Source organism: Myzus persicae, unplaced genomic scaffold (assembly GCF_001856785.1).
Source record: "Myzus persicae strain clone G006 unplaced genomic scaffold, MPER_G0061.0, whole genome shotgun sequence".
Taxonomy (NCBI): Eukaryota; Metazoa; Arthropoda; class Insecta; order Hemiptera; family Aphididae; genus Myzus; species Myzus persicae.
In genome coordinates this window covers 147649-212780 of record NW_019103904.1, presented here as the reverse complement: position 1 = coordinate 212780, position 65132 = coordinate 147649, and the positions used below count along the sequence as shown (strand labels likewise).

Sequence of the window (65132 nt, the reverse complement as noted above, 5' to 3'; positions counted from 1 at the left end):
CCCCCACCCCCCCCCCCCCCATCTTGTATATTAAGTGTTTACGGACACCCATGTGAGTGAACTCCTGAGTTAGAAAAATATTTATTATCACTAACAACGATTGTCTTTTGTATTATTGTTTCGGGTCATAGAATATTTCTAACTTATAAATGGATCAATTTGTTTTATTCTTGATTTATTACGCACTCGATGAAGCCATAAAGGTTACCGTTCTCAAGTGTTTTATATTACCCGACCTAGGGTGGATAATTATCTTAAAATCGAACATAAATGACACGGAAGCATCGAAGTTCTGACTAAAACGGGTGTTAAAATAAGTTCACTCAACCATACAACTAAAGTATTACGATATATAACCATTAAAATGGTTAAGTTGTAAATATATATTTGAAGTTTAATTGGTTAATTGCATTCGTTTACTAAATCCTTATTTGTGTATAAGTTAAACTAAATATGCAGTTCAGTTTCCAATATACTACATACCTAAAAATCTAACTAAAACAAGTATCTAACAGCAGAGGCAAAATAAATTTATTTCAACAGACAAATCAGCTATTCCACCTGTGATAGGATTGTGATAATCGTGAATCGTGATGTCCATCAGAATGAATCATATTGACAATCCGGGGTATGCCATTTCTTCAAAGCCCAATTTCAACTGCTAGGGCTTAGTAAATTAGTAAATTAAGATCAAAACTTCTACTCCAGCTCTATAAAGCTCAATAATGGAACCGGTTAATATTTATTTATACTAAAATTGTTGAGTATCTACACGAACCAAAAAATGATTCAATTATTAGTACTATTTGTCATTTGATATTGCCATTAATCCATTCATATTTACACCAATAATCTTTATTTAAAAATTTAATTGTGATTGAAAACATCCTTATACATAATTAGATAGGTAATAATTATTGATTACTTTGGGAAACTCTAATTATTATTATTATCTACCTAAGTACTTTAAATTATTAATATGTTGTAAAATTAAACAACAGTGTTTTGAATTTAAACGTTTTTAAAATAGTAAATTATTCATTTATTCATTTATATTTGAACACAGAACTATATCAATTAGGCACATGATATCAAGTTCGAATACATTAACAGCATTGTGTAGGATATGCATACCATGAAAAATATACAGTCATTTTATTGATTTCACAAAAAACTACGGATACCTCATTTTTAATTTATAGTATTATTTTTCAAATGTACCATTAAATATTATTTTATTTATACATTTTAAGAATAGCATTTTGTAAGATAAGCTCAATTACGAATTTTCACACTCCAGATAACGGCAAAATCAAAAAACCAGACAAGCCGCTCTGCTGTACCTATATAGTATGTTTCGAGTGTACTCCATCATTGGATTAGTCACAGTAATAGATGTATTCTGCAATTTTAATTCAATGATACATCATTGTAGACATAAAACGATTCTGAGAGGTGACATATAACATTTAGTAATTTATTATTATATTACCTAGTAATACACTAATCTACGGGATGTTGAACTAACTTTTATAATTTTTAATTTCGTAAGAACAACTTATGAAGAAACTTGTTTTAAATTTCCAATGTATTAAATTTCAAAGATTTTTTATTTTTTCGTTCCATTCTAGCGAAGTTTTTAACTATTTGCTATGATTATAAATGAGATTTAACTAAATGATCTAGTTATTTCAAAATTAATACATTTTGTTAACATTAGTTACCTACTCATATAGTCGTCCATATTCATTATGAGCATAGTATGTCTGATATTTAAATCAAAAGTAAGTAATTTTACTTTGATAACAAATTCTATCTTTTATTTAATTAAAACTGCTTCTTTGTTGTATGAACTCCATAAATTTAAAATTATGACAAACTTGAATTGAGTACAACTGGTTGGTTCTAGTGGTTCATATCACATAGTATGAGTAGATACCCACTTAATTTGATCATAAAAAAGTACAGTTACGATGAGATTTAATTTTTAAAGTTATACATTTTTCTACTTAAGCACCTACTGTTAATATAAAAAAAAATTAATTACACAATCTCAAACTATTATATTAAGAGAATTATGTTAAAACACAAATTATGTGACTTATATAGTCACAAACCACAATACAAACGATGTAAAATTATTTTTAAAAAACAGCACATGGTAAATAATCATAAGTATAATAATATTAGACATAATATATACCTCTATATTAAATGATTTACTAACGTATATTATATCAATATCACTGAATGATAAATATAGTATAATTTAAATAAGTCAGTAATATAATATCTAATAGTGATGTTATTAAAATGTCTTATAGACAAAAAAATACGTCAAACAAATCATAAGTCTGTGAAAACTATGAATCTCGATGTTTGGTTTTTCTCAAAAAATATATATAATGAAAAATAAGCTTATTTAAATTTATTCTTGGATAAGGATTTTTCGAAGGATTAGTTCAAAAAAGTTTGTTGTTGATTTCGTGGAAATTGGGTACTGTGTACACACTTGGATTTATTCGTACTTATTCTGTCTACATACCAAAATAAGAATGTACTTTTACCTCTAACCTATATTTTAACATTTGAATATTACCAAACATCAATAAATTGTGTTATTATTTCTTAGTTTATAGGGTAAAAGTAATAAACTTTTGACTGAAAAAATCTTACCACAACTCATTGTACCGCTACGATTAAATCATTTCCTCATTGTGAATTTTTTTAATTATCTGTCAACTTCTTATGGTATAATATTTTACTGTTAATAATACATTAATGTACTTTGTTTTATTATATGAGCTATAAAAAAATTATTTTTTCATTATTATTATTATTATATTTTTATGTATATTGCAAGATGAAATAAGATTTATCCAATCTAACTGATTAATTAAAACAATGGGGCAGAAGTGATAAAAATATCTCTTTGATGTACTTGTACATACTGCATACCAATTTTTATTATTTTTATTTGAGCTAAAATTATAACAATTTTTATTATTATTATTGAAAATTATAAGATATGGACTTGACAATATTTTAAACCATAAAGAAACCTTACCGAGTCAAACTATAAATAGTTTGCATATTTTGTTTCCAGTATACGTGGACTACAAATAACAAATTCTGTGCTATACAACTAAATAATTAAAAATCATATTTTATACCTATGGAATAAAACCATAACCTATGTACAATAAGACTCAATAATTACAATAACGGATAGATTCCTAACCTAGGTAAGTAATGATAAAGCGATTAGCGAATTAATGGAGGTGAGCTAAACCCGAAATCCGATATTAACAAATACCGATTGTATCAAATATACAATTGTAATTCAAGGGCCAATGGTGCATGTATGATATCTACGGATACAATACAAATATAATATCATATTAGCCTATAAAAACTAAAATCAATGTTTTTAATTCATTAGTTTAATGAGTTAAATTAAAAACATTTCTTTCAAAAATAATTGTTCAAAAAAATACCGATATTATCATATTTCATGACGATGTTTTATTAAGTATAGGTACTCACTGCGAGCAACTCACCCCAACTTAGAACACACGCGATTGGGCTTCACCCATTACATTCTAGTTTATAAAAACGTTTCAGTAATTTGAATGACCTGTATATAAGCTATAACCATTAGTACATTTTTAATATTTATACTTGTGAAAGTACAGCAGTATGTTTTTTTCTGTATGAGGAGTTCAGGAGTTGGCATAGGTACCCAATATAGGCGCCCATAAATATTTTCATTCTGCTTGAAAATGTGCTCAGTTTTTACTGAAATCGTTTTATACCTACGCGTTAACGACGGCATATCAATATAATTACAATTACACGATTGACACATTTAAAACGAATACATTCAGTTATTTCATCGAAGACAGTGTTATTATTACCTGGCGATCTCTGGCATATATATATATATCACGAAATGAACACGATGTCTGCGGTGTAGGTGTATAATATGTGGGCAGGTGGTCACCGACTAAAAAGCGTCGTTGTTGCGCGTTCTCGTCGACGTCATGCCGGTGAAAAGGTTTGAAATTCGACTCGAAGCACGGATCGGAATTCACGAGGTATGACAGTGAGGCACGTAACTGCAGTTATATGGCGGCGGCGGTGAATATAAGTTTTCACCGCTGATGCGTGTAATATAAAGTAGACCAACGTGGGCCCCTGCGGCGGGTGTGTTTAATACTGTGCACTCGTGTGATAATATCGGAAGTCGCGCGGTACACGGGTGTGTCGTTTGAAGGGGTTGTCCTGCCGGAGATGTGCAGTGATGACGTAGGGGTGTGGGTATGTGGTCGAACTCTATAGTCCCGCGGAAGAGGTAAAATATGATATTATATCGTTCACGGACAGCAGCGGACTAATATACGACGACGAGTGGCACCCACCGATCGCTGGCGAGACGGCGAGTGTGTAAAAATCGCAATAACCGCCGCGTGGCCACTGCGAAAACCCTCGTCGACTGCTAAACCCGAGCTCGCGATTTCGTCACAATAATATTATAACAATATTATACACGACTGCTGTATTGTCACAGTATCGCAGTGTAGTGCAATAACGAAACACACGACGACCCCTCTTCTTCCCCCCATCCCCCACCGTGACGGGTCGTCGTGTGTCTGTCTAGGCGCATTATTGGATTATTGTTATCGTTATTATTACTATACGTGTATAGTAATATGCCAACACACGTTGTGTGTGTGCGTGAACCAAATACACCGAGGAATGTGTGGGCCTCACGCGATTATAAATGTTTGCATAAACATTATTTTGTCAGAAAAAAATAACAATAATAATAATAATAATATATGATGATGATATATGGTGTCGTCGCGTTCCGGACAATCGGTGAAATACGAACGACACACGACAGAGACAACGCTACCGCTGCGGTGCCGCGACTGGCGCTCACCTAAAGCGCTCAACATTTTTGGACCTTGTAGACTCTACAATATCGTAGAGAGAGAGGTACCGCGATGTACCTGCCTATACCTACACAATAATATCAATATATATATATATAGGTATTATACGTATGCGCGTGTTAGGGACTACTCAAATATTCAGCATGATAATAGCAGTAGATTATGATACGTTCCATTTTCGACCAAACGGCTAGGCAAGATTAATAGAAACGCAGAATGAGCGATTACTGCGATGCTCGGAGCAAACTGACCTGACATTTTTAAATCATAAAATAATATTTTTTCCCATCATTATGCAATTATTTCAATCATATTATTCCCATACATTGTCACCACTCACTGGAGTACGCTACTTAAATTTATTTATTTTACCTAGGTATTTTTAATTGACAGTTTCATATTAAAAAGAAAGAATATGCCAATTACAATAAATAAACCAAATTGCATTATTAAAGACAAAATATTAGGTACCTATACGCATATTATTATTAGGTACTTGTAGTAAATATACCTAGTACCTACTTAAATTATACTTAAAAAAATAAAAACATTATACCAATATATTCAAATTTAACTAGACAAATTAGATTTTTGCATAATTTCACACATTTGTGAAAAACGTGATTACTTTAATACGACATAAAATATTAACACATTTTAATAATTACCTATGTAATCACCAAATATAAGTACTTAATCACGAATTATATATATTTTTTATAAGGAATAAAGGCTTTTGGTGTAAATGTGCTCCTAAAATGGCCCTTAAATCCTTAACTCGCCTCTGGTAATTGTAAATCTCGTATAATAAATTGGGTCATTATAGATTTAATATACAAAGTTCTGGAAATTATTTTGATTTTTTTTAGTTAGTTACAGTGATTTGTATTGCCTTTGGGCTATAGTATAGGTACTTTGTAAAATACACGTTTACCTGGAATTTATCTACTTGCTATTAAATTAAATATAAACAGAAACTTATCATTTTTATAAATATTTATGCCATTCCATCAAATAATAATGAGCAATAATAATATTTGAAGTGTTTTTATATATTATTTTACAAAATAAACAAAATAATAAAAAAAAGCCATTTAAACATAAGATTATACTTGCTTTAGTGCCCTCAGGACACTGGGCTTTTAAGGACTTACAGATACAGAGACTCTTGGTAACACGAAAAATGTATCCAAGCTTACCGCCATGTTTAAGTATAAATGCCCTTCACGTTTATCGGTAACAGGATTTTTTGTAAGATGACTCACGAAGTGTTGGAAACAGTAATAATTGTAAATAAATCTCATTACAACGATAGTATTTACTATTATATATTGTTATGTACATTCATCTAAAACATCCATGTTGTGCCAAATTATATTAGATATATATTAGTATTGTATAATAAGTTCAGCATGTGACAATATAATATTAAATCGTATACACTGTATACTATACAAGATGATATTTTTTTTGTAAAGTCAACAGCTTATGTACCGGCTGGCGGTAATAATGCAAGCGTAGATACACTTTTTGATTCCGTTTTTTACATCAGATATGCACACATATGAATATGATATCTGTGTCTAATTAACTTCTTCAATGCAAAATAACACACAGATAACAAATAATATGCACTTTTAACAATGGGTAAAGCCGACTCCAATTAAAATACATTTAGTTTACACCTATTATGTACCTATTAGGTACACGTACGTACGATACACATCATAGAAGCCATTTCACTCGATCTAGTCGACCTTGTTATATAATATTATATATCGCCTATTTTAAAAGAGTGGTAGAGTGGAACGACTTTTTCAATACAAGTGAACCACGATGTAATGATCAAAACAAAGAATTAATTTTATTTTTTTGTTGTACATAATAAACAGAAATAAACATTTACTCTTGTGAAATTTTCTGCAACATAAACTTTGAACTTTGTATAAATCAGTCCAAAAATACATTTTTCTCCGAACAATAAGAATAATAATTATTATTATGTTTAATAATACAAACACCGAGGAAATACTTTCCAGGAAAATGCTCTCGTTGTTATTTCTGTTTTTTCATTATTTACTTATTTTGACACTTTTTGACAGTGAAAATGATTCTTAAGACATTTCGTGGATGATGGCGGCAAATTGCAAGTTTTGCTTGGACCTGATCAAAATATTTCTTTGAAAATTAAATGTAGGATAGAGTTTTAATTACAGATATTAAAAATATTATATAATTATTGTATAAGATTACCTCAATTTACATGGTACAAAATAATTGCAATAATTATTAATCGTTATTTGTTCTAGGTATGTATTATTTAAAGGAGATACATCCACGCTTAAGTAATAATAAATATAACTTAAAATATATGCGACAACTTTAAAGTGTGTGTTTAATGTTATTCAATAATTTACCTTTAAAAATGTATAACTTAATTATACTGGGTACCTATACTTATATATGTCTTATCACACAATACGGATGATTTAATTTTTATAAAGGACATAGGTATATAATAATTACAGTATAGTCATTATACTATTACATAATTTTGATTTACATAATAATTACATATTATAACTACTATTAGAGTTTTTAATAATAAATTAGATCCAATATATAGTTTATACTTAACGTTTACTCATATGTCTAATGAACTATCTTACAAAAATAGTGCAAAAAAAGGAATTTAAAAGTTACCTACAACATTATTTTTATCATTCAATTTGTTTTTATGTCAAACGTTTGCAATTCAACTAGGGTTCCCTTCACTATATTGAATTATCAAATGGCATGATTATTGTAATAATATTGTGACCTGTAATTTTCTTACTGTTTTAATAATTGTTCAATTATCTAATATCATATAGGCAGCAAATATATAAATTTAAATGAGTAAACCATTTTTACTTGAGTTTTATTTTAAATCAAGTAAACTTAAGTAACTGTAGTAAATTTTGTTCTATAGCCGTATAAATGTATTATCCATATACATTTATAATACCTACGGCTTTATTTATCCTTTGAATATTTTCTTTTATGTTTCAAAATGTTAAGTTCACAGTACATACATCACACAGATATAATATGGGAGTTACGCTCGTCACAAACTACAGATTATAAAAAAAAAATAAGATATTCTGAATTAAAAAATTAAAGTTAGATTAATATTTTAGAGGCCGGCTAGAATAAATTAAGTGTATATTTAGGTAGAATTAAATGAAACTACGGATTAACATGAGAGGAGGATTATCGAACAGATTGACATATAATGATTCTGCAATGTTCACCGTAAACAAAATCAAATATATCCGTAGTATTTATTATGAAAATAAATCGAGCATAGCATACGATTATAAAACTACGCTGCCATTATTGTTGACATGGTAAATGGATTTTTATTATTATTATAATTTTACTTCAATGGTCATTGGAAAACATTCCCTATATTGTGCTTTCCCGTTTTTAATTCATCCCACTGTAATATGAAGTATCTTTAATATGTTATTATGTAATGCTGTTAGATATATGAAAATATTTTTGACCGTTAAATAATGTTAAATTGATAAAATCTTTAAGTAAAACGATTAAATCAAATTACATACCTATTTGTTACAATGTATATTACCTATATTTACAATCTATAAAACATTAAATACCTTAAATACATAATTCAAGATTGCAAACAACCGTATAAACCTACTATTGAAAATATTATATTAATATACAACACAATTTTTGTCTAAATAATACTTACTATTATAATACCCTGTAAATAGATTTATAAACATAATATAATTATGTTAACATAAATGCATATTATGTACCAATATTTATTTTTTATCATAAAAAAAAAATAAACTTAAAGTTGAATTTGTATATACATTGTCCGAGCCTATAGCTAACGTTATTTAAATTGCACATGTAAATTTGGGAAATTTAATTAGTAAGTACACATTCAAAATTTTAACATTCATAAAATGTGACCAGTTTTAATTTCTATAAAAAAAATTTACCAAATAATATAATTGTAATATAATAATAATTAAAATAATGAAATCTGAAACAATTAAATACCGAACAAATAATTTTTGTAAGACACCGTACCTATTACAATAATAACTGCAGTTCATAAGAAAAGTTTGTCTTAAGATTAATATGATTAATATTAGATTACTTTTTTATTTTTTTAGTGCATAAATGGTAATGAAAATGATTTAAGAAGTATTATGTATACCTATGTTAATGCAGTTTTTCTTTATACTTAAAGTAAATTTCTTTGTAAAATGACAAATCTTATTGGATAATATTCTACTTGGAAGAAATATAATTACCAGCGTTCACTTATTTTTATAAAAACAAGTAATTCATTCGGACGAAAAAAAATGGATGATAACTAATTTATTTCAACGGTGAATCATATATAATATATTAAGTATAATTTACAACAGAATTAGTATATCTTTGATTTTAATAAATATACAGTTATCTAATTAAATATTTGACTAATTAAATGATCGAAATTAAGCGTATTACCTATCTATCTATTTATATTCATAAGCAATTTTGTATATTCAATAAGAATAATTAGATGCTCATTCAAAATTCATATTTATGAATGGGTATTAAACTAAATTATAATTTCGAACCCTAATAACACGTGTATGGAGAATATTTACGACAGTCATTTTCAGCTTTATTATTTTCAATTTAATTTGTGTGTCATCGACTAAATAATGTACTTACATAAACGTGTGTATTCAAGGTGATAATTTCAACAATAAATTGTATCGAAAAATATAAGTTTTCAAAAAAAATTTTTACTCATTACCTATTTGAAAAATAAAATGTTTTGTAATTTTTTTTGTTTGGTATCTAAGTACATTTTTTTGTCTTTTTTTATTTTTATACATATTTGAAAATAGAATATTTTCTGAAAATTTTATTGTATTAAAATACAAATCAAAAAGATAGTTTAGTTGTTAGACTCAAGTTATAAGTAATAATACTCAGATGAGAGGAATGAAGTAGCATACATAAATTATACGTGGTATATTGGTCCATTGATAACTGATTCATTTATCTAAAAAATAAACGATATAAGAAAAAATGTTTAAAACGTTATATTTTTCGAGATGATGAATGTTCGCTGATAAAAGAATCAGTGTTTATTTAATTTACTTTAATTACCTCTAAATGGTCAATGAAAAAAAATACCTATTCGAAATTTATATCCAGTAAATATATTTGGTAAATTAAGAAACCGATTTAAAAAATGTTCAAATATATAACTGCCTAGGTGGCTAGGTAAATATATTATTTTTATAAGAAATTCAAAAAAAAAACACATTCATTTTCGATGCACAACTATTGACATAATTCACATTTCACGCAGTCTCTTTTCATTAGTTGTTGATTTTCTTTTTGGTGATGTCGTACTATAACGACGTAAAATGCAAGTTTTGCTTTAATATTCGAAAATTAAAAACTGATAGCAATAAATGGCATTGTGGGAACAAAATATTTTAGCCATTCGCACTACTATAGATATTTTTTCGATTTTCCTGATATTTTTTCTGCAAATATATTTTCAACTTGTAATTCCGATGTGTTGATTTCCGTGATTCCTCTTTACAGCTAAAGAATGTTTGTTATAAATATACAAACGTTGATCGTCATCTGTCTACCTATTTCTAGTGTTGCAGCCAAAAAATAATAATATCCTTACATCCCATCGTATAATTCTGGTAAATTTCCAAATCATTAGTGCTAACTACTAAAAAATAGGTACTAACGTTGGAGTTTCTATCTGATAACACGATGTTATGTCCAATAATAATTCTAACTAGTTATTATACGATTTACAAAACATCTAAAACATTAACTTTGCGGTAAATAAAAGATTTTTAAATTTTAATTTGTATGAAAAAATAGCAAAAAAAGAAAAACCGCGAAGTAGATAATTGCTCTGCTGTACAGTTGTAGTATCAAATGTATCTCTTCATTGAGGAAGTCACTGCAGTAATGAATGTGTTAGATTCTAATTCAATAATAAATCGTCATTCTTCAAGATGAAAAGTGATTAGGTATAAACGAATACTTAACTTTTAAGTAACAAATAGGTTGCCTAACAATTTATTTTACTTATAATATTAATATGATTCGTATTTTTTCCCCTATCAGAACATTTTCTGCTTTTGACCTACCAAAGTACAAACTAGATCCAATTTGCTATCAGAAACTTCTATCGATGTTGATGATCAGAGCATTTTTCATACTAGAAAAGTGTCTACAGGCACAAAAATAAAACAAAATATAAAAAAATACCTGTCGTTGTAAAATCAATACATTCTTCGTTCCACTCAGAATCTATAAGATACCATTACCTATCTATAAGATATCATCTAAAATTAGATGTAAAAAAAAATAACACAATAAATTGTATTGCAAAACAAGTGTAAATTAATGAATTCTTAAAGTGATCGATTTCGAAAAAGGTTTTGAACATACATCAATACCAGAAAATCACTGTTTAGGTATAGAATAAATTTGTTTAATTTCAGAGTATTATTAAAAATACTATTGTACACATTTGTGTAATATTTCAATAAATAATATTATAAGTAGAATTAGGATTTTGTAGCTTTATGAAAAAATTTAAGCTAAAGAAAAAAGCACATATAATCCTAAAAAACATCACTTAATAAAAGGTTTTTTTAAGACTTTTTAATTTTATTTTATTCTTTGAATTTAATATTATATTATATCTATGGATTTGTAGGTAATGTATATCTTAACAAATTTAAAAAACAACTGTGATGATTTTTGTTCGATTTGTTCAATTATTAAGAAAAAAATGTACTGGGATTTTGTCTACTCTAAATTTATTTGAATACTGCTACCCTTCGTCCGCAGAGGCAGCTGATACATCAATCTACAACAAAATCCACAATTATTGAAGATTGAAACTAATTATATATTCTGATCTAAAACTTGATGACAGAAAGACGTGATGAAAACAACATTGTAAAAATAATCATTGCGTTCAGAATCAAAAATGAAAAAGATATTTAAAAATGTGATAGTGACTACATTAAATCAAATTCTACGGGATAACCATAAATATTGACCATTCAAGTAATTCAAATAGGTAAAACAAATAACACGTTGAGTAACAAAAAAAATTTAAATAAATAATAAGTCAAGCAAAAATCAACTATAATAATGTCAAAAAGAATTAAAAAAATTGCATATACCATTTCGTTAATTTCATTTTACGTATGAAATGAATTTATTACTTTACAATAGCTTCCTAGTTCGTATTAGACTGAAAGAAAAAAAATACTACTTTAATACCTGAGTATGAAAGCACATCATTATACTTACAATATTACCTTGACTTTTATAAATTGAATAAAAGATGAATAATGTTCCTGAAAGAAAATGTTTCTAAGATGAATATTATAAATATTGTGAATTATCGTTTTGCTTTTTTATAAATTGTTTTCTGATATTTTCAGGAGCGATCGCATTCAACAATTGATCACCTTTTTTTTTGATTTCAACTAGTTTAAAAACAAAATAAAATAAAAACTTTTCATTGGAATTTACTTTGTTTCTGATTCCTTACAATTTTATAAACATCCAAGTTGTATAGAAATATTTCGAATAAATAATACCAAAAATTTCTAACATATGAAAGTACTTATAACTTAATTAAATCAAAAAAGTGTATTTTATCCTATCATATAGTATTCTATAATTGTATGCAGTTATTTGTACCTATATTTTAAGAATTAAAAGTGTTCTGATAAAATATAATTAGTATGTTGATTAATATATAATTAAAGCTAATCTTTTCGAATATTTATCACAAGGCACAGTAGCTATTAATATATTGTTTTATGTATAATTGATGAATACATATTTTATGTTATAAAACAGATTGTTGCAATCAAAATTCAAATTATAAAATTAATATATTTACCGAGCAAAAAGTACTTTTCTCATCAATATGGTTTTTTTTTACATAATTTTAATTCTCAGAAACTTGTTTTATACATACTTTAATGAATGTACATGAACATCTTTACTTAATGCCATACCCCATAAATTACCTATGGCTTAATTTTTCTCATCTTTCTGTAATTTATAAATATGCTCATAAATTAATTCAATCACATAAATCAAAAATATATTAATATTATAATGACTTGTGTTGAATGATTTATGTGCGTACTTATAACTGATGTATATACTAGGTAGGTATAGTATATGTATAATATATATAGTATACTGAATATACTAAGTGGTATATGATAAAAAATTTGATGTAGTTGGCACATTGGGCGATCAAATTTAAAACAGAAAATTACCTGCACTTTTAAAAGTAGTAGAGGAAAACAAAAAAGGGAATTTTTACGCAAAACCAGATTTCGAGCAAATCGATTTTGTTTTTTTTTTTTTGTTACAATTCAAATAAAAATAACTAGGTAGGTACCAACTGTAAAAAAATTGTATTAATAAAAACGTATTTTTCAAATTTTTTAAAGTGTTTTAAAAACAACTTATGCACGATCTTGTATTACATTTTCCAGCTTTATGTCCGAGACTGAACATTTTTTCAACACTTCAAAAAATGCAATTACCTATTTTAAATGTCAATTAAAGTATTCAATTAATTTTAATACTTAAGGCTTGAAATTTTAATACAACATTTTACATGTTTTTTTTACTGGAATTAAAAAAAATAATTTTTTAGCTACACTTTTTTTAGGAATTCAATGTATGACGAGATTTGGTATTTAAACACTGCAGGTGTAATTTGTTAGATATTTACATCCATTGTAATTTGTAATTGACATAGTCACACATGTCGGTTAACGATTGTTATGATGAAAGCCATGAACCCTAGTTAAAAATTTTTCCAATAAAATTACAAATGCAAATCATTGATTTCTTTTTTGCAGGCTAAGGGCTGTGGAGCTGAGTGTTTAGAACTCTTCTTGTCATACTACTAATACATTCATCACTCTGCTCAGATTCTAAAAACATTATTTTTCTAAATAATCGGAAAAAACAAGCAAAAGTTTACTGAACATTTTTACATAAAACCAGATTCCGACAAAACACATTTTCTTTTATGTTGTTAAAATTAACGATTGTAGAGACTTGTTTTGACTATTTTTTTTTTTTTGATTTATGTAAGAAACACAACATTTTCGTTTTTAAGTAAAAGGCTTGAACATTTATTAGAAGCTTCCTCGTAAGTTGTATACATACAGCAATACATTTAAAAATATGAAAACATGTAAATTATGTTTTTTTAATATTTAGACTAATTTTCAGCTATATTTATATCAGGATGACTTATTCACATCGTTTTATGGTACGTAGTATTGACTTAGTCAAGTTAATAAAAATAACACGAAGTATAATATCATAATAGTTAATAATGTGATATAATGATGTTTTAAAAAATAATTTAAGCGAAAGTTCAACATGTAATAGCCAAGTGCTACCAATACAAAAATAAACTCAATATAGTTATATAAATAAATTATAAAATATCCTTACAAATAGAGGCTGATGCTCGCCGCTCAGAATCGTTATTTTGCATATAATAATACCTACGCCATGATTTATTATTGAATTCAAATTTAACGTATCCATTACAGTGATCTACTCAATATCGAGGTACCTACTTACACTGAAACCTTCTATACAAGACAGCGACCTCCTTGTTTTTATTACCTAATAATAATAATTATTTCACTCATGATGGGGTCGGGCAGATTTTAGGAAGAATTACCAAATGGACGATGGTGTCTGTGATACAATATATAATGTGTATTCAATTTTTAATAATTGCCCAAAAAAAAGTATTTGTGCTGTATTCATATTCTTTTCCAAACCCTTCAGCAATATTTAAAATACTTTTCAAAGCATTCTTTTCAACACTGAATATTATTATGGTATTGTGTCATCTTACAATGATTGTAACGCATTCCAGAATGATTAAAATGTCTAGATAGATGTAATATATAATATGCTGTTTGTTTATACGTGTTGCCTGTGTGCCGCTTTAATTTTTGTTTAAATTTGTATGTTTAACATAGTTTCGACCTGCACGTAATTATGCGTAGGTAATTTTCTATACAGTCTACTCCTTTGAAATTCGATCAGTTTAATAATAATAATATGTACACGGATATTTGGTCATTCTACCGCGGAGACGCTAACTATGTGCAAACGCAAACCAACAAAAATAATATGACCCTCGTATTATGTTACGACCCGTTTAAACCAAACCAGGGCCAAGTGCATGCCATGTACGACAATATTATGAATTGCAAGTGGTTAGCGACACACTATTATGTAGGTCAGTAATAATAAGCCTAATTCGATTTGAAGAATGTTTATTGCTCAATTTATTATTGTATGTGTTCACGACCGTTTGAAATTGGTTGTTTTTTAATAATCAAATTATAGGTGCCGTCCTCCTATTATAATCTCAATATCATATTTTATTATTATATATGTGATTTGTCTGGACAAAGCATAACCATATTTGATATAACGGGTATACAAATTGGATTTTATTTTGATTTATTTTTGGGATCTGAAAATAGTTTTTATCTTAGGCTCAACTCGCCTTATTCTAAAAATCAAAATATTTTCTTTCATTTTTCATATTTTCTATTAGGAAGTAGATTTATTATATTATTAGGTTTAATTAATCAATGTTACCTATTATACTATGTTATAATATGTAGGTATACCTAATACCTATCAATCGCTGTTGATGGTTGATTGCACTGTTATATGGTACTTAATTAATATTTATGAATACTATATAATATAATATATCAAATATAAGCTATGTATATTAAAAAAAAACTAGGCATACATTCTGCTGTACAGTAGCCAAGTATTGAGTGTACCTCGTCGTTGAGTAAGTCACGGTAATGTGTGTGTTCAATATGAATTCAATGGTATGGAATTGCACACGAAAAACGAACCTGAGATTATTATCGATTTTTTTAAAATTCTTCTTTAAATCATTAAGTTTCTAGCCTACACTTTCCATTAGAATTACAAACATTATACTACAAAAAATTGATAATTTTTCGTGATTTTTACGAGTTTCAATTAGTACTACAATATTAGTTAATGTACATAAGAAATATTTACCTACCTTGTATTTGCATATAGCCATGAGTCTATGACTTTTATACAATTTTCAAGTTTTGTGATAAATCAAAAAAGTTTTGATCGATAACAATTGAAATAAAATCTAAAAAAAGAGTCTAAATAATTTGAAAACCTTATCACACATAGAAAATGACAGTAAAAAAATGTCACGAAAATTTCAAGTACCTACAGTTTTTTATTTTTATGTTACACCAAAAAAACCATATCGGTTTTGTCAAAAACTGGTTTTGGGTAGGAATTCAAGTCTTTTCTTAATTTTTTTTTCTCCTGATACTAACAATAGTAGTGTGAGCTTTTTACTTTTGACCCCTCAAAGACTTTATAGACTATATATTAGACTATTATACCAACTATATTAAATTTGCTACCAAAAATCACTCTCAAAGTTAAGAACGTGATCATTTTTATTTTTTACTGCTCCGAAGTGCCTGATGGTAGACCTACAAAAAAAAAAAATTTTAAATAAATATCATTATAGAAACAATACGTATATATAAGCTCCATTTAGAATCAAAAATTGTGTTGGCACCTCTAATATTTTATTGAATCTTTGCATGTAGCCATATCGAGTTTGAACATATATTTTCAGTGATCGGATGTTTAAAGCCTAATAATAAAAAATATCTTATTATTTTTTTTATTATGCTGCTTAAAATTGAACTATCTTTGAATTTCCAACAAATCTCCGTCTATGATTTTCGTAATGTCAATATGTTAAACCTATATTTAATTTAATTTGTTTGTATATTCATAAACACTGCATAATTTATTATGTCTGCCCTCTAATTTTCAATATTTATTCAGACACAATATTTGTATAGGTACGCATCATTGAGCACAAAACCGCACATTTACCGTTCATAACCACACAGTTCATACCGTTTAGTACCATACATACATTTGGTCTATATTGTTAAAAAGTGAAATTTGGAGGGTCCATAATTCAAAACCACACGCATTTGATATTCAATTAAAATTAAAATACTTATTTTTATCAAATACATTTTCGTAATTAATAATAATGTATTAATGCCAAACTAAATCCCCGGAATTTTTAATTTTATGAAAAAGTCGATACCTATACGTATATTTTTGGTAAATTATTGATAGCGCACCTTTCTTATTTGTGAAAACTTGAGTCATGTCATCCGTTATGTGAAGTCGTAAAGAAAAGGAAGTTGACCTTAAGTCGTAACGAATATATTTGTAGTATATTTTGTAGTTGAATAGCAGTCACTTATAGCAGTAGAAATTTAATATATTAAAATAAAAACCATAAGCGTATAACTTACCCGGAGAAACTTTTAGTATAGCAACATGTGAATAATCCCTAAAAGCTTATTTTTACGATTTCGTGATTTTGATTAAACATGATTATTTATCGCGGTGGTATTTCTACACGATAATGTGATTGATGTAAGTATAGAAGTGTGCGTTTAAGACGAGCACCGGCATCATTAAACTGCACAGTATAGAACTGTTAGGAGTAGTTAACATACTTACCCGCTGGCTACTGCAGATATTAGATTAGAATAAACTATATTTTAATTCTGAAAATTATATTATTCATTAAGTCCAACAAGCAAAATTGTTTCGTACAAGACTATGTCATTAGCAAACTATGTAGGCACGACGAATTGAAGTAAACTGGGTAAATCCTTGAAAATTGCTGATATTGTTTTTTTATCGAAGAATTTACTAAAATTATATTTGTATGGTATTTTGTATATACAAACTCGTATTATACCTGCCTTCTGTATTTTTAACATGATGATTGTAAATTTTTTCACAGCCTAAAAATTAAAAATAATTGAATAACATTAATTCGACTGAGAAATATATGTTCTGTCTTGTTGAATTAATAAATCATTTGTTAACTAAAAGTCTTAATTTTCGTTTGTTTTTAAACCACAACCAATACTTCTTAATATACATATTTTATTATATTTAATCAAAATAATATTTCTCTAAGACAAACTATGTGTAATAAACATGATAGATTAATTCATAATGAATTGTATTACGATTTATTTTATTATTCTATATCCTTGTGTATAAATATGCGGTGCTAAAAAACTCATCACTCTTTCGGCACTGCGGCTCATTAAAAGAGTCTCAAGGACTGAAAGATTCAAAGATGTAGGTCCTCACCTACGCCCTACATATATATTATAAGTCTGAGTAGGTACGTATACGGATGAATTCATTGCATTTTTGTAACGCATTCACTAAATTCCATAAAGATAAATCTCACACGTTGGTAATTATTCATTGACATGCGTAATGTGAAAAATATGTCAAATATGTTCTAAATAAAGCGCTTTAAATAATAATAATAAAAAATGTTTAAAAAAAACTCGAACATTTTAACAGTTATTGAATCCAATATACACACAAGAATTTTTGTATTGTACGATAATCTCAGCAGAAAGCGATCACGAGCCAGTAATGTTACATATTATTAAATTCACGAAATTTACACGTTTGTATTTTTTTTTTGACAGAAATTCCATTTTATTCGTGCTGTATTGTCACTAATGACCGGTCACCGTCGACACATTCTGTAGATATTTACAAACGGTTCATTATTATTGTACAACAATGTAATTTATTATAAACTAAAAAAATTATAATATATATGGATGTCCGGTTAACGTTAATTACTTTTTACTTTCGAGCTTTTACGTTCAAGTTTGAATGTAATTTTCTTCCGCTTTAATTATCATGCATTGGTACAGAGCTTGCTTTTTTCTCTTTTTCTTATATTTCTTTTGAATTTTCAACCAACCCTTCCGTTTCAAATATATTATAAACATATACATTTTATTTTTATTGCGTTCGTAACTTGACATATTTATATATAGGTACGTTTGGATAACATAAGCTCTAAGATGGACTTAACCTAGATCTGTGTATGCAAATTACGACCGTATATTCAAACGTGTATAATGCACATTGACTGTATTGCACAGAGCAATAAAATTCCCAATAATTTAAGTACACGTTTACAATTGAGAAATAATTTACCGTAGTTGGAGTAATTACATATGATATAAATATGTTTATAAACATTTTATTAGGTAGGAGGTTACCTATCTACATAATACGATTTAAGCTCGATCCCAAATGAGTGAAAATAATTGTTTTCCATGGTTAGATGGATTATATTGATACCTATTGTGTACATTATTATCGTCTCTTTGATCATTATCTAATACACACACACACATATACACATATATATATATATAAGTATAAATACGTACATATTATAATTGTGGACCGTTATTAGGATATTGGAAATTGTGCATCATCCGACGTCTAATATTTCGTAGACAGTAGGGACCATCTAAAATATAATAATATATAATACGCTTCATGCGAATAAGACAAACATTTTAATAGCATTACTCGACCCTTTCAAGGGCCAAATTATTAGAAATTATTTTAGGTTCTATCAGACCATTTTTTTTGCGTATAATTTCAATATCATAATTATGTAAGTATGGGTATGATGTGAAATATAACAAGTGTGAAAAAGAATTAATCACATGAGTATGCGGCATTTCAAAAGTAAGTAATCCAATATGCGATTATCTCAATTATACGAGTATTACTGTTTAAAAAAAAAATTTATCTCTTGCAGGTTAATGTGTAATTCGAATATTTATACTAATTAAAACAATTTTCATGTAAAATAAATGTTTCCATTCCATTCGAAAACAAAAGAAAGAAACTGATTCGTTTCATAATATTACGAAGTCATCGAAAAATTGTGGTACGAAAAAAATTACGTTTATACCAACAGGAACACATGTAACGCGTGGCCGACTGCTGCAACAATGGTAGGTAATATTAATTATTTAATGAGTTGGTACCCTCTCGTAATAACATTTATTTTTTTCATGAAATAATTTTTATTTCCAATCTATATTATTGAATATTACATAATAAGTACATTTGATCAGAGAATAAATTACACGAGGTTCAAGCGATCAGCAAATATCCATCGATATCAGTATCTTTATTACTCTACAAAATATAAATATATACATAAGTATAATAATAATATAATAGAAAGTTATCTAGATATCTGAGTTCAAATATTGTTCCATTACAAATTGAATCCATAAATTGTATTATACTGAGTATAAAAATAAATATAAATTCAAATAATATAATTCTTTGCGTCCGACTTGCTGCTGAAGTAAAGCACTAAACAGTCGTATAGGTAAGGCACGCACTTATACTCGGCAATAATATTTTTATTACAAATATTCGTCTCAATTTTTAAAAGTTGTGCCATACCAGTGACTCTTAACAACCTGCAGATGGTTTGAAAATAAAAAGCATTCGTTCATATTCTCCAGTTTTATATAAATTAAAAAATAATAAATTCAATTACAAATATTATTTACATACGATAGTAATAAAGTATTATAAGCCAATCGCGTGTAACATCTGTGTATTTTTACGTTTAATAGTATTAATGCTCAGTCTATTAAAATTGTTATACTACGTGTTTGCTATAGCTATCGAATCATCCAGTGGCAAAGTTAAGATTTAATAATTCCAATTTTAATTCGTGACTATCATGAATACACAGAACACTAATATAGTGGGAAGATGCTGAGTAGATCACTGTAATAGGTTTGTTAAATTGTAATTAAAATCCGTATATGTAACTACAGTTTAAAAATATCAAAAGTCACAATATTTTTTAATAATCGCTTAAAACTTTAAAGTAAAAATTTTGAAGAAATTCATTAAAATCGCCCAAATTTGAAAATTAATGATGGAAGCTCATACAAATTGTTATTTTTATATCTTATATTTTTAAATTTAGTAAAAGATTCCTCATAAGTTGTCTACCTATAATAAACAAAAAAATTTAACAGAAAGTCATATGAGAAATGTAAAATTGTACATAAAAAAGTTAAATTATCCTCCTGGCACAAATAGAAGAGAGGATGTAACCATTACTCGAGCTAAAATAGGCCACTCTCTCACCTGACACTTATCTTATTAAAAAGGAACTAGCATCTATATGAGATACTTGTAATGTAACTCTAACAATAATTGTCATCATCTGCCCCAAACATACCGAAGCTTGCAAGGTATACTCAAATATGAGAGCACGGTTGCAATCAGAACATTTTTCATTTTTTCCACAATATAAACTTAAGTCGTTCACATTAAATAGTGTATCAATATTTGCATTAATATGCAATTTACCTGTATATAAATATCGTTTTGTCTGAATGTTGATTTAATGTAGGCTAAAAACCTGTGTCATTGAAGCCTTAAAAAATGAAAAAAAAAAGAAAAAAAGAATGAGTAACATTAATTTTCTGAGGGAATTTGAAATAATTTCAAATAACAATTTTGAAAATCGGTAATTTAACAATTTAATACAAACTTACCAAGTCCTAAATACGTCGTTTCCATAGCAGTACAAAAATATTAAAGATATATATATGACTTATTTTATACATGTTACGGGAAAAAGTCGAAATATATAATGTCACATTTAATGTCGATTAACGATTGTTCTAATGACACTATTAACTCTAGACGTCTAGACGAATAGTCTTAAATGCTTATTTTCGATTGCATTTTCGCACAAAATTCTTTTAGGTCATTAATCGTTGATGCTTTCTTTTTCCTACAAAATTACAACGTTTTTTCTACAAAATAGTTTCTATATTTTTGTGATGTTGACGAATTTTGTCAACATTTGAACGTAATATGTATAACAGTAAAGGTTCGGGTTAAAGTCGAAATCGGGAAAATCTCAGAAATACCCGTGCAAAACGCGAACTGCCCACAAAATATCATAAATGGGCAAAATGTCATAATACGGATTTTGACCGGGCAAACCTAGTTATGACCAACCTCATTTGGACAAAACCGTATACTGACTTTTATCGTAAAGGAAAAATAAAAATATAAGTTATAATGTTAAATAATCATAAAATAAGTATTATTGTACAAATATAAACTGAAAACACTTAAATAATAATACAAATATAGTATTAAGGGCAAAACCGTAGTATTTTAAGTAGGTACGTTCGCTATAATATTGAATACGAATAGTGCTTTTTATCGTACGATTTTATTAAGATTATTAATGATCACACGTATATTGTCAATTTATCGTTTCCATTTTATCAACTCGTTACATTAAAGGTACACAAAATACACCTTGTCTAAATGTTACAATATTGTACTGGAGTTTGTATTTTTGTGAGTACCTATATATTAGTAAGTTTTTAGCAATGGCTAATGAAATGTGTGCGTCTGATTTTAAAACTAAATTTAAAAAAAAATTGATGAAATTACAAAAATTGAATGTAGTGCTCTATTAAGTGATACAAGAAACGATAAACTCATAAAATAAGTAGAACAAGCGAAGGACAATTCAAAGGAAACAACTAGCGAATACAGGTGACTAAATAGATTTGACGTACTCACAATCGGTAAGTCTTAAAAGTTAATAGTTCCACCAAGTAAAACCAATGCTAACGTTAAATATTTTGTAAGATGCAGCAATGAAATGTTCGATGTATTGCATCATAAGTTTTTATTCTGCCCTTACGATAAAAGTCAGTATACGGTTTTGTCAAAATGAGGTTGGCCATAACTAGGTTTGCCCGGTCAAGAGGCGAAATATGACATTTTCCCCAAGAATTGTGGACAGTTCGCGTTTTGACCGGGCATTTCTAAGATTTTCCCGATTTCGACTTTAACCCGAACCTTTACTGTTATATATATAACGTTCAAATGTTGACAAAATTCGTCAACATCACAAAAATATAAAAACTATTTTGTAGACAAAAACGTTGTAGTTCTGTGGGAAAAAGAAAGCATTAACGATTAATGACCTAAAAGAATTTTGTGTGAAAATACAATCGAAAATAAGCATTTAAAACTATTCGTCTAGACGTCTAGAGTTAATAATGTCATTAGAACAATCGTTAATCGACATTATATGTGGCAATACTGACTACTACAATAGATGTGATTAATGAATATCGAGTAAATTATACCTGTGTTTAAACAAATAATGTAGTCAAAAATCGAATTTCAAATGCTCATAAAATGTATGCAAGGCTCAAGCCTTTACACTAAACTTTTTTTTAAATTCCAGTAAAAAAAAAAAATCGAGGAATCTTATATACTTCAAATTCTTAAATATTAAAATTAATTGAACATTTTGATTGACTTGAAATGCTCGAATTACTTGTAAGTGTCGTTTGACATTTTCAATTTTAAATTCTGAGTGGAACCATGAATGTATTGATTTTAAATAATGTGAGTTTTTTTTATATATTACATTTTGTTTTGGGGCTGTCACCTTTCGAGGCAGTGAAAACCCCAAAAAAACATTTTTTGCTCCGTCAAAAAGTTTAAAAATGTAATAATATCATTATGTTCCACACTAGTTGGTCATAAAAAAATATTAAAAACACATGGTCACAATAATTTTTTATAAAGTTATAATTTTGAAATAGTATCAAAATCATGGAAATTTAGAAATTATTTTGTACTTAAAAAATTGATTAAATATTTAAAACAAGGTTAATAGTTAATATTTTCACCAAAAAAAAAAATATATAATAACACAAAATATGTATATATTATTATACAGGATATTTTTTCCCACAGACAATTTAAGTTAAAATTTAGACGAAATTTGATTTTTAAACAAAGAATAACGTTGTATTCAAAAACATTTTCAGTGGGAACCGAGAATTTAAAACTCTAGTGTATATTTTTAATTTTACTTTACACAATCTCATGTTTAAAATATTTATATTAATTATTTTACTATATTATACCTTTTTCTTTCCCATTTTTACAGACTTAGGACTGTCATAACAACAAATTCTACAGGTATGGTTATTAAAAATGTTTTAAAAAAAAAATATTTTATGATATAAAACATATAATAATGCAGGGGTATAATAAAATATGAACAATTTGTGTGTAATTTAATAAATATAGATAATTATAAAATAACATTTTTTATATTGATACAAATTTATGGGATAAGCATTGATATTCAAATCTAGTTATTGTATTTGATTGCAACAGCTGCACTCGAAATTATTAATTGAAAAAGAGCCTCATACATGTTTGAAGGTTTGTCCAAAAGTAAAGAAAATACCAAAGGTATGTAGTTATTTTTTTCATTCCACGGATAGTAAACGGTCGATTAAATTAAACAATTATTGTATTGGACATATTTTAAAAATTTGGTCAATATATTTTGTATCACACATAATTAACAATTTTAAACTGATAGCACATGAAAATATAATTTTATTTCTTTCGCTTAGTGTAACTTTATCCATGATGCTTGGTGTACCTCGTAAACTAGAGTGTATAATATAATGAAAAAAAATCCAAGTTATAAAAATGATATGAATAATATTACGTAGTCTTATATTAGGTAGTCTTATATTGGTAGACGGTAATTATTATACTAGCGACGATAGAAATAAAATCTAAAATTCCTGGTCTAAAGTGTAATATGTTACTATATTATCCAACGAAAATCATAAAAATGATATGAACGATACGTACATATAAGTATATCCATTTTGACTCGAGGCACGGCTGTGCAGCATATTTTCTCCTTTGTCTGGACTCTGGTCAGTCGATTTATATTTTACTCAAAATAATCCTCGGACTCAATTCGTATTTTTGATTCTTCTACGGCAAGGTGGTATTAACTAAAAAGTTAATAACAATAATATAATATCATAGATGTGCGTACATACCCAATATAACTAAAAACTAATAAAAAAAATATAATAAATGCAATGTTTTCGAAGCTACCGTAATACTAATTGTAAAATAGTTTACTTCAATAGCAATATTAAAAAAATAATATCATAAAATACACTCGATATAGGCTGATGGAACTTCTTCACTCAGAATCGTTTTTCATATGCAATGATATACCTTTAGATTCAAATTAAACATATCCGTTACAGTGACCCATTTGACACCTAAAATACAGTAGAGTGATACCCACTTGCCCAGATTCTTACTTTTGATTCTCTTAAAGTACCAACGAAATCTAATTTGATACCAGAAACGACCCTCAAAGTTGATGATTAAATATATAATAATATTATATTATTCTGTTGACGAAACCAAGACTCTCTGAAAGTTTTTGTAAGACTTATCTTATCTTTATTTTTATATTATAAACACAAGCATATTTTAATTTAAAAATATCACTATCTCTGTTTATTATCTTTACTTGCAAATTTAAAAACTACTAATAAAAGTATGAGTTTGTCGAAGAGAAAAATTAGACCGTGAATAACAGATTTGTGTAAAAATTCTCAAGGTCAAGACGTGTTGAATTAATCTCATCGTCTAACTACTTCATAAACTTCATAAGTATTTTATTTTTTATTTATACTAAAATATTGTATTACATTATTATTTATTATTCCGTTTTATGATTATTTAAATATTTATATAACAAACTAATGTAGAAATTATTTCAATAATAAAAATATGTCTGGTCATTTCTTATAAGTCGTCATATACTTAAATCTAATTAAAATATAAGTTTTTGATACAAGGATCATCCAAAGATTCTTAGAATATATTATTATTCTAGGGTGCTCTGGAAAAAATAAGATGAACCATTATTAATTTGACCAGCACTGTTAATGATTATCGGTTATACGTTTATACGTTTATCATACAATAATCATAACTGTATACATAGGTACTTAAATCATTTATACAGAGTAATCCATTGAAATACCAACACTAACTTTTTGAAGTTCTTATACCAGTTGTTGAGTTTTTTAAATTATATTTTTATATAATTCGAACTTAAAAATACATAATATTATATTAGCATATTACCTATATAACTATTCATGTTTACCAAAACATTTAATGCTCTAATTGTTTCTATTATAGTGCCATAGTGGACAGGGACTGAACACTTTTCTTAAAACGTTCAGTAAATTATTTGTTATTTGTTGGCATTTAATGTTTTAATGACAAGAGTAAAGTAGAGAGGGTTACCCCGAAAAAGTGTGTTCCACTTCTCCACTTATTTAAACTCTAATTAATGTTCAATGTTCAGTTATTCATCAGTATTATAATAAAAGCTGTCTGCCCCTGTTAATGAAATAAAAATAAAAATTACCATTCAAATAATTTTAAAACTACTATCTGTGGAAAAAAATAGGAAAAAATTATTCAATGTTCTTGTCAAAATGTTTTGTTAAAATAAAATAAGCTACATATATGAATTGATAGTTTCATTTTATTTTATTGACAGACGATTATTAGTTTAACCAGTTAAATGGATCACTCCATATAATCGAGTCAAGTATGGAATATGGAATTATGGTTCATTGAAGCGGGACAGGTGAACTATTTTTGATACTACTGTATCATTAAAACATTGAGAGTTGGCTTAAGTTACATTTTTTACTTATCTCGTCGTGTACATTATCATTATATAGGTACACCTATATAGGAAAATAATTTTTATAAAATATTATTTATGTAAGTCGTACTGATTGCGTTGGTATTTCCGAAAACCTAATAATTCCTTGTGCGTCACTATAAACGCCAAACATATTTTACAAGGCAATCGAATACATTATTTTGATAAATTAAATCGTCAGTACTCAGGCTTGTCAATTATTTCAAAAACTATATTGATTCTGTGGCATAGGCGTATTTACATGGTACATACTCAGATACTCTGCCAAAACTGATACCTAAGATTAAAAATATATATGAGAAAAAAATATTAAACATTTTTTGTATTTAAAACAAAATAATGTCATTTTTATTTATTATTAGAGTAACATTGATTACCCTTAACTATAGAAGAGCGAAAATGTGAAAAATGGCACATGATTTATTTTATCGAGACATTTGAAAAATTCTTATTATCATGTGAGGTATAAAATTTAAAAAAATAAGTAAAATTAACCCTAAATCTAATATAGGAATCTATAGGTGTACTTACGTAATCTAGACAATAACTGTGTAAGTACCACGATTATAGATAAACTGGTTACACAACTAGTCTAAAAAAATGGCCCTCCCCGATATGTTATGAAATGGCATGTGGAACTAAACTTAGAGAGCCTGGTGGCTGGTGGAAAATGTTCAAACCGTTTAAGTGATAATACACAACAGACATTAGTCCTACACTTCAATACATGCATTCGCCTATACGAAACACAACGGAAGAGACCACAAATACGTATTAATATTTTACATATCAGTTGTGTACTTGTGTACTTACTTAAACTCGTGTAACCAGTATATATTTTCGTGGTAAAGACTGTGGTCTTGTATTCGTTAATATATAGTTGCATATTTGAAAATATTTATTTACTTGGCCTGAAATGTAATAATGCAATGTACAAAACAATTAATTACAACCATACAATTACTCCTAAGTTGAATACATGGTATTATCAATACCAGTAATCATTCAATAATTTATGATCAATAAATAAAAATGTTTGAAAATACAAAAATACTTATTCAATGACACAGGTATTTTATAACATTATCTAACTAAAGTTGAATAGTTTATATTAACACCAAGAAACTATATTTAAAATACTTAATCTGTATTCTGAATACTTAAGGAAGGAACTATTCAAATACAGGCCCGAGGCCAGGAGTACAGCTTTGCAAACTTACTTTACACTGTAGCTACAATTTATAGCACATCATATCACCGGGCCTTTTAAAGATGTGTTATAACTGGTATATCTTATATAGACTAAGTTTATTTGTTTCAATTAGGTTCCACATATTAGAGTGTAGATTTAAGTTTTTTACATTACCTAATCAATATTAATACGTTCCGTTATAGAAGAAGATACATAATAATTTTAAAAAACGGACGACATTAGAGCGATAGCTGTGGAGGATTGAAGTGTATACCTAGGTACCTCATCGTCATTAAGGCCACAGTGAAAAATGTGTTAAAAGTAAATTATATTATAAATCATTGCATACGAAAAACGATTTTTATCAGAGACCGCCTGTCACAAATATTTCACAGATATTTTTTATAAGGATAATTTATTCTTTTTTATTCATCACTCTTAGTACGGTCTTAGATTATTAGTAGGGCTGTGAATTTAATACACTAAAGATCCTTAAAAAGTGCATTAAAAATGTTTAAAATACGCAATAAAATGTGCCAACAATAAAATTATAGTATAAAATTCATTTTAAATGATTTTTAATTTAATTTATATATTTATATTAATATTAGGTACAGGATATTATACATACCTAAGTACATTACATGCATAAAAAGTGTTTGTTTAATACAAAAAATATATATGTATTTAAGAAGCTACATTTTACAATCACCAAAAAAAAAATGCACTTTCCTACAAATTCACAGCTCTAATTATTAGACTCTTTGATGTCTGTCTATACGACAGTTTTAACTAATTTATGCCCAAAACATTGCATGAATACTGTTATATAAAAACCATTATAATATTATATTATACCAAAAATACCTATTTATTATCATATTAAATTATTGTTATTAACTTAGAGTTCGGTACCGTTCGCTGTTAAGTAGCTTGATAGGTTAGTGGTAGGTAGAAGGTACTTACAAAAAAATATAAATAATTGTCAATAAATAATATGTCAAAAGTATTTAGAAAAATTCATTTCGTAAAGAAAAAAATAATAAACCTATGTAATGGTGAAAAGTTATGCACTTTGGTTAATTTTTTTTTTTGAATTACATTAAAATATTTATAACTATTGAATGAGAGAATATTATTTTTTATTTAAATATCCAATTAAGAAAAACTTACGACGAACCTTTTTTAAATTATCAAGTATTTTTACCGAGCTTAATTTATTTTATCAATATTTATGGAAAATAATTTAAATATGTCAAATATCTATAAATAAATAACACTAAAATATTTTACATATTTTAAAAAAGTTATTGTGCTTGAAAAATTATAATTTAAGTAATTATGGAATTTTTCAATTTTCTCCGACTTAGAATTAGTTTCAGAATAAATCCGTTTATCATATGATTGAATATCCAACGATGCGAAAATTAGAACTCAATGACTCATAAAAAATTAATGCGGCCTTCTGCTAAACTTTTTTTTGAATTTCAGAAAAAAATACTTTGAAAGATTCTTGTAATATTTTTTTTTCAATAACAAAGTTAGTATTAAAATTTAAAAAGTGGGAAAAGTAGGTAATACAGTAGGTGTCAAGTGTACCTATACCTATCTATGTATTAAATATGACAATGATATATCATTGCAAACAAAAAAAGATTCTGAGTGAAGACGGACTTTCAGCTTACATTAATAAATATGTATATTATTACCTATACATATGATATATCTATATTTATATTTTATTTATTTATTTTAGGTACTAATAAGTAATTATAGTGGTTTAAGATAGTTTATTATTGTAAAAAAATTGTTGATATGTATGGTTAGGTTATGATATTATGTATTTAAAATTTTATAAGAGCAACTTATTTGGGATATTGTGTTACACTTTCCAGCTTCATGACCGAGCCTGGCATTTTGTATCGGCACTTACAAATAATATTCAAATATTTAAAATGTTCAATTAATTTATTAGCTTGACATTGTAATAGATACTTATGTTTTTTTTTTACGGGTATCTCAAAAAAAAGTTAAGCATAAACCTACATATATTTTTGGGCGTTCAGAATGAGAGTTTGGAATTCAATTTTTGATTACATTGAACGCAATTATAATCTCCTCGAAATCACATTCATTGTAATATTGACATATAGTCAGACATGTCGATTAACGATTGTTAAAATGAAAGCCATTAACTCTAGACGGCTAGACGAGAATTTTTCTTAATCTTTATTGTACAATGTACATTCAATCAAAATTCTTTTGAGGTCATTAATCGCACTCGATAATACACTATATAGGATATACAGAGTAACACAATGATGTACCATAGATACTTTTGTATGTACGAATGTATGATATTATAATTTATCCTTAATTCTCCCTGTATATCTACAGAAATTTAACAATCAAAAAATTTACTAATAATAACACACCTTGAGTGTTTAACGTTATAATATGGACCCGGGACCTTTTACAAAAAGTTGTAAGTGAAAAAGGCAAACCGTTATTAATTTTTAAAGAGTTTAAATTTCCATGAATTGGTGAAACAAAAAATGGAATGAAGTGGAAGTGTACGGTGAAATCATGTCCCTCGAATGTATTTTCTGATGAAAGTGAAACTATGATTTTAACTTGAAACTTAAATCATAATCATGAATCAAGCGTAAAATTAACAGGCTAATTGTTGCTAGTTCTTTAAAAAGAAAAACAATACATCAAATAACAACACGGCCACTGAAGTTAATTCGAAACGAAGTGCAATCAGGTGCAGTTGATTTAACGTTGAACGATGTGAATTCCATAAGACGAAGTATTTATCGTACACCCAGAAATACGTTACCACCATTACCAAAACATTTATCAGAAGTACATACGGTAAGTATTAACTAATTTGGATACAAGTACATACAAGGGTGAGAATATATTGTTAATAAACTAAAGTATTTTAAAATTTAAAAACAATATGTCTTTCAACAAAAACGAATTGAACATTTGTATGTACTTGTGATAAGATATTTGTACTTTGTAGGTGGAACCTTTGAATAGTGTTCTAAATATTTTCATCAGCTATTCACGATACATGATTTAAAAAATAGTCAATAGGTAAATTATATTCCATAAATATTTTCTTTACTGCCAAATAAGTTATCAAGTATCTACGAATATTTATTTAGAGTTTTGACTAGGTAGTAAATGTGCAACTTTTAACCTTTATTTTAATCCTAAGACAGTTGTGGCCGATTTTGAACAAGTAATTAATTTTGCAGTTCACCAAGTTTGGCTTTCAATAATTCTAGATTTCCTAAATAATGGGCCCAATAACTATTACTCAAAATTATAATTACATACCTAGTTATTACTGAATTCTTAAGCTTACCTTCATGTTGGTGTTGGTAATCGAATCAGGCGAATGCCGATGCTTCTCCAATGAACGAACAAAATAAAATAAAATAATTTTAGTCATTCAAATTTCACAGTGTTATCCGTACCTAATTTGGTCTATATTCTAATATTCAACGTTAATTCTTATAATTTTCTGTTTTGATGCAAAAAAATATTTAATGACCAAAATTACATAAGCCGTATATATATATAGCCGTATTTAAATACACATGCTATTTATAAATAATTTGAAATAATTTGACAAATTACACTACTTTTCCAAGTATATAAATTGGTTAAAACTAATTCTTTTTAGAATGATCTTTGTAATCAACTATTACTATATTATTATGAATAACACCAGCCTCTTTTATAAAATGTCTGTAATACCACCTTCATTTACATCCAAGTTATATTGTTCCCAACTTCTTTGTAGTCATATCAACATAGCATTGCTTCCTCATATCTTCCATTTTAATTGTACACATTCTGCGAGAGTAATTAGATGAAAAACTTTAAAAAAACCAATGGTTCTATGAATTTCAAGATTGTCCCCTACAATGAGACCTACTTCAAACTTAGTATTCTCCTCAAACCCTTCAGTATCAGTATCAGAGTCAATCGCAGTTTTTTTTAAGTACCTAGTTTAATTCATCGATAAGTGGTCTAAATATAATATTATTTCCAAATTTTTATTCATCAGAAGAATGGAACAATAAAGTTAAAAATAAATAGCTTGTCGCTGAATAGGTATATTAGGGCATTAGGCAGTCAAACAGCACCTAATTTATGTATACCAGAGTGATTACCAATATTCTACCTCAAAAACAGAAATATTTTTTATACTATTTGATTTTTATTGTGTTCTTTAATTTTATTTTTCCAAAGGCTAAATTGAATAAAAATTCATCAAAATGGTATCACTGCTTTTTTATTTTGTTCATATAATCAAAAGTGTCGGGCAGAATATATTTTATTTAAAAAATGTTTTCAAAAAATGCCTTGTGGGGATAAATTTAGCTGTACAGTGTACAGCCAGTTAGAATAATTGAAAAAGTATTTTTATTAGTATTATCATTAAGCCTCTCTCCAACAACATATTAATGAGGTGGTATATAAGTATGAACCCTCCTCTGTATAATATTTAATACGTTTATACTGTGCTTAAATCGATCAATATTATCAAATACAGACTTTATATGATAACAAAATATTATGAGAAATTGTCAAACTACAATTTAACAAAGAATTTTTTATTACTTCTATAACCAACTGAATAAAATTATGGAGAATTTGAGCATTGGAGTACACAGAGATGTAAAACAATGTTATTAGGCAGGTACTCTTTTACAAATCAATCTCAAACTTTAAAAATGATTTGACATTGAGATTGTATTACAAATTCAAAAGACTTACATCTTGCAATTTACAAATACAAACACACACGTTTGTGTGTGTGTAAATTAAAATACAGTTAAAAATAAATTATGTAAAATGGACAAAAGACATACATAATTTTAAATGATAAAATAAATAAAAATAAGTTAGATAAAAAAAGTTACCTTTCAATGTTTTAACATTAATTATGTGATAATATAATGTAATTTATATTAAGTTAAAATTAGAGCAATGTTGTAATATAATTAAATAAATATTAAGGTAATATTACAGTTTTGTTAATTTAATGGATATAGTAAATATTAAATTTATATTAAAAATATTTAGTCGTGAGTTGACATACAAAATAATTTAATTTAATTTAACTATGTAATACACATAGCTTTTTAATACCATACTATTGAGGATAAACAAAACTAAATGTTGAAATTTAATTCGGTACATTTTGCTAATTATAATAAAAAATATTGTGACAGTTTTCATAAAACATCATATTCTGCATAATTTTAACAATTATTATTAAAATAAGTAATTCACTGAATATGTTCAAGTACCTAATATATTATATCATATATTACACAAATTCTTAAATTGTGGTCCAGGACTATTGTGGTTCCACGATTTCTAAAAGTTTTCCATGGGGGTCCGTGTTCACCAAAAGTTTAAGAGCCGCAAATATATTACGAGTATACTGTTCAGATGTAGAACATAGGAGTGTTTTCAACAAGCTTGGAGTTCAATTTATTTTTCACTTGCTCCTCATTAAATTGATTGATATCTATTGTTTTGCTGTAAAAATCAAGAACAGCGATATTGCATTTAATAATAAATATCAATAATCTAAAACAAATGTTAACTAACTTTTCAAGATAGGATCGAACTCTGTATGCAGCCAAGTGAGCGTAGTATGTAGGTGCCAGATAGGATATAGAATGACAGCAACGAGCAGACATAAAACACAGGAAGAATGTGAGTTGTTCAATCTCGTCTTCTTTGAAACAGTTTTCATCCCAAACTACATGGTATTTAGTCGGTCTTTATGTACCCTTCAGACACATACACTTGTTCACTAAAATTACTTAATAAATAGATCTAAGCTACAAACAAAAAACTTACTTGAACTGCTGAGTAGTACATAATAAAAAATCAATTTCTGTTGGATGGGTAATTTGAGTACCAATAACTGTGCCTGGGCAGACATTACCAACCCACTCACTCCTATCAATATTGAGAATAGGGAACATTCTAGTGTGATGTCATTTTTGTATGACAAGAATTGTTATTGGAGGTCTGTAGAAAATATTCAACCATAAACATGCTCGGCGGATGGCAACTAGCTCACATTCCACCAAATATTCTATTAGTGCTTTGCTTACACCATCCGTTAAGTATAATATCTTTATTGGTATAACATTTGTTTTGTTTTTGTAACTATTTAAATGTTGACAAATTATGTTCTCTAGATCCAGAATGATCTCCTCAGAAGGTGGTTGAAAACGCCAATTCATAGTGTACTGTTACCTAAAGCATTAAAAAAATATATTATTTCTCTAAATATACATTTAGCATGAAAAATAAACAACAAAATAAGTAATATCAATATTTTATTTTATACCCGTAGGTATAACTACTAAATAGTAACTATTAACTGTAATGCTTTAATTTTACAATTTAAAGTTTTTTTTAGAACTTTCATATTTTACATCATCATCTACATATGTAGATAACTATCTAAAATATTTTATAATTAAAAATTAATATTAATATTTTTAAATATTTTAACAAAACAAGATGATGGTGTATAAGAAGACAGCCCCAGTCCACGTGATGTCTCTGTCTTACAAATGTTCAACGACAAAAATTTGTGTTCACCAATATTGTGGCCGTTAGCTTGAATAATATTAAAACAAATTAAATATATCATCAGACTTGAACATTATCAGTGTTTGCACATAGGTTATTTTATGATATTTCAATTTAGAAGTGGATTATGAGTATGGTAAATATTACAATTTAAAATCCACCTACAAACACAATATTCCTGGTTTTAATCTTTTAGATTGATTAATTTAAAAAATACTTTATTATTAAAATTAATGACACAAAAATGAATGCAGAGTTTTAATGTTTATATTAATTGTACACTTGGCATCTTCCTATTGTGAAAACTAAAAACATATGTTATACATTTAAACTAAATGTTTTTAAATTTATTAGTACATACCTAAGAAAAATAAATTATGAATTATTAAATTTGATAATTATGTAGTTTTTAGTTTAAATCATTTTAAAATCTCTATTATAACAACATTTGTAATTTAAATCGATTTATCTGTTTCATGTACCATTATCATATTTACATCTAGTAATCATGTAATCATGTTCATTCAAAATAACTTAATTAACTGCTTTATTAAAAGCAATAATAATATATAAATAAATAATAAACTGATACTCAGAACAATCTTTCAAAATAAATATAAAACCTAATTTGTCTAGTGTCCCCAAATATGTCCAATTTATATTTTCCTAAAATTTCTAAACCACATTCCATAAGTTATGACAAATAGTTTCAAGCCACTATTCTAGATTTTTAGTCAACACTAAAAAAATATTCCAGTGTACTCACTGCAGCAATCGATGGAACACTGTTATTTATAGACACAGTATGTGATACATCAGCTTCAAAAACAATTGCATCTTTCATACATGGGGGGCTAAAAAGTAATGTTTGATAGCTTATGATAAGGAAATATATTAATATAGTAACAACACATATTTTTTTATGATTATTATTGGTCCATAATTTTATATATATGTACCAAATCAGTAAATAATGGTCCATACGACTAATATCTATCTAATTATAATTTATCTTTCTTGATGACTACTACAGTGTAAAAGTTCATGATTAAAATTCTTTAAAAAAAACATACATTATATTACTGAGATACTAGTAAAATGGACTCTACAAATATACCAGTATTTGAATAATTAAGGAGAGACGTCTAACATAAACTTTGAATTTTACATAAGTACATCATAGATGTAGGAATTTATTTTGAGATTAATTTTTAGAATGTTGTTTTATTTTATAACTAAAAGAACTACTCAGAAAGAACATACTCATTGAATATTAAATAATATATACTATTTAATTTTATTATGACATGCATTATTTATGCTTTATGGACACGAGAAGAGGAAATCTAATAAAATTGTTTCAGACCTAAATACCTGCTTTTTTTTTATTGCACTTATATCACAAAATATTTTCCACTTGACAAAAAGTTCATTTTATCCTTTATCCAGAACATCAGACATATAAATTAATGAAAACTTATATTCTTACCAGAATCTTTCAGTTATCAAATAAATGACACCATTCAATTTAGAATTCATTTTCAGTATGAAGTTATTTATTACCAAAAAAATTCATTTTACTCAGAGTATCGGATTTAATGCATTATGTGAGTACACCAACCATTTGTTCTGCTGCTTGTTTAACAATTCCTAAAACAAAATATAGTACCTATGTAAGTAACTTTAAATATAAAAATAAACTATTTTGAAATTACAAACAACTGATGATTTTCATTGAGTTTAAAATAAAAGAGTATAGGTTTATTCAACACATTACCATTCTAAATAAAAACTTTTATTTTAATAATATTTTCACATTAAGACATCATATTGCAAGTAACTTAATGAATACTTAAAAATAACAATCAGTTATAATGAATGATCCCAAATCAAAATAGTATTAACACTCATGGTATTATGATTATGATATGATGGTATTACTATAATATTAAATTAACTTAGTTTAATTAAGATATATAAAATAAAATAACAACTCAGTACTTCACTCCGGAACTACTATTCAGTTAATAAAAGAAAAGTACTTGAATTTTTTACCTATAACACATGATTCAAGTTGCAGATAAGAATTAATGTTAATCAGACATTTATCATTGAGTCTTAATAAATTAAATAATACATAAACATTTCCAATTCCATGAATGAAACATTTGGTAAAACATCACAAATAAGACATATTCTGGGTTCTTTGATGGCAAAAGGCGACCCAGTAATATGCGAAGCATATGGCACCAAGCTCACAATCAAACACATTTTTGAATAATGCAAAATGTATGAAACACTAGAGAAAAACTAAATATAAGCCACAATATCAGAATAATTCTATGTCCAAACCCAAAAACAACAAAATCAACACAGTAGAATTCTTTAAGCCAATAAAAATATTAAACCTATCACTGACAACGGTCATTGACTGTATTCAATGCATAATTTTATTTAAAAACAAATTGAAATAATAATAATTCATAAAAAATTTTAATACATAAATCTTTTCTAGTATTAATCAACTTATTTAAAAATTATATTTTTAATTACCATAAATAGATAAAGTACTTGAGGGGACAATAACCAAAAATATATTTGTATTTTCCGTCTGTCTTTTAAAAAAATTAGTTACTACTTTGAGACCTTCATTTACAGACCAATTTTTTTGTAAAAAGCAGTTAAATATAGAAATCCTGGGCTTACATCAACATTTAAATTTTTACCACTATGTATCAAGTGTTGTTCAAATTTCCTGAAATTAAATGAAAAACATTGAAATAATTTGATGAAAGTATAATATAGTAATAATTTTACATAATGTTTGAATAGCTGATATATTGATCCATATTCAATATAATCCGTCGTTTAATTTGTACTGCTTTAGAAAGCTTTTCTGCTTTCCAAACACCAGAATTAGGTAACCTTAGTAAAAAATAGCTGGTTTTTATACATAAGTATAAGTTTTTATGAAACAATTCTAGAATTAACTTAAATAAAAACAAATATTTAATTATTTCTTTAAAAAGTTTATTTTTTTTATTAACTTACTAAAATGTAGAAGCAGAACTTAAAAGACCATTAACTTTGTACATTCGTTTTGTATTAGGTTGATTTAATACTTCAAAATGAACTTCTAATCCTTTAATATAATTTGTAAGTACATAAATACTGTTTTGATTCATTTCAACATCAAGATCACAATGAAGTTCTACAGCAATGTAATCCACTAATGGCTGATGCTTTGAAAATCTTTTGTAAGTCACTAAAAATTAATAAATAAATATTATTTAAAATATACACATACAAATTATATGCAGGTGAAAAATTATTGAAGCATAAAATGAATCAACTTGAAAAGTGCAGAGAAATGTTTGAATTAATATACTATAACATTTAAATTATTCATTATTTTGTTAATAACTTGATGAGAAAACAAGAAAACTTTATGATTATAATTACCATCTACATTTATTTAAGGTTTCCAACCCATGACTTGACTTTGATAGAATCCTTTCCATAATTCTAATCCACTACCCAAATCCTCTAGCATATGACGTGGTATAGAGAAGAACGATTTTCCATTATTAATGAACCTATAACACAACTTTTCCACTTCAATATTATTAACATTTTTAAATTTTTAATACCCAGCATAGAAATCTTGTTTTGGAGGGAAAATTAGTTCAATTTTAAAAAAAATGAACAATTGTTTTTCAAATAAACTTCATGACATATTCAAATATGTTTTCAGAAATTGTATAGTATACATAATTTTTAGGATAGACCTTACAGTTGGCATACGATAGGTTTATTTTAGTAGAAAATACGGTACATCTAATAACTATAACAGTTAATTATTTAAGATACTGTAAAAAAAATATATTTACATGTATTTAAATATAGGTAGCACATGGTATATGGTGTTTGAAGTAAAAAAGTCAGCAAAACAATATTGTTTTATATTGCATTTATGCACGGTCAAGTTAACTGAGGTATATAAATTATAATATGTAGTATTTTCATCAAAATGTAAGTAATATTTACTTTGTTCTAAATTAACATACCTCTTTTAACTCCACTGTAGAATACATATTACTCCGACCATCAAAAGCATAGTGAACATCCGGGTAATGTTTAGAATTCAATTTTTTCAATGCAAGTCTATAATGAGAATAGAGATGGTTTCAATGTTTTATAAATGTTTTATTTACTGTGCAAAAATGCATACATCATACACTAACTATCGTTTAGAATATTTCTATTATTATTTATAAATTAAAACATTATAAATAATATCATTTTTCCTTATTTGGTAGCATGTTTTGCTGTTAGTAAATTAATATTATAAAAATCTACATAGCTGAATGGTTCATATTATATTTATAATGTACAATATAATTTAATATAATTTAATATGATATAAATTGGAAGTATAATTTATATTTATATATTAATTTAAAACATTGTATTAACATAAATTAATAATGTCCAGTGTCCAAAAGGTACATTAAGCACTTAAAAAACAGGAATATTTTATTCATCAACTTTCAGTCATAACCAAGTGTTGTATGTGCCAACCAGTTTGAGGCACACAAAGTTAAATTAAACAAAAAAATTTAAAAAGTATAGTATTCTCAATAATGTGCCTATGAAGCAAATGAGCTGAGGCAGCACTTTGTAAAATTATATTTAAGGACGTAAACATTATGGTATGGCAGCAGTGAGGGTTCTCCAGCGAGGATTTAATAATAAAAGGTAATTCAAATAGCTGTGGATTATTACATTTATTGGTACCTTTCAAAAGATAGGTATACGACACAGGTTAAATATTAAAATAGAAAACTATAGTTACTTTTGAGAAAGTTAACTACTGAGGTTCGTGTCATAGATTGTCTCTAAACATACAACCATAATAAAAACAAATAATAACACACACACCTACCAAACTCTACAACAACACAGTTACCTTTCTTGCACAAAACAGCTCAGGCTCAATCAATATTAGTTATTTACATACTACAATATTTATCATAATTACATTGTAATATTGTATCTCTATGATTCATCATAATGCTAATGGATGTGTATAGTATACTATACATTTTATGAAAATTGTATTAAAATAAAAAAAATATAATTCATTCTTCAATAGGTAAAAATAGTTCCCGGTTTTACGTTTAAAAGTAAAATGTATAAAGGGGTCAAAAGTCATAAGAGAAAGTATACTTAATGTTGTACATAATAAATAAAATTATATAAATTTACCTTTGAAGCCTTTTTGGGTCACTCGGATTGAATATTACATTTATTGGATACACAGTCCTTTTAAACAATTCTTCTAGATCAATAGGCACATAGTTCACTTTAATCACAGTTACGTGTCCTGAAGAACCTCCAGATCGTGGACTTCTCTTTTGCGGTATAGCTAATTTATTCCCCAGAGTATGTGAAGGTTTATCTCTTTTTCGATTATCTAAATTATAATACATAATATAATATACTCATATGGTATAAAAACACAATCCTCTTAAATTACTTTTTGATAAGACAAGAGGTTTTACTGGTAGAACTTCAGCTAATTATAAAATCATGAATAAATCATTAAGAATCAATATTCAACATTTTAGTTATAGGTAAATAACAGTTTATATTTTTTCAACAAGACTTATGCCAGGTTGCATGAAAAATTAATTAATTTAATAATTCAATACAATTTAATGGACCAATCGTGGGCCACTAAAGCGTGTTTAAGGGATCATTCACTCACTATTGATTCATTAAATAATTAGTGATTGTGCATGCAACCTAGCATTAACATTTAATTTAAATTACATTAAAATAAGTATAGTGAATTATCCACAATAGCTAGTACCTTGAACCAAAATGATAATTGAATATAGCAAAAGCTGCAGTATAAAAATAGTAGGAAATTTAAAAAAAATTTAAAGATGAAATTGTCAGCATCAATTAATATTACTGCTTGAAAATAAAATTTTTAAAAAAAGAACAGAATTAATGCATGAGCAATAATATTTTAAGTTAAATTGCATAAATAATTGAGTTATTTATAAAAAATGATAAAACATTTACATCAAAATGATATTATGATATTTTTAACTATTACACCTACTTTGAATCAATTGTTTTTTATCCAAATTTTTGGTTGTAAGTATAAAAAAAGATGTCTAAAAGTTAGTCATTATAAAATATTAGCTTACAATTATTTAATAAATGAATATTAACCTGTTGCTTCCATTTCTTTCCGATCCATAACGTTCAACTTCTGTTGAGTGGTTTGCGAGTATAATATGGGTGGTAAATGCAAGTTAGGCTAAAAAAATCGAAAATTCATCAATTCTTCACTCCACACTTTGATGCAACATAAAATAAAATAATATTTATATGGATTTAGATTTTAGTACATGTTTTCAATTCAAACAGGTTTATTCTAATAATTTAGGTTTATAACCTAGTACCATTTTCAACAGTTAATATATTTAATACTATTATGATAATATGATAGGTACCTATGTTTTAAAATATAAAAGTACACAAGAATCTATTGTGTAGTTAAACGTTTAGACCTCTTTAACTATATAATAAAATAACTACCTACCTATTTAGTAAACAGATGATGATAATAAAAATAAAATCAAGTGTTTTTGAAAGTGTATTTCAATAAAATGGCTGTGACATTGAACGTATATGTTTGTGTGAATCCCGGGAAAAAAAACCAAGGAAAAAAAACCAAAATGATAATAATATAATCAGAGAATTAGTATAATCACAAAATATAATAATATACAATCTATTGCTGTGTTATCAATATTATAACGAATAAAATTTATATATAAATTAATTATACATTCAAATATTATATAATTAATTATATTATATTTATTTTATCTAATTTTCAAAGCTGAGCAAGTTAGTCACTTTTTGGTGTTACACTTACCCAACTTTACGAGTGATATATCGACTGTAATATAATAATAGAGATAATAATAATACAAAACACTATGTATGCTATTACATACATTTTAGTTTGAGAAATTCCCTGTAGATCGTAGACCTATATTACTCTATGCTGTAGATATACTATTGGTTTCGAAAATTAAAAATACCTCAACAATAAAATCAGACAAGTCTGACAAGTGACAAGTTAATCTGTCAAGATTTATAGTTGAAATTGGGGGAATATGAAGATCATATAAAAATACACTATTGATCATTGTGCTGACTGTGACTTTACTGTATTGTGTTATTGTGTTTTGTATCTTGCAAATTGTTTTTTTTTAAGTTCAGGATTTAATATTTTAAAATATGGAAATTATTAAATCAAATAAGGACGCGGATAAGCTTTGTCACAAAGGTTATATGTATACCTTAAAATATGTCGGAAAACAATATTATACATGGAGATGTACAAATTGATGTACAATATCGATTATATTATCATTTAATAATCTAACCGTTTGTGTGTGTGGATGTGTTCGTGTATATGTGTGTGTGCGTGTGTGTGTTTGTGGGTGTGAGATAGAGTGAGAGAAAGAGAGAGAGAGAGAGAGAGAGAGAGAGAGAGAGAGAGGAATAGAGTACGCCACACATAATGGTTAAAAAATAACAAAAAAAGAATAAAACAAGTATTGTAATAATATAGGCACTGATGTACTTACTACTCGAAGGTCGAGAATAATGGATACAAACGCGGATTCGCTATTTAGCTATCTCGTCGGACAGATTATTGATCTGACAAGCGGCAGACTCCAGGAGCTGATCTGTCGGCGCTTAATTCCGTCACTGCTGCAGTCGCCGTTTACAACGTAAAAGTATCGTACTGCTATGATAAGGCGAGCACTCAATGAATGTCGTGACTTGTTAGGCTCGGAGAAATTTCGTATAAAACTGAGTGCTGACGATGGAACGCGAAAAAAATCGTTAGGAAATATTATTGCGGTCGTCGGCGGGTATGTGTATCGAACTACATACATACTCTCGTCCATTCCCTCATCACGTCCGTCTCTCTGCGACGATCGGCACTACCAACCACAGAGACGCGGCGGCGGCAGCGGCGTCAACAATGCCGGCACTGCGAGCACCTGACCGAGGAGCTCGCTTCGGATTATTGTAAGGCATAACTAACGCCATCTACCGTCATTTATAGTATTCACTTTCTCTATTCGTATTTCGTACACTCGAAACTTTTTTTCACTTTCACTTGCCGAACGACTACTTTCGTTGCACTGTGTATGCGGCATCGCGGCCCGCCAATGATTCAGATATTGGTGTTTTTTTTTAATTATTAGTTGAAAACAATTCCAACAATGAACAAAAATGATAGCTTATTTTGAATTTAGCAAAAGTTATAGAAGGACAAGTCGTATATCGACGTGAGTGGTGCGAAAGTGCTCTGGTGTTAACACTTAACGTCTACGACAGCCGACAGGCATGCATTTGAGGGGTTTATAATCTTATAAGATTAAAAATATTATATAATCTACTATTTTAATAATATTGTATATTTTTGGGTTTAAAAATGGGATAAATCACTTAAATCTAGGGCAGAGGACTTGTAACATTTGCATACATTTTGCATTACACTATCACGAAAATAGCAAAGTAAAAAACAAATACGTTTTATGCCAAGTCAAAGATATTTTTATAATTTTATTCTGTTTATAAATGCATATTTTGAGGTTTTTTGCTTTTAGGGTATATTTCTTTCATATTATACTTTTTGGTACATATTTTAATGAATGAAGTAATACAGTTGGTATATAGTTTGGTAATACTACATCCAAAACATGCAAAAATGAATTATTTCTAAATACTATAATATTATTTCAATTACAATCAATGTTTTCATATTAATTTTGTTGGAATTAAATTTATTTTTCATTTTTACCATAATATCATATACGGATTTCCTAGAAGCATTTGAGGTTGGTCTCCTGGATTTTTCGTTTATTAATTTTATTAAATGGCTTAAAATATGATCGATACGCGGCCATAGAGATTACAAACACATGCCACAGATACCTGATAAAAATAATATTCACATTTTATATTCGGTGTGTTTCTAAATGATCTACAAAACGTTTTATTTTTGTAGTTAGGTATTCAATAAGTAAAAGTTTCATTAAGACTAACATTTTTTTTATTTACATGGCCATGGTATAACATATAATTAAATTGTGAAAGTACCTAATTGTTAGGCACTCTTATTTTAGGCATTTTTTAAGCTATTAATATTTTTTAATTAATCGCTAGAAAAAAATATTTAATACATATTTTAAGTGAATAAGCGTACGCATTTTTAATGATTTTTTAGAGCTACAAGTCCTATACTTCATAGTTATACCTATACATTTAAGTGACAGTTGCTCAACAAATGTATTATTAGGCACAACAATTGATTTTTATTTAATACAAGAGTACATCGGCACGTATAATAAAAATATATTATAGAGGGTTTGGACTATTCATAAAAAATATTCCCCCCTTCCCACAAGATGAAGCCAGATACTTGCTTGGGCTATGGTACATCTACATATACTGTACTCAGGGATTCCTTATAAATGATGACGGCTCATTTGATATGAATGGCAAGTGTATTTTACAGGTGTCATTTTGGGCATGGTTAGCTGTTGGAAAGTTGTGGTTGACAGAATTAATCAAACCGTTTGGAGAAGTAACGTTTTGTACGGTTTACTCTATGGTAAAATTCTCGAACCATATTTTTATGATGGCTCACTTACTGTGAGAAGTTATTTGGAGTTTAAAAGTATTTCTTACAACATGGATCCGATGTTCCACTCCACTCCTCCTTTTAACTTCGGGGTTAGCGGCTCGCGTATAGTCGGAAAAGGGGGTCACACAAAAAGTAAAAGTAATATCTTACACTAATATATTCAATATTGGGCGTAATGAGCAAAGAAAAACGTTAGTCGAGTGATTTATATTTCAGGAACTAATTATTATAATCTCTGGTGAAAAGTTTGTACTTGTATTTTTTTGTATTTTATTCGCGTATTTTTACTTTGTATTTTCTATTGTCAGGAGAAGGTTCTTTTGGAAGAAAAAATGAAAAAAAATAAATGTAAGAGTTGGATGCCTATAAACATATTGCATGGCACGGTGTCCCGGCGGAATACGATTGCGCACTTTTTACCTTTTTATATTGAGCAAACACAACGCAAAACAAATATTTTTTACTGTAGGATTTATAGAAATCAACAAACATAAAATTTTCAATTATCCTATAATAATAAAAAAGGACAAATTTTAAGTTCATAAATTAAGTTTATACAATTCAAAAAATGTCCTAACATTAATAATAATGTAATACGTAGGTCGTAGAGTCAAAAATAAATAATTATAATAAAAATCTTATAACTTTTTAGCACAAAAACGTGGTCCCAATGTTAGTAAATAATTATTTAACGATATCTCGTTATTTTTGTATTTTTTCCACGTATTAATTAGAAATATAATATTTTTATGTTGTTCTTTACGAGGCTTGTTAATATTTTGTTGTTTTATGCTATATATTTTTAAATAAGATTCACATTGAATTTCTAATCAAATATGTAAAACTTGGTGAATATATGGGTGAGATGCTATGGAAAGATTCTGGCCCATTGGTCGTTCTTGCCTCTGTTGGCGGTTCAGTTGCACATAAAATCGGTGGGAAAGTCGCATTAGATGATATGTAATTGTTCAGTACCTATATAATCAGAAAATTCAAAATTATCAGCAGGGCTATTTTCAATTAAATAAGCAAAATAATCTTCTACATCTTCGGAAGATAAAAACCCAAGTGCAAAAAATTGTTTCAACCAAATACCTAGTTCAGATTTTGAACTATAGTTTCTTAATAAATTACTGTCACTTTGAATTTTCCTGGACCAAGATTGGCCTAAATGAAATCTGCAGGTCATAATTTTGTAGTTTGGGAAAAAATATCTAACAGCATTGTGAGCACTTTTCTCGAAGTCAAAATGAAAATTTGATTGTTTTAATGAACTTTGTATATCTATGTCAACCAATTTTAAACTTAAATTAATAATTGAGTGCCACATGTGTATATAAGTTTCAGTTGATTTTGAAGTTAAAAAACAGTAAAATAAGAGGAACATAAAAACCGTTCTATAAAATATGTCTTGTATACAGTTGTTTAAAAAATTTGGGTGCATATGAAAATGTTCCATCTGCAAAAATATGAGATGATAGACTTAATAGTTCAAGATTAGTCTTGCAAGTGAATATAACTGCACTTGAAATTTCTTCCATGTGACAAAATAATTCACCAGTATTAGTTGTAATATTTTCACGACTATCAAATAACTGAGTTATCGATTCGTCTAAAGAGTTTGGAATTTTCGGAATATTTTTTCTACGTTTATCATACATTCATTTTCTCCATAACTTAACATCAGAATAAACCGGCTGGATATCTTTTTCCGTATCTCTAAGTTCTTGTCTTATTAGTTTATTGGGTCTAGTTAGTAAATCATTTTCGCATTTTCTTTTTAAACGAGAACTTACAACTTGCCTAATAATAATATTCTCTGGAATTTCGTCATGTGTATGCTCATTTAACATACTCAACACTTTGGTCATATCCTTGTCAACTAGTAAACTGTAGAACAATTTTTATTTGTACAGCGATACCGAATATTTCCACACTTTTTCAGAACTTTAGATTCACTAAATTTATAATCATCAACTAAAATACATGGTTTACCTCTTTTGGTTTCAAATTTTTTTTTGTATTTGTATCTCTATTTTTCAAAAACAAAATTGCACAAAATAAAACAGAAGTATACAAATTGCGTGGTACGAGACTGTGACCCTACAATTTCACGTTTCGATGTAAGCATGTGACTGGCGACTGACAGCGACTGATAAAATAAATATTATCTAACTTTATTGTCGGATGTGAACACTAACCTATCAGTTATTGGTAATAAAATATTATTTACAGACTCTATAATATAGAATCCACTGTCCGTAGTAATTTTATGTAGGTACAACTGTACAAGGTATTATAGGTGGGTTTCTTAAAACTTAAAGTATAATAATTTAAACCAATAATATAAAATAAAATAATTTTTGTGAACAATCGTGTTATGTTTGCTCAAATATAAAAAGGTAAAAAGTTATTGTTTAGTATTGTTTTGCACCGCGGTGGACCGCAGGTTTTCAGCTATCTGAAACCTAACCTTTTGTCATTCAAATTATGTGTAAATCGTGGTGTAGAGATGAATTGTTCCGAGAAGTAAAATTCGACAGTCTGTAAACTTATAAAAATGAATCCCTATTTCCTTTTGTCACGGCATCACAATTATCGCTTATTGTTAGATTTTATACTCAATATTGCTAAAAAATAGTAAATTTATAATTTCTTAGTGGCAGTTAGTGCACATTTCACAGTTAACTCAATAGAAAAATTGAAGACCAATTATACAGTGAGCTTTTTACAAGTGTTTTTTCATTACGGTTACTTTAAAGCAATTACTCTTAATATTTTAAGGAGTTTTGGTAAGTTTTGGTGAAATATTTTTGTTTTACAAATTGCCAGCAATTAGACGTATGTAAAAACTTAATTTGCAATGCTACAAGTCAAAGATATACAAGAGCAAGTCAAACTGACAATCAACGCGAAACGTGGAATCGAAATTGACAAGAAAGAAATATTGCATTTAATCAATATCGAGCTGCATTCAATTAAGGAAATGAATTACAGTTCACAGCAAATCATTGCTATTTTACCAATAAATGTAGTGAGTTAATATTGCAAGACATTTAAGTTTAAAAATGAGCACTTGGGTTGTGTTGCGTGAGCGATCAAGTCAAACTAACGAAATTGGTACCGCCAACAGATCCGTAGATAGTAGATTCATTGTTTTCAGGAAATGGGCCTAAACTGGACTTGCAAATACTTGAGAATTATAAGCTTTTGTATGATACCTATTTAGTATTTCTGAGAAAACTTGAATGGGTCAACTCCAAAACTTTAAAAGCTCGTATCTAAGCTTTGGATGGCTCTCAAATCCCGGGACCACCCAAATTCACAAATTCTAGCAAATTAAAATAAAGCTTTTGGGAAAAATTGGGAAAAAGGAGTGAGCCAACTTCAGAACTTTGAAAGTTCGTATTTCAGCTTTGGATGTCTTGCAAATTAAAATACTAACTGATATCCTTATCACACGCCGAGGAGACCGGTCGTCCGAATTACCACCATTCCATGAATCGCGTGACTTTAAATAAAAATACTAAATTGGTGGTGCGGTAGGAGGTTTAAAAACATTTAACGATTTATTCTCATAACTACCAAATACACAACAAAAGTATCATTAAAATCGGTTGAGTCGTTTCGGAGGTGTACGACCTCAAACACCGTAACACGAGATTTTTATATACCAGTCGATATTATGTATTCATTGTATCTTATATAATGATGGTCCGATATTAAAATATAATCATTAGAACTTTGTAAAATTACTTAAGAAATATCGAAAAGCTTTCGAAATATCCGAGCTATACAGTATACTATTTTAAATTTGTTTTGTATTTAGGATAAGCTAAACTGACTGCCATTGATGTCTATAATTCATCGGGATACACCCCTCAATGTAAATGCAATTAATAATAATATGGCTCTAAGTCCTAGGCAATTAGATATTGATCTCTAATCTCACAATACACAGTGAACAGTCTTTAGTTCTCATGGGTTTTTTATAACACTTAAATATAAATTTTAAATTGTTGTAATCATGAACTAACTATGTACCTACCTATGTCAGCAATTTATTAGTTTACTAGCGAACTACTTACATAATTAGTCAGTTAATCATGGTTTTATTATTAGTACAAAGTTTATGATACAAATATATATATTATATAATAAAAAACTCAAAAATAGCGTATAGACTTTTAAATTGAATATGCTATATTTATTAAATAAAAATAAATTTAAAGTTGTGGGAGGCAAGGCCCCCCCCCCCACGGATCTTTGTTCTAAAAGTTATCTGGACCCAATAATATAGGTAATTTTTTTTAAAAGATTTTTTCTAAACCTATACTAGTTAATGCAGGTTGCATTAACCATACCTGTCAGTTTTGTGACATGCGATCAATGTTTTTCTTCTACGAGGAGATTGAAAAATTAGCTGTGGAGCAGCATGTTACAGTAACGCTTTACTAATATAGGTATTATAAATACTGAGAGGGACCTTAGTAAAATGTATTTTCAATTAATGGTTTAATTGTGAACAATAGTATAATCTAAATAGTGATAATATGTGATGTTTTGATGAGAGGGGGGTGGAGACCCCCACCACTTGCTGAGCGATTCTTATGGTAGCACCCTCAAGATTTGAAACCTTGCTGCACCACGGCAACTTTACAATGAAATGTACAACAGCAGCGCGTTACCTATCTACTTGTCCGCTTTTTAATATTATAGTGATTTGACCATCAAACTTTCAATGATAATTTTAAAAACATTTTAAATGGATGTAGCCTCTGAAAAAACCTGTTTAAGATAGAATGTCTAATTTTGTACTTAATGGGTTATTGTTCAATATCAATGATAAAATAAAGATGCTTATTTATGTTAAATAATAAATAGCTTATGAATTTTTGATTAGTTTTGTTATACTATTATTTAGTATATTTTATAGTTTTTACTAAACATACAATTTATTTTTGTATTACGATTCTAGGGTTTGAGGGTTGGAAAACCACTTACGTTCTGTCGTGTTAAACTAAGACACAAAGTAACAAGAATTTACAGTCGAACATACAAGTACAATTTTGTATTATATACTGTAATAAAAATAGCAGTGGCATACCGATAGGGTAGCACGACGGGCAAGTGCCATGGGCACAAATGGAGGGAGGGTCCTTCAAAAAATGTGGCGAATCAAAATAACAGATCACCATTATTATATAATTTTAGTTTTTGATACAACTAAGTTCGAATAAAATTAAATCACCTTAAAATAAAATAAATTAAAAATATTGTAAGACCAAGGACCCCCTGGATTATTTTGCCCCGGACAATCGAAGTTACGCCACTGAATCACTTATATTATATTAAATTAAATTGTAGTTTTAGTATTACAATAAATAATAGGTCTCTTGTTCTCTTTTTTTGGTGGTGGGGGGGAGTCAGTCGCCTCAGTGAAATTCGAATGAATAATATTATATAGGTAGTGGTTTTTCATAACATCTGTATAGTTATTACTCATTATACAGACTTCATAATAATTTATACAAATTAGTACATACAATATAAGAGTTTTGCCGGGACTTTCAACCTTAGGTCATTAAACCCAATATGTCACTACAACCGGTGTCTTTATAAACTGTTTCTATTATATTCATATAGGTTTATGACACATTCAATATGATGTACAACATTTATTTTTGAAGAAATGTGGGTAGGCCTGGGCTCACTGGCTACGTGAGAAAAACGGAGACAACATAAGTAGGTGAGACGTCCTTGTTGCCTCTCATGTGCTTGTGTTGTCTCGGTGACCAGTGTTACTAACATTAATTAATCAAGGACAATATGCATTCAACAAAATCCTTTGTTGTTGTTAGATTTAATATTAGAGATTTACTTATCGGCAAACTTAAAGGTAAGAATATTGTACAGATATATCTATCAATACATTTATGATGTAAAATATTACAACTTAAAAATGTTCATGTAAACAGTCACAGGCAAGTAGCTAAGGGGGGACAGGGTGTGCCTGGCCCACCCTAATATGTGTCCGGCCGGCCCACCTAAGGTATTCAGAGGGGCCCATTATTATACGGTGGCTTTTAATTTTAATCAAATTTTTAATATTTTCTAAATACTACACAAATAAAACCAAATGAAATGTATCGGGTTTTAATTAGAATCTAATATAAGTTACGTAACTAAATTCAATCCATGTCCATTTCTAGAATAAAATATGTATTTTGCATTACATTTAAATTCCATTGCTACCAAGAATCGTTGATAATTTTTTTTTTAGAAGTAATAATATCGTCAACGATTGATTAGGAAATAATTGCTATTAAAGCCTAATACTGGTATACTAGCATGTCATGTTATTCTTATCTTATCTAGACAGTGACTGTTGTATAATACTTTTATGTCTATTTTTTATATTTTATTTGATAAACGATAAACAGCGTCGAGCGAGTATTGCGAAGCAGTTCCCGCTGTGTCGTCCGTCAAAACAGAAAAAAAGGTACTACATAAATTATAATAATTGTTTCGACTTACTATACTCCGGCCCACGAGAGATCAGTACCGCTATTCGACCAAAACGTGTCCGCTTTCACGCATCTCCCACGTAGCACTCGACGATTGCGGCACATAGTGGGGGAAATCGGGTTCCGCGCCGTCGCTGCTGGTCATTCTGCATGCGCGTGACGGTACTGATCTCTCGTGGGCCGGAGTATAGAAATAGTATATTTTTCAAGCTATCTATACATTGCACACGCAAATTCTTACAAAAATATTCTTACAATTTTTGCATCGTATTATTCTGAGACTAGAGAATTAAGTTTATTTCATTTCAATTAACAGTAGGTATCCTTTTGACACAACATATAGCCGTGAAATGAACATGTTTTATATTAAAGCTTGAAAATGCTTCAATAAAATATATTATAGAGTATTTTAAAATATTATAATAATATTATATAGATAAATATAGCCTAAAGGGTACAACACTACATTAGTGTATGAAATTACCATTTAAGGAGCAAAAATTGCTTTATCCATCAACTTTCAAAACTTCATATTGTATTACACATAATAATATTTTATTAAATATGGCATTAAACTATAGTTTTATCATCCTTTGAAATTTAATAAATCTATTATGTTTTACAAACATTTATAATAACGTTACAGTTTATACTCAACTGTTTTAAACAATAATTGTTTTAATAATATTTAATGATTTCTTCGAAGTTAAAAATATGTATTATCTACACTAAATTTAAATTTGGCATTATGAGTATTTATTAATAGTAATTTCAATATTAAGCAATGTTTACCGGCGGATGAACAGCCGGTCTAATCAGAGAGATCAAAAAGCGCTAGATTGGATACAGAATATTACCATTCACGTATACCGCCTAACTCTTATGATTGTTTTAATATTATTGTAGTTTATTGATTTATTTGTATTAATTCATTTGTGATGTATTACTACTATTATTGTTGTTATTTTTAATTTTTTAATTTCTCTGTTTACTTTAATACCATGCCATATGCAATAAAAACAAAATATTAAACTAACATTAAAATATTTTCTATTATTTAAAAAAATATATTAAACTTAAATTCTTTAAATATAATATAAGTTATTATATTATTTGAACAGAATTTATTATCAATTATTGGTGAAGTATACTAAAAATTTAAACAATTTATGATTGTTCCAAACCTACAGTTTGTGCAAGGAATCAAATTAAATTTTAATATACATAAATTAAGTGTTTGAACTAGTTAATAAGTTAAGAATTCCATTCTTGGTCCTATTGTTAAATATTGATAGAATAATTAAATCATCTCTGTCATTTGATGTTAAAATCTAATTAAAAAAGTGATACTTAAAGTTATAAATGTTGTTACAGATTTTGTATTTCTAATATAAAATACCGTAAAATATGATATTAGTATGTTATATTATATTATAATAAATACATATTAAATTACAACATAATAATTACATACAGTGGCGTAAACGGGGTGTTGCTCACAATTGCACCCCCTCAAAATATAGAATGGAAAATATCTTGGCGACTCCAAAATATCATGTTTAGTTTTCAAAAATGTTTAATTAATTTAAAAGAAAAATTGAAAAAAATATTTCAATAACAACTGCAATATTAGTATCTAAAATTATTTTTTGGAGAACAAATGTTTAAATTTGTTTTAAAGCATTTAATGAATTGGCATTGATATTTTATAGTATTTTTTTGTAGCTATTTACAATTATTACATCAATATGTATTTATTGTGATTGGCCAAGTTTTGATAACGGGAGGCAGCTGATCTTGGAATCATATTTCATCATATTTTCATTTTGTATAGATTTATATTTATGTATCTTATTTTGATTACTATTATAAAGTACAGAAATAAGGCAAAACACTTGAATAGTACAATTGAGTAGGTGTCTATTTAGAATACAAATAACATAATAATTTATAAATAATAACAATTAAGAGAATGTTAGTGTAATATTAGTTTTCTCCCTCAAAATCATGTGCAACATAGTTAAAATGCATTCACATAAAACCATAAAATCACGTACACATTCCATTCACATATCTTGTTTGAGTAAAACCACATATTACTAAAATTAAGAAGGATAATATTTTTGAGGGTTTGACATATCGGTTTCATATTTTAATGTTATTTGATTTTATAAAAGGCATAAAAAATAAAACAAAATTGGTAATTTTTAATGGATATTAAACTGTTGTGAGACAATATTTAGGTAAATGGATTAGTCATACCCACAAAAACATTATTTTCTGTCATAATTATAAAAAAATTATTTTTGAGTGTTGGCCAGAGTAAAAAACTAACGGTGCACTGACATCCTCTTAATATTTCTAATTTGTAATTTTTTTTTTTGTTACAAAACAAAACATATAAAAGTATAAAGTTGTATACACGAAAAAATTTAACTTAACACGGCAGTACAATTAAACAACTCTTAAGTTACTAAGAATATGGGAAAAAATAACTTTAAAGTTATCAAGGGAATAAAATAACATGTTAAATTATTATTATTCTTACATAATTTCATTTTTAACACATAAATGGCAACCTTGATTATAGTATGAAATTTAGAATATAATAAAACTGTATTTAGGAGGTATGGACTATGATGGGCCTCCCACCAAGTCTGTTTGCCCTACACATTTTTTGCAACCTTAACAATTTACGCCACTGATTACATAGGTGTATTATGATTCCTGTATATATTGATTAATATAACAGTTTAATATAATTTAATACATTACAACTTCTAACTATGTGTTCAGTTAGGAATTTATTATGAAATTAATAATCATAAGGATATTGTAAAACAACATATTATATAAATATATAATATATATATATATATACATTTTATGTTTTTTATTATATAGAATAAACTACTCAAACTGCAACGGGTTCATATAAACTTAAATACCATAGCTTATGTTATGAGTAATACGTTATAATAATAATAATAATAATAATAATAATAAGTCATACACTTTGATTATCATATTTTACTAAAATTGCAATGATTATTTATTTTAACTTAAGTGAAGTTACTCCATTTAAAAATTTTTGTATTGAGATGCAACAGTGTACTTAATACTATCATTAATATATACAGTAAGTATTTTCATTGTATAGAGTAGATTGGTGTGTTTTAAATCTTAATTCTTAATAAATAATAATTGATATGTTGGTAATTTATAAAAAAATGTATAAATTAAAATGGTCAAGTGAACAAAGTGGCAATGTTAGAGTACAATCACCAGTCAAAAAAATTTACAACTGTCAGATATATAGTATATAGACACCTTATTATTTTCCAGATTAAAAAATAAAAAATAAAAAATGTATATTTCTTATACATTTACGGTTTAGATTTACCAATACATCAATGTCCTTAAAAAAGTATATAAATTAAAATTAGTATAAATCTAAGCAGGAAATTTAAACATACATAATACAATAATAATCTCTACTCAATTTTTTAAATATTGTAACTTATAAATATGCAGAACTAAATTTAAAAAAAAAGTTGTAAAAAGGGCATTATCTTACTAAAAAAAAAAAATACTGTAAAAAGTACTAAAAAAAAAAATACAAAATAATACTGTTGTAAATAAGATCTTAAGTTTAAATTAACAGTAATTGTACTGTGTTTGTCTATCACACGCTTAAAAATAATAAATGAGGAAAAAAGTAAAAAATGTCATGATCCACTTAAAATTAGGATATAGGAAGATGTCATGGCATTTAGATGTTCAGTCAAAAGCAGATTTCCTAGAGAATGAAGCCAGAGATGACATTTCTGTTGGTTCAGTAGGAAGACGGCTAAATTCAATTGTGTCACTCGAACTGTTGTTCACATCTAAAATACAGAACAAACATTTTTAAAAATAATCACCATTTAAACTGATTTGTTGTTATTTATAATTGATTTAGTATTGAGTATATATAGTTGAATTTAAACTCTATTGCATATATTAGGATTTATGGTCAACCTATTGTATACATGTACTATATAGATGTGTTTTTTAATTACATTTATTTAACACACACAACTTTGATATTATAAATTGTACTGTGTATTTGATTTTATGGAATTTGAATTAAATTAAATTAAATATTTTTGCATTCCAATTTGTATTGGTTTTAATAAATTTGTTGTACTATTTTAGTATGCAGAATTAGGCTATATATTTTCATATCTGTTGGGGATCATAATGTTTTTGTGTGCGGCAATGGAAAGTGACGATATATGCATTTAAATAATACTAAATACAAAAATAAAATATTATTATAATTGCAACCATACTATTTTTCATAATTTGTTAATAGTTTGCTTTATTTGATAACTTACAACCAAAAGAATATACTAATTAAAATGTCAACATTTTATTTCAATTTAACAAAAACAAGTAGTATAGTCTATTTTATTACACTACAAAAATTAAGAAATAAAAAGTTAAAAGTTAAATAAAAAGTAAAAAAAGTAATAAAAGTAATAAAAGTAATAAAAGTTCAGAATTTTGATATTTGTTAGGTTTCTGATATATGCATTATAACTAAAATATCCAGTATAAATAATAGAATCCCAAAAAATAAATTATTAATACTATTGTATCTTGATAATTGATAATGATTATAAAGAAATCATTGCATTTATAAAACAATTTTTGATTTGTTGCATTGTTTAATTAGTGAATTAATTTTTTTTTTCGAAATGCACTTTTACTGCAATGTTAAAAAACAATGAATTTCCTACAAAGAACAGAAAACAAGCAAGTAACTTGAAATATTTTTCAAAATCAAAACAGAATTTCCGGTATATTTTTTTCCTTGCGTTTATTGGTCTAAATGCACAAAAAAAAACTACTTTTAACAGCCTTAGTAGTTGGTTAGGTATTATCATTGATAAGTTGTCACACAGAAAATAAAGTATAGCTACCATTGGGTTATAAACTGGGTAATTTTTTAAATATGCTCACCCCTATTTCTCCATTTAATAGTCCATTCATTCAAATTCTGATTTTTGTAATTTTTAAATTAACTTCAAGACAGTTTTTCGAAACATTGAAATTTTCTGTACCACTTTAAGATGATCCTATGACAGTACAAACTTCAATTCTTCAAAGAGAAACCTCGCTCTGTCATTTTTATTATTAAGCAGATATTTTTTTTGAGAATTTTGATAATATCCAAATCAAAATTGTAATGAGTAGTTTCTGAGTTATATTTATGCTAAGGATAATAATCCTTGAAAATGGTTTTATAAGGATAAAAACTATATGTGATGTGAGATGAAGTATTTAGTATACTTGGATCATTTTTACAAATTATTTATATTGGTAAATCAATAGTAATTGCTAACTTTTTCAAATTGTCAAGGCCTTCTATCTACTTAACCCATTACTATGAACACATGATCCTAAAAACATAGTTACATAACTCTAAGACTACTAGCTTAAATTTTGATTTAGATACATCAAGATTTAAAAAAAAATATACACTTAGTTAATAATCAAAAATGGAAAAGGGAGGTTACTATTGGAAAAACTGAAGTGTGTATATTCCCAGTATCATCTTTAAGTGATAAAAAAAATTTTAAAAATTCTAAAAATATCTCCAAAAATCTGAATTTGAATATTGCATATTTTAAACATTAAAATAAGACGAGCATGCTTAAAAAATCACTATAAACAAATTGAAAAATCAGAATACTATATTAAAAATGTTTAGTTAAATTCAGCCCACTTTCCATTCAACAAAATACGATCCATTTCACATAATATTAATCATATACCACAAAATAAATATAGCATATAATACATAATTTTTTTTTGTAATGTACACCTTTATAGCTATACAATTGAATTAACTCAGTTATTACATAATTATAAATAACTTACCAATTTCTGATGGCCAGTGCTTATGAGAAGGAGAGTAAAGAACAATGAGTGCAAATATATAAATATTCCACATTCCGTAGACTCCGACCAAAAATGCTGATGCATAGTTTAGATTATTAGTTTCATTCCATTTCCAATGTCCTTCTGAAGCCTACAAGTACATGCAAAATATAAGCTATTAACATTCAAAAATAAATAATGGTTATTTTACCTGTCCCAATATGAATCCAATTACAGTTAAAGCAGCACATAATAGTGTAGCTATCATCAAAAATTTAAATCTATAAATACTGCCTTCATAATGTAACCTCCGAGCATTTGACATAGATGGCAATGCTGATCTTCGAGCACTTATATTACAGAAAACTTTCCATATCATGTATGATAAGAATAAAAAGTACATTCCACCTGATATTGCTGCTAATATTATAAAAGTTAACTGTATTGGTCTAGGTCAAAGAAAATTATCTTATGAGAGCAAATTAAAATTAACAAATATAAACAGTATGTTTATAAAAAGGATACGGCTAAATTTGTGCCAGTATTGGTTGCCCATATGGAGTAAAAAGGATTTTTTAACTGAGCTCCTCTTTCACACATGTCAAATACAAACAGTGAAATACAACCAACAGCAACTGCACTCAAATGTTTCCAATATGTTTGCAGATTTTTTTGTTGAGAATCCTATGAATTTCAAAAATATAAAGAAGTTCAACTAATTTTCAATGGCTAATAATCTAAAAATATTAATTACACAAGAATATTTATTTCACTTGAAAGTTGAAATAAAGGTTATCAGATAATTGTGAATGAAAATGGTTACAAATAAGTGTCATAAATATATTAGTATTTAAATAATTAATTAATTCAATTTACCTGGATCTATATAAGCATCACCAAAATGAAAAAGTATGGAGAACATAAAAAAAGAAAAAAGTTTTGATTACATTATTATTATAATATGAAAATAGTAATTAATTGATTATTCACCACAATTAAGTCACTTACCATGAGATGTTCACCGGCAAAAATCAACCAAAATGAAAGTAATGCAGCATAAAATATACCTTGTCTTATATCTTGCAAAAGCAACATAAATGGCATATCATAACTTAATGTCAAAAATTCAACAGGAACTAGAAAAAAATTAACATTAATAATATGACGTTCTCTCCTTAGATCATATACTATGGATGGAACCATAGCCTATATCGCCTATGTAAGAAATTTGACCCACATATTATCATTAAGATGTGCTATCATCGCATGCGAAAGTTTATTTAGTTTAAGATATTTATCACTCATAAATTTCTAGAGAGAATGCAGTTATTAGCATAAATATGCAACAAGTATACACACACTTGTGCATATACCACATGTCAACGAGTGACTTGTTGCTTATATCTAAGAGGTACTTACTAACAAATAACATAACAAATTTAAGGTTCAGAAGAATCCATTGTTTTTGATTTACTATCAAATTTAAATTTAAGAATATTATCCAGTGCCTCATATATCCTTTTTTAAATTTTAATTTTGAAGCAAGTCATGACCATTTTAAGGTTAAATTCAGGTATTTTAAATTTTACTTTACATTTTAAAATGCACATACCTAGTTTCTAAATTACAATATCAAAAAAAGTTGGGCACTGGGTATTATTACTATTAAACTAAATTATATTAACAATATATTTATTTTAAATTCATGATTAAATTAAAACTAAATAATCAAATTAGGACTAAAATAAAAAAAAATGATTTTTAGCCATTTTAAATTATATCTATTATCATTAATTACAATAAACTCATACATGAGTGAGGATTCTTAAAATGTATGATACTATCAAGTATAAAGGTTATTGCTCACGATTTAAAAGAGTTAGTGCAAAACCAATAGTCATCAACATGCGTTCAAGCAAAACTGGTTTGCGGGCCAACATATGAACTCTGTTCCAAAACCATATCATTATTGCAACAATAAACGGAAAAAATATTGTCTTCATGTAAAGCCATACACTGGTAAAACCACCATTTTGATTAATAACCTGTGAACAAAACAATATTAAATAGTTGTAGAATAAGTTAATATGCAAGTTAAACAGATTCTAACAAGAAAAATTAAGATTCTAAAATCAAGTTTAACATCAACAATATCAACAATACTGAAGACATCATTTCATTATTAAAGAAGTAATAAAAATAATTTTTTTTTTTAATCCGATATTAAATAAAATTTAAACAAATAAAAAACGAAGAGTAAATCTAACTTTATTTTAAAAAAATTACAAGTCCTACAAAATTGCCTGATGTATAATTATTTCTTAAAAGGAGTACACAAATCAAAAAATATGTTTTTTAATTTGAAAGAATGTCCAATAATAAGATTAATGGTGCAGGTTTATTGTTTTTACTCACTTTATTTAATGAGTTATGAGGAATTGAAAAAAGAAGCATAACATCATTGGGCCAAGCTCACGGTAATATTGCTTATTTTATACCTGATAATGTTACTCTAATCACATAACAATTTGCCTACCATTAAAATATAATTTTTAATTTTTGTTGTACATATTTGTTGTGTTAATGTACTGGAAACGTTAGTGAAACCAGAATTTTTCTTAAATGTTTAGTTTTTTTTTAAATGATTAAAATGTGTGTTAAAATAAATTGGTATGCTGATTGTAACTACAATATGCATGAAACAAAAATATCTTATTTAGTTTTTTAATATAAAAATAAACCAAACGTTTTATTTATTGAAATTCCGATATTTCTATTTTCTTTAGCACAACAAATCACATATTTCATCAAATATCAAAGATAAAATGTTTAGGTTGGTAAATCGTTGTGTAAAACGAGTAATTTTTACATGTGCGAGATAGGCGACTTTACCAAGCAAGGTCCAGAAGTTATTCAAGATATCTCAATAATTCTTTGAATAATGTTTTTTTTTAGATGCACAAAATAGTTTTTAGTAGTTTTGACTACAGTATATAATAATTAATGATATAATAATATAATAATTTGAAGAAAATATTTTTATGTTATGTGTTCCTTTAAAAAACATTATATTTAAATTATTAAATTTATATTTAAAGAAAATGTTTTCTTCTTACCACAAGCCAAACATCTTTTAGATGCCCTAAACCAATGTTTATTCCATTTCTTTCGTCCACGGGTATTTTTATATTGATTAAATAATAATCATGATGTAATGATCCAAGTTCAAAAAGCGGTACAAGTCCACATTGATAATTATGACCATCTATTTTCTAAAACAAAATAAAATATTTGAGCATAACTTAAAAAGAAATATACAAGCAAGAGTTATTTACCTCTTCCGATACACAATCAAGATTACGCTTCTCGACAGAAGAAGCAAATAATTTCCAATCGTCATCATTGTCTCCCGAATTACGATAGCCAAGTTTGGTATCTAAAGTTAACTCAAGATTACGATCTAAAAAAAAAAATAAACACTCAATAGTTGTACATAATAATTTTTTCTTAAAAGAAACAATTTGGTTTTTTAATTTATAGATAAGAAATTTAAGTACCACTTTTCGTTTTTATAAATAGTTAAACTAACAAATTATTAGTAAATGTTTATGTAAGTACTTAATTACTATTAAATATCTAATAAACAGCATATCATTATATTTAACTAACTCCATTTTAAAAATTACAGAATAATATTTAATTTTGGAAAAATGTCAATAAATGAGTATTTAATTATACTACTTTTTTGATTAAAAATGTATTAGTTGTATACAAAGTGTAGATAGGATTCATAGATTATGTATTGGGAAAACCAAACTTTGCTTTCCTCAATGTATGGAAACAAATCACTACACTAAAAAATGATCTTTGGAGACTTGTGAAGTCAATTTATTAAATTATAGTTTGTAATCTTTACATCCTAAATAGAATAGGTTTGTTTCCCAAATGTACATAAAAAATGTAGGCCAAATAATTTCAGTAACAGTGAACATTATATTTGATAATTATTATATTTCAAATCACATTGATTTTTAACAGTAATTTAAACCTAAAACTTAATTATTCAAGAAAAAAAATAATGCAATATGCCAGATAAAAAATGGCAATAGCACACATTTATTTTACCTATACATACCAATTAATATTTAAAGAAAATAATTGTAGTCTATTATTACAGATATAATGTCCACCTTTAATTTTATAATATTATACTTGTAATTTATGAATAATATGAAAAATATAAGATTAAATTTATTAAAAATACCAATTTGACAATAATAATTGCCATGATATATGTTATGGGCAAAATCAGAATTTTGGACTAGGGACAGGTAATAATTTGAAAACTCCAATATTTTCTACAATGCCCAAGCAATGAATACTCATCCAATTAAAATTTGAAAATTAAATGTAAATTAAATTATAATAATTATTTAAAAATAAATAAAGGCTATATTTTGCACTTTTGGCAGTATTATATTATTTAAATGACACTGTAGAAATTATCCATTTTGGGTGGAAATGGATACTTCTATATGTGACACTTTGTGTAAGTGTAAGACACTTAAATGTAGTAACAAAAGTTATGGGCAGCTTTGTTACTCTAATAGGTACCATAAAAGTGGTTTGTGTAAAAGCAAATAAACATACAATAATTAGTTATTTTGTGTAATATTATTACTAATACGTTTAATCAAATTTAGTATTTTAAGTTCATTGCCTATTTTAATAGTCACAATAGTGCTTCACATAAAAATAATATGAAGTAAGTTTATTCATATAATAATATTTTAAATTGTTCTTGTTCATTGAAATTCAATACTACTCTTTTTAATCAAAAATGTTTTATTTTAATATTTTATCTTCTTTTCTCCAACTACATTTGGTCATAGTACCCTATGTAGACATTTTCCTACATCGACCACTAAAATCAGACATTGTTTACAGTGTCAGATTTCCTACTTTGCCCGTAACATTTTTTAATAAATTGCTCAATTAAATTCATTAATTTTAATTTATAATAGGGTATTTAAACCTCATAGAACTCATATTATATTCAATAATTGCAATTATTTAGGACAGTATTTGTTTTGATCTTAATGACTGCTCACTAGTTTACTATAATTACTGTTATTAAAACATCCGAATAGTAGGTACATGTGTACATTGTACAATTTTGTATAGTAACCTCGTGACTACAATTACGATCACTTCATAGTTCATATCAATAAATTACTAGTTTACTACGGTAAAATTTATAAGTCATAATTTATTGTATTCATACCCATTTTAGTGTCAATATGATACTCGATGTCAAAGTTGAGGACTCCTATGAGATTCTGTTGCCATCTAGAATAATCCAATGTCTGACCATCACGTGGAGTAGGTATCTAGAAATGAGTAAAACAATTATTAATGGATAAGGATCAAAACAACATATACCCACACCACTTTCTAGGCTTGTAATGGATTACCTGAAAAGTGAATACAATGTCATTAGCCATCGTATTGGCGACAGGGCTATCTTTGTAGATGTCTGAGTGGTATGAGAAGCATTTTCCTTCGCCCCTGATGTACGACCAAGGATTGCTGTCGTTGTACAAACACTTAGAGGCTAACACCATGTCGGTGGCGGACGGTGTTGGAGCTGCGAACAAAAGAAAATTATAAACGTTAAGTAAGGACAAAGGAACGTCGTAAAATCGCGATTTCAGGCTCGGTCGCATGAATATTGACTAACCTACGAGTCCACCGATCAGGAAACACGCGAGCTGGCAAAAGAGCAACGACGATACGAGCACGAACAGTTTCTTTCCACTCAAGTTCTCGAGTATGACGCCGCCTGCCATTTTGTCGTTGTAGTTGTCGTTTTTCGATACAAATAACAATACTCTCACGTTCGGATCGGTCACACTTTTTCGGCCGTTTACCCGGCGAGCGGTTCCGTTCTCTGTCTGATCTGTTTGTACAGCGGCTAATGGCGATTATTGCGGCGGTGCTTCCAAATGCTCGGTAGTGATAACAACGTTTTTTTGTACCAAACAAACGCGAGCTGATGATAAGACGACAATGAACCGACTACAACAGACGCGACGCTAACGCGGCGAACGTTATCTAAACCGGCAAACATACACTCCTACTCACCGCCTACCAAGTACTAACATTCTCATTCCACTTGAGAATTGCTTTTACAAGTACCTACTATAAATTATAATAAGATTAAAAATATAGTGCATTGTATCGCCACTAAATCCGTCGTATAATGTTTAAAAAAATAACATAATTTAATAATTTATATGATAATATAATATAGGACATAGGTACTTACATACCGGGCCGTGTCCATGTTTTGTATACTTATATTTATATACACAAGAATCATTGATTATATAATAATATTATATACACCGACACACAGTATATAATATAATCAATGCACGAAGATCGAGAAAACGTATACCTATAATATTATCTTAAATCATCATGTATGTAGGTACCTACAACATATATAAGTGCCCTAAGCAATCTTGAATTTATTATTATAATTTATAACCAATGCTACGGACTGTATTTCTCTTTGTATAAAATATATTAAAGTAGGTATATATAGTATTTCGTATGATGTAACACATATAATCACATAATAAAATCCCTGATAAGTAAATATACCCACAGAATACTTTGCAATACTAGTGTGCAAATACTAATAATATTAATAATTATTATAATAGTTATATTATAGGTTACAACAGAGAGACCTGACAAATAAAAAAAAAAAACTTGATAGGTATAAGTTAAAAGTGTGACGAAAATAATTATCATGAAAATGATATTTGTGGATAATAAATAATTTACGAAATATACATATGCCAGTGGCAATACCACTGGCCTGACCTTTGACATAATAATTAAATAATATAGTCATTATTCATATTATAAAGAAAATAATTGTATTTAAATTCTGTATTTTTGTTCACTGTAAGTATGTAATTTACATTGACATAAAAATACTATATAATATTAATTATTATATGACAATTATTTATAAAACTCCTATTTATATTTTCAATTTATTGGTATTATAAGCACTTATTAAGATGGTATCTTAATATTCGTAATTAGGTAACCTACCTATAAAAAAAAACACCAAAAAGGTAAGAAAAATGTGTATATGAAAATATAATATATAATACATACATTTATAAATGTCAATAACATTTTTTATTTGCAGTGTTAAAAAGCGTGAAAAATTAACCCAAGGCTCCTGATATATTGTTACAGTATAAGTTTAAAAATATTAAAAATACATAGGTACGATTTTGTTTTATAAGTATTTAAAGTTCAAATGTTGACAACAAGTATGAAACTGAAAATGTACAAATTATTTTGTAGCTAAATATTTATAAAATGTTCAACTTTTATAAGTCAGAATCAAAAATTTAAAACAAAACTACACACAACTACACTAGTAGTTCATTCTGTAACCAAAAAATCAAAACAAAATATATTATGATTACAGTTTTTTTTATCGTTATTTTATGTTCAAGTGTGGACGAAATTACATATTATTATTGTTAAATAACCAAGAATAATGATTTAAGTTATTTTGCTGTAATTTAAAAATGTTATTCGTGGGTTACTACTTGAAATTTTTAGAGTATATTATTATATTTTATACACACAATAACTTTTGTACAGTTAAGATTTATCTAAAAATTAGACTTACGAATTGGCAATTTGGAATTTTTCCTAAAAAGAAATGTAATAATATAAAATGAAAAAAAAGGAAATGGAATATTTAAATTTTTGGAAAAACTAAAACCAAAAAAGTAGGTATGTGGATATCGCTCTGCTGTGCATTAGGTGTCATCTAGAAGGTCGCTGTAATGGATGGTATTAAATTTGAATTTAATGATAAAATATCATTCTATACGAAAAACGATTTTGAGCGGAGACGGTATGTCAGTCTAGGATATTTTATACTGCTTAATATGTAATGTTGTCCAAATTTGAACTTAAAATGTTTGTAAAAAATAACTGTGTTTATATATTTTTTGGATTTTTTTAGTTACGGAAAAAACTGCTTAAGTTGAACCTTGTCTTAAATTTTCAATCCTCAACTATAAAAATTGAAAATTTTATACATTTTAAACTACAAGATAATTTTTCAATTGCTATTGTAACAATATATCAAGAGTCTTGTATTCATTTGTTATGCTTTTTGATTCAACCAATACAATTGGTTATTATATATTTATACTGCCATTTATAAAAAAAAAAAAACTAAAAAAATTGAAAATTAAAAATGTCATAAAACAGCTTAAAGTGAGTCGAAATATTTTGAAATTTTTATCAAGTATATGAATTGATGAAATAAACATATGGTGTAAATGTCCAAGTATATATAGTTATTCGTTTT

The 65132-nt window shown here is 27.2% G+C and overlaps 2 protein-coding genes and 1 pseudogene across 2 annotated transcripts in view; all 3 read right to left on the bottom strand.

Moving 5' to 3' along the window:
* The window catches only part of LOC111036138 (putative fatty acyl-CoA reductase CG5065), a 22653-nt gene extending 18112 nt beyond the window's left edge, over positions 1-4541 (bottom strand). The window contains exon 1 of the mRNA XM_022318045.1: positions 3918-4541. Coding sequence (XP_022173737.1) covers positions 3918-3934 — 17 coding nt within the window. The 5' untranslated portion in view covers positions 3935-4541. The remainder of the gene's footprint in view (positions 1-3917) is intronic.
* Positions 4542-32954: 28413 nt separating this feature from the next.
* On the bottom strand, positions 32955-42849 carry LOC111036132 (annotated as a pseudogene).
* Positions 42850-54348: 11499 nt separating this feature from the next.
* LOC111036137 (protein wntless) lies at positions 54349-62765 on the bottom strand. The gene is made up of 12 exons (XM_022318044.1): positions 62454-62765; positions 62188-62360; positions 61998-62103; positions 60049-60173; positions 59830-59985; positions 58581-58758; positions 57722-57849; positions 57590-57595; positions 57239-57397; positions 56925-57152; positions 56714-56864; positions 54349-54672 (listed from the first exon to the last, which is right to left on the bottom strand). The coding sequence occupies exons 1-12, from the start codon at positions 62560-62562 to the stop codon at positions 54566-54568; spliced, it is 1626 nt and encodes a 541-aa protein (XP_022173736.1). The 5' UTR covers positions 62563-62765; the 3' UTR covers positions 54349-54565.
* Positions 62766-65132: the final 2367 nt, after the last annotated feature.

Coding starts and splice junctions, on each gene's coding strand:
- LOC111036137 (XM_022318044.1), bottom strand. CDS start 62,562: ATGGCAGGCGGCGTCATACTCGAGAACTTGAGTGGAAAGAAACTGTTC. Junction 59,986..60,048: donor TTGATTGTGTATCGGAAGAG/GTAAATAACTCT, acceptor ATTTTGTTTTAG/AAAATAGATGGTCATAATTA. Junction 56,865..56,924: donor TTGGATTCATATTGGGACAG/GTAAAATAACCA, acceptor ATGTACTTGTAG/GCTTCAGAAGGACATTGGAA.